The following is a 72,089-nucleotide window of genomic DNA, read 5'->3' on the forward strand; positions in this document are numbered from 1 at the left end:
ATCCTCTATCTTGAGGCAGGGTGGTTGTGACCCATCCTGGATTGTGTTCACAGTGCAGAAATCCCACTTCTGACACCATATGTGACAAAATGGCTGATGTTAGTATGGTGGGTCCTGGACTTTTCTTGGTGGGGGGCTAAGATGCCACCCCTTCCCCTGCTCTTGGGGCCCTGAGGGCCCTGCTAGTAGACCAGGAAGGTGGTAAAGGAGAGAAGCAGAGGAGGGGTCTGGTTTGCTCCTTACTCTGAGTCCCAGCCGCTCTCAACTCCAGTGGGTTCTTACCCTCTTCCCCCTTGGGTTGGGTACCCTCAGTCCTTAGATGCTGGGGAAGGGAGTCTCCCTTCCCTGCTGGGGCAGGGTCTTCCTTACTTCGGTTCTCTGATCTTTCAAGTCTCACAGCACACCTCCAAGCTCCAATCCTCTCTCCTTCCCCCGTCTGCCTGAAGTAGGGAGCTTTTATTAGGTTCCTGACAGGGCCTTAATTGACTGCAGGTGCTTCAATTAACCTGTAGCCACCCTCCCTAGTCTACAGGGAACTACGCCTTAATTAGTCTTGGGCTTATATATTTCCCCTCTAACATCTACCACTGCTCCCTGGCCCTCCTGTATCACAGTGCCTCCTATAAAACAGAAACAAATGCCATGCTGACACTGCACGTAGAAAGCAGTGGCACTGAATGGGTGAATAGTTTTATCTCTCTGAGTAGTCAGTTGAGTAGGAGGTTCTAAATATGAATAAGTCACATCAGATTGGTTTTGAGTCAATGGCATTTCAGCATCTTGAAAGGCCTCTGTTTGGACAGTGATGTGTGTGTGAGAAGTAAGACACAAGTGTTCAATGTGGTGGTGATGACATCCCTGTTATATGGAGCTGAAACATGGCCATTAAAAACAGCTGAAGTGAGGAAACTAAACATTTTTCAGTGTCAAAAGTTATGGTGTATTCTGAACATCCATTGGTTTGATTTTGTCACAAACAAAGAGATATTTAGATGATCTTGGAAAATTCCAGTCTTGCATCAGTTGAGAACAAGACGACTGCAACGTCTAACATGAAGAAGAAGGTACCTTTTACAGAAGCTTTGTAGAACTGAGGTGGAAGGTAGTAGCACACAAGGCTAACCATGAGTGAGATTGGAAGATGCAATTTTGAGAAACCTAAATCCTCCCGTACTGATTCTTTCTGAAGAAAGAACAGTTGCAAGGGTCTGTTCAAGATAGTAGTCCATTCTAAGTGCTACCACAGCTACATCATAGCCTTGTGAATCTAATGCTGCTGCTGCTGTTGCTGGTCTGTATGTGTGTGTCTCTGTGTACACCGATAGATATCCACATATGTATTCTCATGGATCTGCTCCTGCAATGCAATAATGAGCAACTACCATAAACCAGAGCAAACAAACAAACAAACAAGCAAACAAAACACAGTAGAGCCTTTCATGCAAAGCCCTTCTCCATATTAGCATCTTTCTTCCACAGTTCATTACTGTCTGATTGACAGATGTGGTTACGCTCTTTCTGAAATGAAAGTATCACATTTTTAATCAGGAATAAAGAAAAGGAGTACTTGTGGCACCTTAGAGACTAACAAATTTATTTGAGCATAAGCTTTCGTGAGCAATGCATCCGATGAAGTGAGCTGTAGCTCACGAAAGCTTATGCTCAAATAAATTTGTTAGTCTCTAGGTGCCACAAGTACTCCTTTTCTTTTTGCGAATACAGACTAACACGGTTGCTACTCTGAAACCTGTCATTAATCAGGAATGTTCTAACGATGAAGCTGTATTTGATTTGCAGAACCAGTGCCCATTGCACCAGGAAAATACATGACAGCAAACACTAGGTGGCACTCCAAGCACATTTCAAAGAGAAGGACGGCTACACCACAATTTACCTAGGTCTGTGATCCAAATGTTTTTCACATCAAGTCTACAGATCTTATTCCAATGTCTGAGATGTCTTATCCAGTGACAATTTGTTTGAATGTATGCAGTGTTGTTGTAACCATTTTGGTCCCAGGATATTAAAGAGACAAGGTGGGTGAGGTAATATCTTTTATTGGATCAAGTTCTGTTGGTGAGAGAGAGATTAGCTTTCCAGTTTATACAAAGCTCTTCTTCAGACTTGAGCACTGTGTAGACTTGAAAGCTTGTTTCTCTAACCAACAGAAGTTGGTTCAATAAAAGATATTACCTCACGCACGTTGTCTCTGTAATTTGTTTGAAACTCCTTTTGTATGAGTTTAAAACCAAGAAAGAAAGAACTCATAGTGTAGCAGAGTATAAATGAGAGAAAACAGCTAGATTCTCTTCTTTTATTCTGGCTAGGAATTTAAGGTAAGAGATGCAATACAGCTGTCTGCAGAGGGCACTCTAACACATCTTACATGTGTCAGTAGTACATATGAAGGAGACATCAATTATTGACTTCACAGTTGAAATAGTATTAATTTTTTAACATAAAGCAGGATTTAAAATCCCTCAATTTCACAGTTCAGGGACTGAATTTAATCTCTAAATTTACTACAATTTCTGGTCCAAAGACAATTTAATTTTCTATTATTTTTTCATAAAATAATGATTAAGTTTGCAGCAAAAAACAATGACTGATCAGTCAGATTTGAAATGTGTCCATGACAGAGAGTTTCACCTTCTTCCTTTTCTCTCTGTAACTAACCAACAGTAACACAACCTCAAGTCATCACCCACAAATGATCATCATGTCTCTAACACAGGCCACGATAGAGATGTTAAAACTGAACAGAAGAAAGTTACTCATTTTTTTTAATCACAACTACAGCTGGTTGGAGGAATTTCAATGGCACCTAATTACACAGGAATATGTGATTCTATTGAAATAAAAATGCTCTGCAAAATGGTCTCAGTTTTACTGGAATTTTGTTTAGTACAAAAACCATTGGAAAAAGTTTTGGTTGTGTTGAAATGTTCCAATTCTTTGTTTTGTAATTACAGTGTTTCCTATTTTTTTAAATTTTGTTTTTTATTTTATATCATAATACAACATTTTTAAAGGTCTAAAGTGAAACTAAATGTTTTGATTTTGTCAAAACAAAATGTTTCTTTCAATGCAAAATGAAAATACTTTGGAATTTTTCTTCATGGAGAATTCCAAATTTTCAGTTTTTGCTCTGATTTAGAATGAAGACAGATTTTAAAATCTCAAAATATTTTGTGAAACAGAACTTCCATCCTCTGTGTACCTTTAATCACAACCCTTTCCTTTTACACAGATATTGCCATATCCACTATTCTCCAGGAGCACTTCTCACGCAGTCTGACCCCCAACCTTAAACCTCCCATATCCCTCTCCCCACCTCCAGGAAACCTGGAGAGGTTCACCAGTGATACCCAATTCACTGATGAGTCAGAGTTGGACTCCCTTCCGATGAACTGTGGAAGGATCAGTGTCACAGGGTGACTGGCCCCTTCAGAGATAATAGGTCCAGCTCACCTGTGACTAATTAGCTGCTTCCCAATGGGCCCTGAAAAAGGCCATTGGCCTCTATAAAGAGCAGGTGGTAGATGGAGGAATAGGAAGCAGTACCAGGGCACTGGTGAGACTTCCCTGGGAGATCTACATGAACAGCACCAGAGAGCAGTAGCTGGGAGCTGCTGAGGAAAAGAACTGGCACAAAGACAACAGTGAAAAGTGTTGGTGGGACAGTACTGGCCAGAGCTGAGGAACCCTGGCAAGCAGAAGGTTTGTGCAGAGGCCGTTAGGTTCAGGGGAAGAAGTGGCTCAGCCACGGGCTAGCTGACCCTAAAATGAAGATGGTAATTCTGGAGGAGTTCAGAGGACTCATAGACAAAATGGTCTGGGGAGTGGAATCCTACAGGGAGCCCTCTTGCAATAGCCCTGAGGAGAGGGTTGTGGTTGGGACAGCAATAAGTAGAATGGCCAATGGTATGGACAGCCTGGAACAGGGGGACTGGAATTATAGAATGGGTTTGCTCATGCTCAGGTAGACGGTTTAGAGAATGGGCCCTGAAATAATGGCAGAGGAACTGGGGAACAAACCAGCTGTATACTCTTGGGTAGGTGACTGGGAGATGATGTCCCAGGAGTGAGGATGAAGAACTACTGCCTTTTTACTTGTTTTACTTTCGGTTGGGTGTTCGTTTTACTGGGAGGGATCTTCTAAAATTTGGAATTGTACTAATAAATTATGTACTAATAAATGATGGGCTTGACTAGGACTTGAAGGACATTCTCTTCCTGGGCAGGGGAAATGAGCAGTGGTCTTCTCTGTCATGGAGAAGATGGGCAACTTGGTCTTCTCTCAGGCAGCAAGGAGAAGCTGAGGCAGGACTCACCTCTTTGCTGCAGCTGGCTGCTCAATGGCACCCAGACGAGGGCGGGTGGGGGGAGTCCTGTAACCATCATCAGATGGTAAAGTATCTTCATAGCAGACTTTCACGGTTTGATTGTTGGGTAACTGTACCCTAGCTGCTCCCACCAATACCACACACCCAGCTACTACCCACAAACACTATGCCACCTTTCCATCACCCAGTACCTTCTCTCCACTCCCTTTTTACCCACCCAAAAATCTCCCAGCTAATGTATTTCCCTTCAGATTTTATGCTCCTCCCATCCAATATCCCATGTCCTTCTGCCCACCCACATTGTTGTCTGATTTCTCCATGCCCTCACCATCCCCTGCTCCCCTCCATCATCCACTCTCTTCCTGTTATCCTGACTGCCCTGTACCCACAACCAACCTTCCCCACCTTTACCATGTCCTCTTGGGAAACAGCTCCTACTGCCCCTACCTCTATATCTCCTCCCTAACAATATCCCCCTACTTTAAAGAAAACAAGGCAATTCCCTCACAAAAAATTTTCATTGAGTGATGGTCATTCTTATAGATTTACTATCAACAAAACTACTAGAAATCAAGGAAAGAACCACTTAAGACAATACTCACATTCTGCCTAACCCATAATTTCCCCTATGTCCCCAATTATTTATCTCTTTTTATTCCACATTTAGTGACCCCATGCCAAAAGTTTGCTTTAGGTACCACCCAGTATCACCTAGGATGGCAAGGGCAGGGAAAGAACAGAGTTCTCCTCTGTAGTATGCAGTGACTATAACCACAAGATCACCTCTGCTCCTCCCAGACTGAATGAGTTAGGATTTTTACCCACCGAACTCATTCACTACACAACCCTGATACAATCCTTAAGCACCCTCCATTCTTGCACTCAGTGACACAAGGGCCCAGTGGAAAAACTGGTATGATCATGCAATTAAAGGCTGTACATAAGGCATATGCACAAGGACACAGAATTAAGGTTGTACAGGCAACCTTAATTCTGGCATTTCCTAACTGTTGAGTGCTTGACTTTACAACTTTATTATTCCTTTAATGTCAGGCCATTTGTGTGTAACTTCCAGGCCTTGTTTTTCTTTTACCAAATTCTATTATATGAAACGGTAACTGCCTACACCCACATCCTCAGCAGGGTTTGAACCCTACACAGTCAGCACTGCAGACAGACCAGCTCTACCACTTGGGTTAAAGGACTACTTACAGTAGTTGGTAGCATTGGCAGGCTGCTAACCTCTGTGGACCAGCCACTAAAGGATGTTACATAACACCCTGAAACAATATTACATGCATGAGCACCTGCATGTTACAGACCACCTTCTCAAGCATATTGATTTGCCAGATCCTTTTTGAGAGGGAGCTGTGTCTAATAACAAAACCTTTAAAGGTCACTTTTAAAGGATTTTTAAACCACTGAGCGTATATCTTTTGGCATAATGAACAAATGAAAGGCTTTTTCTGCTTTATTCCATTATTAGTTATTAGTTCTTTGTTGCATGCACTTGACCTTTCTTAAAAAGAAAAGGAGTACTTGTGGCACCTTAGAGACTAACAAATTTATTAGAGCATAAGCTTTCGTGAGCTACAGCTCACTTCATCGGATGCATTTGGTGGAAAAAACAGAGGAGAGATTTATATACACACACAGAGAACATGAAACAATGGGTTTATCATACACACTGTAAGGAGAGTGATCACTTAAGATAAGCCATCACCAGCAGCAGGGGGGGGAAAGGAGGAAAACCTTTCATGGTGAGAAGCAAGGTAGGCTAATTCCAGCAGTTAACAAGAATATCAGAGGAACAGTGGGGGGTGGGGTGGGGGGGAGAAATACCGTGGGGAAATAATTTTACTTTGTGTAATGACTCATAACCTATCCTGAAGGACGACCCATCACTCTCACAGATCTTGGGAGACAGGCCAGTCCTTGCTTACAGACAGCCCCCCAATCTGAAGCAAATACTCACCAGCAACCACACACCACACAACAGAACCACTAACCCAGGAACCTATCCTTGCAACAAAGCCCGTTGCCAACTCTGTCCACATATCCATTCAGGGGATACCATCATAGGGCCTAATCACATCAGCCACACTATCAGAGGCTCCTTCACCTGCGCATCTACCAATGTGATATATGCCATCATGTGCCAGCAATGCCCCTCTGCCATGTACATTGGTCAAACTGGACAGTCTCTACGTAACAGAATGAATGGACACAAATCAGACGTCAAGAATTATAACATTCAAAAACCAGTTGGAGAACACTTCAATCTCTCTGGTCACTCGATTACAGACCTAAGAGTGGCTATCCTTCAACAAAAAAGCTTCAAAAACAGACTCCAACGAGAGACTGCTGAATTGGAATTAATTTGCAAACTGGATACAATTAACTTAGGCTTGAATAGAGACTGGGAATGGATGAGTCATTACACAAAGTAAAACTATTTCCCCATGTTTCAGAGTAGCAGCCGTGTTAGTCTGTATTCGCAAAACGAAAAGGAGTACTTGTGGCACCTTAGAGACTAACAAATTTATTAGAGCATAAGCTTTCGTGAGCTACAGCTCACTTCATCGCATGCATTTCCGATGAAGTGAGCTGTAGCTCACGAAAGCTTATGCTCTAATAAATTTGTTAGTCTCTAAGGTGCCACAAGTACTCCTTTTCTATTTCCCCATGGTATTTCTCCCCCCCACCCCACCCCCCACTGTTCCTCTGATATTCTTGTTAACTGCTGGAATTAGCCTACCTTGCTTGTCACCATGAAAGGTTTTCCTCCTTTCCCCCCCCTGCTGCTGGTGATGGCTTATCTTAAGTGATCACTCTCCTTACAGTGTGTATGATAAACCCATTGTTTCATGTTCTCTGTGTGTGTATATAAATCTCTCCTCTGTTTTTTCCACCAAATGCATCCGATGAAGTGAGCTGTAGCTCATGAAAGCTTATGCTCTAATAAATTTGTTAGTCTCTAAGGTGCCACAAGTACTCCTTTTCTTTTTGCGAATACAGACTAACACGGCTGCTACTCTGAAACTTGACCTTTCTTGTTTCACATGACTTTGGGCCCATTGCAGTCAAATGAAAGGCTCCCATTGGCTTCAATGAGCATTGGATCAGGCCAATATTCAGGCTTGGGTGCAAGGAAGCCTAAGAAAGGAATCAGAGTTGAGGAGCTGTTAAAATTAGGCATGGGGGAGGTTTGCAGGAATAGGTACCTGTGCTGCAAAGCTTCAAAGCTCTGCCATCACAGACTGCCTGCTCTGGTAGAGCTTAGAAACTCTGCAGAGCAAGCAAATGTCAGCCGTAGATCTCTTAAGATGCTGTACTGATGAAGGTGTAATTGTCTCCAAGGTGTGAAGATGTTACTGGAAGCCTCATTTTACTAATACGAATTAATTAAACAGAAGACTTTGGCCTGACTTTACCATAGCAAGCACATCACTAGGAAACCCATTTAAACATTTATATAAAGATTCCAAGGCCAGAAGGGAGCATTGTGATCATCTAGTCTGACCTCCTGTATGCCACAGGCCAGAGAACTTCCCTAAACTAATTCTTGCTTCAAGTCCAAGGGCTCCGGTTAAACTAGATTGATTCAAAATTTCAATAGCTAAATTGTTCCAAGGGTTAATTACCTTCATTGTTAAAAATGTAAAAAACCTTATTTCTAATCTGAATTCGAGTAGCTTCAATTTCCACTCATTGGATCACGTTACTCCTTTTTCTGACAACTTGACAAATCCTCCGTTGTTAAATTTTTGTTCCCCATGTTGCTGCTGATAGACTGTGATCAAGTTATCCCTTAATTGTCTCTTTGATAAGCTAAATAGATTGAGCTCCTTGAGTCTCTCACTATAAGGCAGGTTTTCCAATCCTTTAATTATTCTTGTGGCTCTTCTCTGAACCCTATCCAATTTTTCAACATCTTTCTTGAAGTATAGGTGCCAGAAGTTGACACAGTAACTCCAACAGTGGTTGCACCAGTGCCAAATACAGAGGCAATACACCCTCCCTCCCTATTCCTACTTGATCTTTGGTTTATATGTCTGAGGATTACATTAGCCTTTTGGCCACAGTATTACACTATGAGCTCATGTTCAGCTGATTATTCACTCTGACCCCCAAGTTTTAAGTCACTTCTTCCCACATCAGAGTACCCCATCTGGTAAGGTAGGCCTGTTTGCCTACATCCATTTTCCTAGACATAAGACTTTACATTTGGCTACACTGCAATGTATATAATTAGCTTGTACCCAGCTTTCCAAGTGATCCAAGTCACTCTGTATCAGTGACCTGTTCTCTTTCATTATTTATCACTCCCAATCTTTGTCATCTGCAAACTTTATCAGTGATGACTTTGTTTTCTTCAAGGCTATTGATAAAAATGCTAACAGCGCAGGGCCAAGAACCAATCCAGGTGTGATCTGACTAGAAACTCACCAATTCAATGATACCCCATTTACAATTACATTTTGAGTCCTTTCCATTAACCACTTTTAAATTCATTTTATGTGTGCCATGTTGATTTTTATATTATTCTAGTTTCTTAATCAAAATATTGTGTGGTCCCAAGTAAAATGCCTGATAGGAGCATAGGTATATCATAGCAACACTATTTATTACCAACCAAACTTGTAATATCACACAAAAAAATCTAATTATTTTGACAGGATTTATTTTCCGTAAGTCCATGTTGATTGGCATTAATTATATCGCTCTCTTTTAATTTTCTATTAAGCAAGTCGCATATCAGCTAATCTATTACTTTGCCTGGGATTGACGTCATGCTGACAGGAGTATAATTACCTGTGTCATCTCATTTACCGTTTTAAATATTGGCACAACATAGATTTTCTTCCAGTCCTCTGGAACTTTACCAGTGTTCCAAGACTTCTTAAAAAAATCAACATTAATGGTCCAGCAAGCTTTGTAGCCCACTTTTAAAAAACTTCTGGATCCAAGTTATCTGGACCTGCTGATTTAAAAATGTCTAACTTTAGTAGCTGCTGATTAACATCATACTTTAGTTACTGTTGGCATGGAAAATATTTAAGAATCATTTGGCTTTATTTCAAAATACAGAACCGATATAATTATTGAACACTTCTGCCTTTTCTGCATTATTGACAATTCTAACATTTCCATCTTGTAGTGGCCCAATACCATTGTTATGTTGTTTTTGTTCCTGATATACTTAAAAGAATGCCTTCTTGTCCTTAACTCTGCTGGCCATTTATTTCTCCTAGTGTCCTTCTGTTTCCCTTATCAATTTTCTGTAATTCCTAGCTTCCAATTTATATCCATTGTCATCCATTTTTCCTTTTCTCCATTTGTTACATTTTTTAAAAAAAATTATTACTGACTTCAATTTAAACACAGGAAAAGAAGAGCAAAACAAAACATTAAAATACTTGGAATTCAAAAGTTAAATGATCATTAATTCTGGGAAAGTTCCTCTTTGTTTCATGGAAATGGAAGATGATGAAGGTGACACATGGTAAAAGGGCTGACGGGAAACTTAAATACTACGTCCCACAATCTTCTTGGGATTCAGCCAACCTAATGGTGGTGGTGGTGATGGTGTAATCTGGTTGTCCCGCCTCATTTGGTCTAGTCAGAACATCTTGCAGGATCAGGCAAAAAAAAAGGCCCAGTGCTGTGATGGTAAAATATCTGGATCTCAGGAAGGTGGTGTAGAGAGCCAGGAAGGTGATGCTGGCTAATTGTTGGATGAGATGAGGACCTCCAGGACTCTAAGATCCTGAAAATGTTAAACTTTCCCTTATGCTTCCCTCTTTAAAATATCCGAAAGAGGCATGGTCAACCCTTACTGTCCCATTAGTTTGACCGAACAAAACAAATGTCTGGAAGTTCATATATGGCCATTTCTTTCCTTTTCAAGGAATTCCTAGGGCCATTTAACTTGTAACCTCACAAGAATGTTTAAAGGTCATACCATCATCATGAACCAATTTGGTTCAGAAAGAGTTAGCAAGACCCAGAATTATAGTGCAGAAGATAAGGACCAGCCTGTCTTACTCCTAGCCAATCTCTCCTGGCATCAATCTAGGGGAATGTCTGTGGTGGGTAAGAGATAGCTCCTCTCCTCTCCTGCAAAGTTCCTGAGCTATGATTCTGCAGTCAGGGTTCTGCAAAGCAAGTACCTCCCCGCCCCCCTAACTCCCATTCCATCTGCATTTTCTTCAGCATCTTTGGCCTCTGTCTGGTCCTCTACCTACCACACCCCTTGACTGGCACAAAAATGGATTTATGCAGCAGTTTTATAAACAGGAGCATTATATGATCACTTGTGCAGCTGCATAATTGCACAGCACCATGTGGTCTTGTCCATAAGTCATTTTTGTCTGTATTTAAATTTGGATTTCAAAAGAGCAGCACATCAGTAAGCTAAACCTAGTTATTTTCTATGACTCACCAGCGGCAATGAAATAATTTATCTTTATTAATGGAACCAGCCAATCGCATAGGCAACTGGAAGGTACTTGAGATAATTTCAGTCAAGGACACTTTTACTGCCAGGATTTTCATAAGATTCTCTGTCTGCAACAAAGATGAAAAGCAGAACATGAGATCAAATAAGATTCAGCACTTAGGTAACACAATTCTGTCCTCCTATTGTGTGGGTATATGCTCCAAAATTGCTGTTAAAATCAGTTCATGGGCATTCTTTACTAACAATAAAACTATACTAAGATTCACAACAGAGATTCAAACCAGATTTGAAAGTTTTGAAAATGGGCTGAGCCATTGAAAAAGGAGACAATAAAAGATATGAACTATATCATGTATTTAGTCATGCAGAATGTTTTCACGCACCTTAATTCAAAAGAAAACCCATTATGTGTTTCAACATACAAATCGGAGGATTAAGCAATTCAATTATGGCTGGGCCATTTTCAAAAGGACTAAAATTAAAATTTTCAGATGTCCCTAAGTTACATAGGTTCCTAAATCCTATTCACTCTCCTTGGGAATTAGGTACCTAAGGACCTTTGAGGATCTGAGCCTAAATCCGTTTTGAAAATGTTCCATGCAGGCAGACTCCTGTGCGCATATAACACAAGTTGCAGGATGCTTTGTGGATACGTAGACATCCTCACAGCCCAAAGCAAAGTTCCATGAATCCACAGCTCCTGTCTTAATCCATCCCTTGTGTCTGCATCTCTGGTGACTGAGGTACCAATGAGGCACTGGGCTCTTTATGTGCTACATTCATATGACATTAATAATAATCTAAATATACATTTTCCTCTTTTCAAGTAAGAGTTTGAAAAAAAATCCAGTCCTAAAATGTGTGCTAGAAATGCTGCAGAGTGAGAGTCTGGCAGCATGCCCAAGACAAAAGGGAATAGAAAATATGTGTCATTTTCCTGATTGCATCAAATTTTAAGCTGAATTGAAAGCATATTTCTTTGTCCCAGGATGTCTTATTTAGTCTCCTCTTACACAAGCTTTGCTATACTCTAAACAACATGTCAACAGCAGAATTTAAACAGGAAAAATGGAGAAAATTTTTTGTATAATGGATGTGTTTAGATAATGCAGCCATCACTATCTTATCAAGGTGTCTTACAACATGTAAAGATACTCAAATAATTAAAAAAAAATACCACCCACAAAGGATGGTCTGACCCCAACTAGTGAAATGATTCTGTTTTATTGGGGTTATTGTCCTGCTGAGAAGGCAAGGAAGGTAACCAGGTAGGTCATTGCCTTCAAGTCAGCTCCAGCTAGAATTCCCCTGCAATCTTTGGTTTAGACTCTCGAGACAAAAAGAAAAGGAGTACTTGTGGCACCTTAGAGACTAACAAATTTATTAGAGCATAAGCTTTCGTGAGCTACAGCGCTGTAGCTCACGAAAGCTTATGCTCTAATAAATTTGTTAGTCTCTAAGGTGCCACAAGTACTCCTTTTCTTTTTGCGAATACAGACTAACACGGCTGCTACTCTGAAACCTGATCTTGGACAGTGACTGTTCCAGTGACTCTAAATATATTCAGCAACCTGAATATTGAGCAACTAGCCAAATAGATCAAGTTCCCAACAAGGTAATTAACCAGGAACCCAAAGCAGTGGACCTCTTTGTCAACCCTCCTGACTATGTGAACCTGGCAGTCATATTGAGCTGCCCAATACGGCACCCCTGTCCCACTGTCTCAATACGTGAAATGTTGTTGCAAGAGCTGACATGTGAGTCTGTCTCCCCAGACTGAGGGGCTGATTCTCAGTTACTCTGGTCCTGCATGTGGGGCAGGAATGGATTGGGTGGGAATGCAAAAATGGTTTAAAGCAACCTTTGCACTCTATATATTGGGACTCTGCAGTGAAGACATATCCTAAGGGTGACAGGCCTGACCAACAACCGACAAGAGACTTACCAAATTAGGCATCCTAGCCCCAAGGACTATGCAGTATTTCAAGTGCCTGAAAAAAGAAAAGGAGTACTTGTGGCACCTTAGAGACTAACAAATTTATTAGAGCATAAGCTTTCGTGAGCTACAGCTCACTTCATCGGATGCATTTGGTGGAAAAAACAGAGGAGAGATTTATATACACACACAGAGAACATGAAACAATGGGTTTATCATACACACTGTAAGGAGAGTGCCTTGCATAATGACAGGTTTCAGAGTAGCAGCCGTGTTAGTCTGTATTCGCAAAAAGAAAAGGAGTACTTGTGGCACCTTAGAGACTAACAAATTTATTAGAGCATAAGCTTTCGTGAGCTACAGAAGTGAGCTGTAGCTCACGAAAGCTTATGCTCTAATAAATTTGTTAGTCTCTAAGGTGCCACAAGTACTCCTTTTCTTTTTGTAAGGAGAGTGATCACTTAAGATAAGCCATCACCGCAGCAGGGGGGGGAAAGGAGGAAAACCTTTCATGGTGACAAGCAAGGTAGGCTAATTCCAGCAGTTAACAAGAATATCAGAGGAACAGTGAGGGTGCGGTGGGGGGGAGAAATACCATGGGGAAATAGTTTTACTTTGTGTAATGACTCATCCATTCCCAGTCTCTATTCAAGCCTAAGTTAATTGTATCCAGTTTGCAAATTAATTCCAATTCAGCAGTCTCTCGTTGGAGTCTGTTTTTGAAGCTTTTTTGTTGAAGGATAGCCACTCTTAGGTCTGTAATCGAGTGACCAGAGAGATTGAAGTGTTCTCTGACTGGTTTTTGAATGTTATAATTCTTGACGTCTGATTTGTGTCCATTCATTCTTTTACATAGAGACTGTCCAGTTTGGCCAATGTACATGGCAGAGGGGCATTGCTGGCACATGATGGCATATATCACATTGGTAGATGCGCAGGTGAAGGAGCCTCTGATAGTGTGGCTGATGTGATTAGGCCCTATGATGGTATCCCCTGAATGGATATGTGGACAGAGTTGGCAACGGGCTTTGTTGCAAGGATAGGTTCCTGGGTTAGTGGTTCTGTTGTATGGTGTGTGGTTGCTGGTGAGTATTTGCTTCAGACTGGGGGGCTGTCTGTAAGCAAGGACTGGCCTGTCTCCCAAGATCCTGAGAGTGATGGGTCGTCCTTCAGGATAGGTTGTAGATCCTTGAGGATGCGTTGGAGAGGTTTTAGTTGGGGGCTGAAGGTGATGGCTAGTGGCGTTCTGTTCTTTTCTTTGTTGGGCCTGTCCTGTAGTAGGTGACTTCTGGGTACTCTTCTGGCTCTGTCAATCTGTTTCTTCACTTCAGCAGGTGGGTATTGTAGTTGTAGGAATGCATGATAGAGATCTTGTAGGTGTTTGTCTCTGTCTGAGGGGTTGGAGCAAATGCGGTTATATCGTAGAGCTTGGCTGTAGACAATGGATCGTGTGGTATGATCTGGATGAAAGCTAGAGGCATGTAGGTAGGAATAGCGGTCAGTAGGTTTCCGATATAGGGTGGTGTTTATGTGACCATCGCTTATTAGCACTGTGGTGTCCAGGAAGTGGATCTCTTGTGTGGACTGGTCCAGGCTGAGGTTGATGGTGGGATGGAAATTGTTGAAATCATGGTGGAATTCCTCAAGAGCTTCTTTTCCATGGGTCCAGATGATGAAGATGTCATCGATGTAGCGCAAGTAGAGTAGGGGCATTAAGGGACGAGAGCTGAGGAAGCGTTGTTCTAAGTCAGCCATAAAAATGTTGGCATACTGTGGGGCCATGCGGGTACCCATCGCAGTGCCGCTGATTTGAAGGTATACATTGTCACCAAATGTGAAATAGTTATGGGTGAGGACAAAGTCACAAAGTTCAGCCACGAGGTTAGCCGTGACAGTATCGGGGATACTGTTCCTGACGGCTTGTAGTCCATCTTTGTGTGGAATGAGAGTAGCAGCCGTGTTAGTCTGTATTCGCAAAAAGAAAATGCATCCGATGAAGTGAGCTGTAGCTCACGAAAGCTTATGCTCTAATAAATTTGTTAGTCTCTAAGGTGCCACAAGTACTCCTTTTCTTTTTGTGTGGAATGTTGGTGTAGAGGGCTTCTACATCCATAGTGGCTAGGATGGTGTTTTTAGGAAGATCACCAATGGACTGTAAATGAGTCATTACACAAAGTGAAACTATTTCCCCATGGTATTTCTCCCCCCCCCACCCCTCCCCCCACTGTTCCTCTGATATTCTTGTTAACTGCTGGAATTAGCCTACCTTGCTTGTCACCATGAAAGGTTTTCCTCCTTTCCCCCCCCCTGCTGTTGGTGATGGCTTATCTTAAGTGATCACTCTCCTTACAGTATGTATGGTAAACCCATTGTTTCATGTTCTCTGTGTGTGTATATAAATCTCTCCTCTGTTTTTTCCACCAAATGCATCCGATGAAGTGAGCTGTAGCTCACGAAAGCTTATGCTCTAATAAATTTGTTAGTCTCTAAGGTGCCACAAGTACTCCTTTTCTTTTTGCGAATACAGACTAACATGGCTGCTACTCTGAAAAGTGCCTGAAAGAAACACAAATGCCAATCATTGACAAAGAACCCATTTACAGAGAATTCAAACTTATCTCCCCATTTGTTCCCAATCTGTTTATACCTCAATAAAGGTACAAGCTCTTAACCCTGGACAGGCAGAGGGTCCCCAAGCTTTGCTTCCTTGAGTTACAGAATAGCTCGTTCTTTCAGTCCCTGAGTTTTCCTAATAAGTTTTAAGGTGTTAGCCCAGGGGGCTCTGGAATCCCTCCAAGTTTTAGGCCTGTCTGAATGGCTGACATCATTTTGGCCAACAGAACCAGGCTGCTTTGTGAGAAACGTGCAGGAGATTAGGTCACCATCAAGTATCTTGAACAAACAAAGTGCTAAACTGAAATAATTTTAAGATCAGTTTTTAAAAATAGTTTCCAAATGCTGTCAATTTAGCAGAGAAGATGTTTTCAGGCAGTGACAAGAAAGGGGAGTGATTGCTATGTAATTGTGATAGCATTGGCACAATTTCCATTTCATGTGGGGGATGCACTAACTAATGCCAAAGTGGGTGGTAAAAATGGACTTGAAAATTTAAGCTCTGATCTTAATACAAAAATTGTCAAACACAGATAAAGTGAAATGCAGTCAGAACCCGTTTTTTCGTCCTGCTGTGGGTATTCAGTCAAGCATCTTATTTTGATTTCAGTATCTGGTTTTCCTTTTCAGATGGTTTCCTCTCTTAACTGGGATGTCGGCTGGGGCGTCGCGGGTAAGCAGATCTGGCACACATAATGCTACCTGGTACATGAGTGTGGTCCCTCCCTTTTGAAGAGCCTCTTTGCTGAATCCCTGCCTGTTACACTTTCCTTTTATGCCTTGCTATTTGAATGTGTAAGAGAAAATACTGAGTTTTCTTTGCAAGAGGATAAGACTTCAGTTTCCTTAGTGTCTTTTTAAATTGCCACCAGCTTAGAGTGCAACGGAAGCTAAGCTGAAGCTCTTATTGTGCATCTTTTCTTTGAGGCTGAAATTGCTCTTGCCAAGTTTTCAAGCAGGACTTGAATGATGCTCTCTCTCTCTCTCTCTCTCTCTCTCTCTCTCTCCTTTACCCTGAAGCCCTCTCTCTAGGCAGGAGAGGGCTTCAGGATAAAGGGTGGGCGGCACAAGACTTGCTCTGCTGACCCAGTGGCCTGATCCAATCACAGAGCAGACTGAAACCCTTCAGCCCCTCCTCGCCTTAGCTTCAAAGACAGAGGGAAAGGGTGGCGGAGGGGCAGGGTTGGGTTGCAATTTAGGTCCTTTCTTCTTTGCCCGCCTCTTCTCCGAGTCCCAATAAGAAGGGGGCTGAGCTGCAGTTGAGGTGCAGGAGGATCTCTTAGGGGTAAAATCCCAACAGGACTGGACACAGCCTCCCACCTGCCAGCTTCATTCCAACTGTCTAACCCTTCCTGCGGCCACAATGGTTGAGGCATTCTGTGCTACCTGGAAGCTGACTGAGAGCCAGAACTTTGATGAATACATGAAGGTGCTGGGTAGGTAAAAGGAGCTACTGCTAATCACCCGTTGGGCTGCTGAAATTGTTCCTGAAGTTTTGATGATGTTTTCCAGCACAGATAGGTTGGAGAGTGATGGTGGGATTTGGGATTTTGCACTGGATTAAAGCATTTGAGTGATTTCTGAGCAGAACCAAAAGAAGAATCATTGTCTAGCTGAGCTGAATAACCTGTGTTGCTGCAGAGAATGTGAAAGTGCTGTGGCTTTGCCTCCTCTGTTATTCCCAGTGTTTCATTCTTTATCAAAGCTAACATGATCTAGATGTACTTTGCATGGTGGGTTTGTAAGTGTGGGGGAGGGGTGGGGGACCAGAGTAGTAATGCTGTGGTTTTTAAAACTTGATTTTAGGAAAAGACAATGAGATCAACTGCATCAACAAAAGTTGATTGCAGAAAAACAAACAGGTCCCTCTCATTACACTGGAATAATAAAGATTGCCATCTAAATAAGCAAAAAGTAACTGTCACTAATTCAGTGACAAGAAGCTGATGTACTACACTGTTGACCTAAGGGGTCATTGTTGCAATATACTGTGTTTCTTAAGTGGGTACCTGACGACTCAGAAGTATATACAGAGAGCTAGAGTGTCGGAAAGTTTGTAGATGAGGTATGGATGACTGGGTAGAGAAGTGTAAAGTGTAGGTGATAGTGAAAGGAGCAGAACAGGATGGGAGGTTTCACCTCATTGTTTGGCAAATACGGTGTAAAAGAAATTAGGGTCTGATGGATTTTTGTTTCCATTTGGTGGGTTAGGAGTGGGCTTTGCTACTCGGCAGGTGGGGAACGTCACTAAGCCCACGGTGATAATCAGCAATGAAGGGGACAAACTAATGATCAGGACCCAGAGCACTTTCAAGAACACTGAAATCAGCTTCAAACTTGGAGAAGAGTTTGAGGAAACTACTCCAGATGACAGAAACTGCAAAGTAAGTGAACACCCTCTCAGACTGCAGCATTTGAAAAGTCTTATCTTTTGGTGGGGGAGGGACTAGAAGAATGATTCAACTTCTTTGCTACAGTTAGTTTAGTTAGTTTTGTAGCACAGAAAGGGAGTGTAAGGAAAGACAAGACTGCATCTTACTCCTCTAGAGACACAAAGTCATGTCTGGATGTTATGACATATGTTTTGGCCTTCCAGTATGAAGGAATTCTGCTAGATGCCCCATCCATATTTTTGTACCAGTCGCTTTAATCCAAAAATCAATTTAGGAGACATCATTCTCAACTGAAATGAGGAAGTACATGCTGCCTGAACTTTGGGGGCTTTAAAAAGTTGCTACACCAGACCAATGTGAAATGATCATTTAAATGTCACTGGGACACACCAAGTTAGATTTATTTAATCCTTTTTTGGACAAACAAGAATCAAATGGTCTTTTCATTTTAAACAAGGAGGGGTCATGGGTTTGGATTTAAAATGACTAGAACTAGTTTATTATGCCAGGTTTGAGTAAATTTGTTGAAGAGAATCCAGTAAAGGCTATTGAATACATTCCCTAGAAATCTGAATAGTATCTGCTACTGTTTTAAATTGATCCTTCTCTTTGTATATTTTGATATCCCAGTCAGTTGTGACCCTGGATGGAGACAAACTAGTTCATGTACAGAAATGGGATGACAAAGAGACAAACTTTGTTAGAGAAATTAAGGATGGCAAAATGGTAATGGTAAGTAAAATGATCACTGAGATCACATGTATCAGATTAACTATTTGTTTAGATCTATTGAACATGCTATTTTTATAGAAAATCTAGAGCTAATTATGCTTAAAGCTGGTTGAGAATTTTTAAAAGTTCACCTATAGATATATTGCTGCTTTGAATCTGTTTATGGACAATGGAAAACTTTCAGCATTTTTCAACCAGCTCTAGTTAACGGTCTTCAGAGAGTGCCAATGACATTTTAGACTTTTGGGGGAGGGGAGTTAAATTCAGCATTGTACTAATCCCAAATGAAACAAAATACACTTCTGGAATTTCAAAAATATGAACTATTTGATTAAATGTGCATTAATCCATTTTACACAGCTGGTACTTTAGATCACTAAAATAAAATTGTCTTATACTTCCATGTGCAACTAGTTACTTAGAATAAGTATTTCTCTGGGGTAATATATCTTGAGGATTTTTGCATTTAATAATGAATGGAGTACTCCTGCTTAGATTATTTTCCAAAACGATGACTAGGAGAAGAAGTTCATGTAAAGAGAAATCTTTTATGCTTTTAACCCACCTACCTCCAGTGATGCTTTGGGAATAGGATTATAATGTTGTGGCAGTCAGGGCCGTCCTTTACCCATATGCAAACTATGCAGCTGCATAGGGCACCAGGAAATTTGGGGCACCAAATTGCCCCAAATTTCCTGGTGGTCTACGGAGCTGCATGCTGCTCCAGCGGTTAGCCCGATCCCCCAGCCAGCTGAGCCAGCCAGGAAAGCTGCCCCCGGTCCCACCCAATGCCCACTCCACCCCTTCCCCATAGCCCCAGCCCCGCCCCACCCCCACTCCATCCCTGCCCCTGAGCTACGTCCCGGGGGACTGCAGCAGGGGTCGGGCATGCCCTGCACTCACAAGTCACAAGGCTGGGAGCCAGGGGAGCAGAGCGGAGCAGGCTGGGGCCAGGTCGCTCCACTTCCCACCACCCTGTGAGTGCGGGGTTGGGCCCGCCCTGCAATCACTGGACGGCAGGAAGTGGAGCGGCTCAGCCCCAACCCTCTCCACTCCGGCAGTTCGTGCTGGAAGGCGGTTTTCCCCCGTCCCCCAAGCCTGCTCCTGCCCACCATAGACCTTGGGCGCAGTGCCCCCCCATTCCTCCCACAGAGAACTGGGCGTGTCCCCCCACATGGAGGCCTGGGGCCAACCCCACCCCACCAAGGTGGGGCTGCGTAGGGCACCAAAATGTCTGGGGATGGCCCTGGTAGTGATACTAAAGCTATGGCTGAAAAGTACACACGTTTTAAACCCATACAACACTGGGAGGAAGTGTGGGGGAGTTGGAAATGTAGCCTCTGGGCTGAAATTTCTCATGTTTGTTCTTGGCATGAAAAAGTATGTTCAGCTACTTTACTTTCTGTTACCTGGCCATTGGAGAATCAGTCTTTAACTATTGCTTTTGTTCAGATGCTCTCTCTCTCTCTCTCTCTTTCTGTTCGTGTATGGAGAATTCCAAATAGTTTAAACTTAAAAATGCAGACACAATATGTAGTTGAGAAATGTGTGTTCTTTTGTTTGTTATAAAGCAAGTAACAATGGTATTTGCCCGTGTGCAGCAAACTATTTTACAAGGAATTTGATCAGGAAAATTTCACTCTACCCTCTTGGCGCCTCTAAGAGGCAATATATTGGGAGTTCCATACATTAGAATTACCAGCCATATTCAGTGGTTACATATACATCAGTGGACATGTTACATTTATTTGAACACTTGATTCCCTTTACATATATCCCCTACATATAATAAGTATTGCATATGAACTTTTGAAATATACACATAGTGCACTGCACATTCTGAAATGGGATCAGTGGGGTTTTTGTCTGTTTGCTTTTGTTTTAAGGAAATTGTTTTAATATAGGTTCAATGTTATGGCTGAGAGTTTAAATGCACAAAAGTTAGGAAATCCTTTATTTTGGTCCCCTTTCTGATCTATTGTATCATGAGTTACCTTGTATTGAAAATAGCAATAAGAAAGGTATGATTGCTGTGGAACCACAACTCTGAATTTTTTCACTCAGTATTAAGGGTGCATGAGTATGTTTTGTTTACTTTTATATGATTGACATCCACTAGAACAACCTCTATAGATTGAGCAATATGTAGAAAATGTTATGAGACATGGTATGGCATTTTAACTTCTCTGTTTCTTCTCCAACTTGTAGACTCTCACCTTTGGTGATGTGGTTGCTGTTCGCCACTATGAGAAAGCATAGAAGCTACCTGTCCCCTGTCCAGGCGTTACTTCTGCTGGATGCATTTAACTGCCATCCACAACTGAACGTAGCTAAGTGACATGAACATTACTGGCATGAAAGGTTAATGAAGAGCTTGTGGGTTGCTGGTTTTTTGTTTTACTTTATACCATCAAATTGGCAAACTCTTGTTCTGTAAAGTAAGACAGGTAGAACTTTGCATTAAATCTCTGAAACACTTGTCTTTGTTTTTTTTTTTTACAATAAATGGAACATATTTGACATGTTATGGAATGCAATTCAAACTCAAAATTAAAATGTTTTTAAACCCATGCTAGTTTTGCATTTAATGGACTAGTGTTTCAGTGCTTTGGTTGGAGGTGATATGAAAAACATTTCCTAAATGGGGTTAATATTGCAAGGAGTGGTGGTGGCAAGATGCTACAGTAGGCTGGGCTATATGGGGTGACTTTGGTCACATAGGAAATCAGTGTGACTTCACTCCAATTTAGTGGCTTCTCTTTGCTTGAGAAACTCAGGAGCAGCATCTCTGTAATGCTGCAGTGGGGGCAGAGAGGTGAGAGGAAACATGGGTCCTCCCTGGCTCAAACTACTGACAGTCCCTTTCCTCTCTGATAATAATAATCTTCACTTACAGCCTGATCCAAAACTCACTGATGTCAATGAGAACACTTCCACTGACTTCAGTGGGCTTTGAATCAATCCTTTACTATTTTTTGTGTGTGTTTTAATGTAGCTAATGGAGGAAGTGGGTGCGAGTTCTATGACCTTCAGTGCAGATGGAAGTAAATACTCGTTTTCGTGGCTTGTGGAACTGGATTCTGGGTTGCTTCAGCCGCTGTTGTCCATGTGTGCAGCTTTAAAGAGTCTCTTCTCTGCACTACAGAGCTTGCATTGGTTGATTTAAACCTCAGTTTCAGTGTAATAATACAGACTATGTTTGTCATCCATCAGTATGGCTCACATCACAGCTGTCCCCTTATGTATGCAAATCACATGATCCCCTTTCTCACCCATCCCTTTCCCAGAGAATTGGAAGCAGATGCTTTTGCTTCATCTCCATGGAAAGAAGTCATGATTCTCTACTAGTGGCATTAATATCCATGACAACTGATTTATAGTGTCACAATGTAAAAGAATTAAGTCTTTATTACTTGTGCAGAAAGGAATGAGGTGATGGAGAGAAAAGGCTCTGGAGTACATATAAGACCTGAATGGTAAATATTTAACAAGGGAACTCTCCATCCCTTCTGTTGTTTACTCTCCTTATATGCATTACAAACACATTTAAACAAAGGCAACTCCCCCTTCACTTCATGCCCTGTATGCATACGTTTTACATGTAACAGCTACCCAATACAACTTTACTGATGGAGGCTTTTGCCATCTCAAAGGTAAATAAATACTATGAATGTCAAAGGAAATTAGGGTTAGGAGAAGTGGCATTTGTGAAATGCCTGAGGGGTTATTGTGAGTGAGGAAGGGAAAGGAGAAAAGTCAGATGTGAGGGACCTGCAACTGTGGATGGATGTAAATATTTAATAATATAGTTAGGCAAACCATAGTAAAGCAAACCACTGAAAAATACACAGAAGGAAAAATACAATCACCAGATGGAGAGTAACTGAACATTTAGAGAACAGAGACAGAGAGGGCCTAGAGGTGGAAAGCATAATTTTCCTGAACTTCTGCTATTACAATATCACTGGGTTAGCTAACCTTGGAATCTCATGTTCTCCCTTGTGGAAAACAATTCTCACTTCTCTGTCTATAAATGGCATCACAGCCCTCATGTAGTACGAACAGATAAGCATTTGTATTTGCAATATACTTCACTCTCTCCTTATCTTATATCATGAATACACATCTCAACTCTCACATCAGATTAGGTTTTAACTTAATTTTAGTATTTCTATAATTACTGGAGTTTTATTCATTCTGTAATGTAAGATGCTTCAGAATAGCCCTTCCAAGGCATACTAAGATTTAGAATTAAAACTGCTAAACTACATTACCAAAAGATTAGTCCTTTGGCCATAACTCTGCTTTGGAAAATGGAGCAATGCAAAACTGGACCTAATTCTGCAGACATTTAAGCCCTGATCCTGCAAGTTCATACATGCAAGTTCATACATCACAAGGTGTATTAACAGGAGTGTTGTAAGTAAGACACAGGAGGTAACTACCCTGTGCTACTCAGCACTGATGAGGCCTCAGATGGAGTACTGTGTCAGATTGCCACACTTTAGAAAGGATGTGGGTAAATTGGAGAGTCCAGAGGAGAGCAACAAAATTGAGAAAACCTGATCTTTGAGGAAGAGTGCAAAAAACTGGGCGTGTTTAGCCTTGAGCAAGCTGAGGGGGAACCTGATAAGTCTTCAAACATGTTGAGGGCTTTATAAAGAGGATTGTGATCATTTGTTCTCCATGTCCACTGAAGGTAGGAAAAGAAGTAAAGGGCTTAATCTACAGTAAGAGAGATTTAGGTTAGATATTAGGAAAAGCTTTCTAATGATCAGGGTAGTTAAACTCAAGAATAGACCTCCAAGGAAAGTTGTGAAATTGCCATCATTGGAGGTTATTTAAGAACAGGCTGGACAAATACCTGTCAGGGATGGGCTAGGTTTATTTGGTCCTGCCTCATCACAGGAGGCTGGACTTGATGATTACTCAAGCTCCCTTCCAGCCCTACATTTGTATGATTCTATGAGGTGCAGAGGTCCATCTGTGACCTGTGCAGGATTTGAGGCCCTCTATACACACATGCAACTTTGCTCATGGGAGCAGTCCCATGGAGCAAAAGGAGCAAAGTTATACATATGCCCAAGTGTTTGCAGAATTGGGCCCTTTGTTTGTAGCTGGAACCTAGGACCAAATTCTGTCTATTACACTGCTAATAATATTACTTCACTGTTGCATAGCACTTTTCATCCACAGATCTCAAGCCACTTTACAAAGGAAAGTATCATTAGCCCTATTTCACAGATGGAGAAACTGAGGCACTGAGTCAAAATGATTTGCCTAAGGCCACCGGGTGAGAGTCAGACTCAGGAACAAGAACACAACTCAACTCTCCTAACTATGCAGTACGACCATATTCCTCTTTCTAAGGCACTTGTAATCTTATACCTCAGATATATTTAGTCTGTTCTGCACTGTAACTCCAGCAGGCTTCCCTACATGTCAGGTTTCTGGATGCATGCAGTGCAGAATACGCCCTAATAATAGAAGGCTGTGACAATGAGCTCTGCTAATAACTGTCCTAGGCAAGTGCTGTAAGGCCCATCTCTTGTACACTAGCTAACGGAGAGCACTGCACTCCGGCAGTGACCTCCGGGCAGAGGGCTGGTTGATCTCATTGGGCTCTTCCATCCCTAAAGGTGTGATTGTCTCTCTCTGACACGTGGACTTTGGCTCTCCTGCCAATTGTCCTAGGGGAGATAAAACACCCTAGTTACAACAGGTTTCAGAGTAGCAGCCGTGTTAGTCTGTATTTGCAAAAAGAAAAGGAGTACTTGTGGCACCTTAGAGACTAACAAATTTATTTGAGCATAAGCTTTCGTGAGCTACAGCTCACTTCATCAGATGCATCCGATGAAGTGAGCTGTAGCTCACGAAAGCTTATGCTCAAATAAATTTGTTAGTCTCTAAGGTGCCACAAGTCCTCCTTTTCTTTTTCCTAGTTACAACAGGTGAGTTTTCTTATTGTCAGTCTTGGCTTTGAGTGAAAGGGGCCCCACTGCTCTTTGGACAACAGTTCCTACCTCTAAGAGTATGTCTACACGCCGCCCCAAGCCTGGGTCTGTGGGACCTGCACTTGTGGATTTGGGGTTTCCAAGTCCACGCTTGAGCATCCACGCTGCACTGTAAAGGTGGGTTTACAACGGCTGGACCTGGGTCTCACAGTCATGCTAATGCATCCATACTGCTCTGTGCAGAGCTTCCGACTCAGGACTGCGCCCACCCTGCAGAAGGGAAGGCCCTGGACCCAGTCACCCTTGGACTCAAGCTCTGACCAGCAGGGTCCTAGGACCCAGGTCCTGCGGGCTCGGACTCGTTTGTGTGCGGAGCGAAGAGGGGGCAGCGGGGGCTCAGACCCGCATCGGAGCCTGGGTGCAAGGTACAGTGCAGACACGCCCCCAGGGGCCAACCACCAGCGTGGAGCAGCCGGGCCCAGTGCGAGGCGGCAGGACAGGCAGGGGGCCACGTGACCTGCCCCCGCTCCCCTTCCTTCCCCCGCCCGCGGCCGCTCCCGTGGGAGGCGCCTGGCCCGGGGCGGCTTGGCGGGGCATGGAGCCGGCGGGCGGGCGCTGCGCGCTCACCCTGGCGCTGCTGCTGCTGCTGCCGCCGCCGCCGCCGCCGCGCTGCTCGCCGGCCCCGGGCGCCGCCGCCCCGGCAGGGCCCTCGGCCGTGGGTGAGTCTGGCTGGGCGCTGCGGGGCGGCCGCCGGGCTCGTCTCAGCCCAGAAGAAGTAGGGCGGGGGCCCCGGCTCGGTGGGGTTGTCGCCTGCAGCCAGACCCTCCCGACCGGCAGCGACCCCGACACAAAGGAGGGGCCAGTCCGTAGCTCCAGCCAGCCGGGCTTGTTCCTGCCCCCCCCTCCCCCTTCACCCCCCCGGCTGCTGATTAATTGCAAAGCCCACGCTGAGCATGAGAGGCAGACGGAGCTCTCCTCTGGGCCCCTGCTGCGGGGGGGGGGCTAGGGACCCCCCCCCTTAGGTGCCTCACTGGAGGCACCTCAGCCTGGGCAAGCTTTACATCCACCCCTCCCGTGTGGCTTGCCCCTGCCTCTGCGGCACTGCCACCGTCCCTCCCCTGCTTTCCTATGTCCTCAGCCTCCCTTTGCGCCTGGCTCTAAATCTCCAGAAACTTCCCTGCCCGCCCCCCCCCCGCCCCTTTCCTTGCTCTTCGCTCCCTCCCCCCCCCCCACTTTGCTTTATTCTTCACCAAACGTGCAGTGCCCTGCTGTTGACTTCCGTGCCCAAGGCGGAGGCATTTGTGTGACTCCCAGCACTCTCCCAGATCAATCGGCGCCTCACCTGAGCAGAGCATGCTACACGGAGGCTGGGCAGAGCTCTGCTTTGTTTTGTTTTTCTTTTAAATGCTATATAAGGGAGAAGATCAATGTTTATTTTTAAACATTTCCCCCCCCCATCCCCCAATTGTTATTGATCTAAATTGTCACAGTTTGGGGAAGTTATTCGGGGTGCGTGTCTGACAATGGGGGATCACACAATTATTTAATGATAGTAGACATTTAAGATTCAAAATCTTAAAGCTTTATAAGCATCCAAACACAAATTGTGACCGTCACATGTCAAAATATACAAAGTAAATATCCTTAAATCAATCTCTTAATATCTTCTCAAGTAGCATTTTTCTTACTTTTCTTATCTGTAAATTTGTGACTAATATTGATGAACATAAGAACAGCCATACTGGGTCAGACTAATGGTCCATCTAGCCCAATAATCTGTCTTCTGACAGCAGCCAATGAGAGGTGCTTCTGAGGGAACGAACAGAACGGTAATCATCAAGTGATCCATCCCCGTCATCCATTCCAGTTTCTTGGCCTTCACAATATCCTCTGGCAAAGAGTTCCACAGGTTGACTATGCATTGTGTGAAGAAATATTTCCTTTTATTTGTTTTAAACATGCTGCCTATTAGTTTAATTTGGTGACCTCTAGTTCTTGTGTTATGAGAAGGAGAAAGAGCACTTCCTTATTTACTTTCTCCCCACCAGTCATGATTTTACAGATCTCTATCATATCCCCCCTCAGTTGTCCTTTTTCCAAGCTGAAAAGTTCCAGTCTTATTAATCTCTCCTCATATGGAAGCTGTTCCATACCTCTAAACATTTTGTTGCCCTTTTCTATATCTTTTCCAATTCCAATATATCTTTTTTGAGATGGAACAACCAGATTGGGGATTTTTTTGGTTGTGTGTGTGTGTGTGTGTGTGTGTGTGTGTGTGTACAGTGAAATTGATGTTACTGACATTTACCAATAAAAAAATCTAATCTTTCCAAAGCTGAGTATAGGTTATGTTGTCTGCATGATGTGTGGTTCAGGCTAGGCTCTGCATTATTTAAACATGCAATATGTCTGAAATTTATGTATTTACGCTGGTATAATAAACATTAACTTGTGTTTTGCCTTTGGTCAGCAAAGCAAACTCCACATTTTCTATGTGTGATTTTATTTTTTCCAGTTATATACATGTTTTAAAAGAACTATTGCTCCATACTCATTTTCTGTGACTCATGCATTTCAAATGCAAACCTCTGCAAGTTTCCAGAAAACAAATCTTGCAACCATTAGCAGAAATTGCAATATTACAATTTTCAAATGTTCACATCTTCTTTTTAAGTTCCTGAAATAAGTTTCTGGTTAAAGCATGCTAGGATGAGTCTGATTGGGATTCTGTTCCCTGCTCTGCCATTGTCAGGCTGTGTGACCAATCACTTTGCCTCTATGCCTCAATTTCCCTTTTGTATAACTGAGATAATTTTCTCTTTTGTAAAGTGTGTTGAAATCTACAGCTTGAAAGGGCTATTTATTATCATATCCGAAATCTGAAGGTCAGTATTCCTATAATATGTAACTTTGTAATTCATCTTTTAGTTTAATATGCACCTAAAGTCCATTGGGTGCTTGTCTCTGCTTAGTGCTCAGGAACAGCAGTTGAAAACTTACCAGACACCTAGTAGCTAGAGACAGATAGAAAAGATAAGTCTGGTAGAGCCTCCATGCGCTGGTAAGAAGTCTAGGCTGCCTGTTATCACAGCTGCTGGGGAGAAGGTTGTTTCTGGACCCTAACAGGAGGCATCATCTTTCCTATCCACTTTTGAATAGTATATGTCTGAAAAAATTGAAACTCCATCCTCCTCTAGCTGTTGGAAGGGAGAGGTGCTTTCTTTCTTTCCCCACACCTAGTGGTAAATAAGGAGGGTCTCCATCACTCCACCCCATCTCATCCTCCAATTTGAGGTCATTTTCTGCTGCCCATGCTTACAGCTTTCCCAAGCAGAGGCAACAGAATGAAATGGATGCGATTCTTGGCAGTTTCAAACCACTCACACAGGCTCATGAACCAGCAGCAGTGGAACTGATCACAGGTTTGTTAAGTTTACTCTGCTCCTGCTTAGCAAAACTTTGAGGGGCAACAGACGCACCGGAGCAGTCTGCAGATTTAGGATTACAACACTGCATCTTGTACGTTCAGTTCACATTTACAAGTTGTCGTTGTAATCATGAAGACAAGAAACTTAGTTTTTAAAATGAAAGCTTAAATTTGGGAGAACTTGATGGCTTAGACCCCACATTCACCAAGGCTAGTTTCTCAGTCTCAGTTGATAAATAGATTTGTGAAGCATGGGCAAAAGAGGATGATGTTGACTCAACCTTAATGCAGACTGTAAGGAGAAACTCAGTACCTTGGCAAGAAATAGTCATTTTCATTACTGTTTGTTTTCTAAAAACAGGGCAGTTCTGGCATGTATCCGACTTGCATTTAGACCCTACTTACCACATCACTGGCGATCACACCAAAGTTTGTTCTTCTTCCAAAGGGGCTAATGCCTCCAACCCTGGGCCTTTTGGAGATTTTTTCTGTGATTCTCCATATCAACTTATTTTATCAGCCTTTAAGTACATGAAAGAGTCTGAACAACAAGCTTCCTTCATGATATGGACAGGGTAAGTAATCGAGTCAGTCAATAGCTACCCTGTTAGTGAAACACTTTGAAGAGTTGGAAGACCATAGTGCACTAGTTTTAATACTCAAACATTTGTTTCTGTATGCAGCAATACATTTGAGTCTGATGCCTTGTAAATGCTGCTTCTGTCTGCTCCATTTGCATTGTCTGAATTACTATCAAGTAGGGCTATAATCAAGTGATTAATGCAAAACAATTTAATTAAATTAAAAATATTCATGATTAATCACAATTTTAATCACACAGTTAAAAATAGAATACCAATTTAAATATTATTATATTTGTGGACTTTTTCTACATTTTCAAATATTGATTTCAATTACAGCATGGAATATAAAGTGTACAGTGCTCACTTTATTAAAAATATTTGCACTAAAAAGATAAACACAAGAAGTAGTATTTTTCTATTCACCTCCTACAAGTACTGTAGTTCCTCTTTATTGTGAAAATGCAACTTACAAATGTAGAACTTTTTTTTACATAGCTGCACTCAAACAAAACAATGTAAAACTTTAGAGCCTACAAGTCCACTCAGTCCTACTTCTTGTTCAGCCAGTCGCTAAAACAGACAAGTTGGTGTACATTTACAGGAGATAATGCTGCCTGCATCTTAATTACAATGTCACCTGAAAGTGAGAACATGCGTTCACATGGTACTGTTGTTGCAAGGTATTTATGTGCCAGATATGCTAAACATTCATATGCTCCTTTGTGCTTTGGCCACCATTCCAGAGGACATGCTTCCATGTTGAATTTAAATTGGTATCTTTTATTGTTTAACAGTGTGATTAAAACTGTGATTAATGGTGATTATTTTTTAATTGATTATTGCAATTATTTTTTTAATCATTTGACATCCCTACTAACAAGTTGCAAGACTGACTGAATGCTTAAGATTTGTAAGTGCAGTGGAATAATTTATTCATATTGTATGTTGACCTGGTTATTGGGATGTTTACTGTATAAATATATTTGTATAGTTCAATATTGGCTGTTGGCAAAAACAAGCAAGAGGGGAAGAAGAAATAAAGAACAAATTTTTAACAAGGGTGAATAGCCACTGGACCAAACTGCCAAGGAAAGTGGTGGATTCTCCATCTTTTGGAGACTGGATGCCTTTCTGTGCTTTAGCCAAACACAAGTTATTGGGCTTAATACACTTAATACAGGGATAAATGGGTGAAATTTAATGGCTTGTGTTATACAGGAGGTCAGGCTAGATGATTTAATAGTCCCATCTGACTTTAAACTCTAAGAATCTATGAAAAAGAATGACTCAAAAGAAGCCACTTCTCTGCAAACTCTTGAGGGTGTTAAGAGACAATAATGCCAGGATAGGAAGAGACCCAGGAGCATAGGTGATCAAAAGAACTTTGGAAGGTTTAAAAAGAAACACACTCGCAAGCATGAGTGGAGTAGTTTGTGCGAACCAGGCTGAGACAAAGGTACCCACTGGGGAGTCTGAAGAAGTTAGGCTTGCCAGGTTACCATCAGATGATGGTAAGCCTTTAGGTCAGACACACGCATATAGACTATTTTAAAATATTTTTTCTCTAAGTGCATTGTTCCCATTGACAAAATAAATAACACTTTTTGGTTTGAGAAGGCTGTCTGATCACTGGATACCTCTAGTCACAGACTCCTAAAGGGGAGACCTATAGGTACCTGAACCCAGTCAGACCTTCCTGTTTCCATGGTAACTTCCTATGTGATTTTCATCTGCTACATTTTCTCTATCTGCAGTACTTCTCTGTCCTTTATTGTGTGGTGTGGCTGGTTAAAAAAGATATCTGTTTTATAATGCTGCCCTCAGCGTCTCTTAACAACTGAAGGACCCGGCAGTCTTTGGTTTGAATCTGCATATTGGGTTTATACTTATGTGGTGAACAGGACTGGGTCAGGCCTAGCTACTACTCAGATGGGAGACTTTCAAGAAAAAATCAGGTTCTAAGGAAAATTCAGGAGGAACCCCTCTCCTCTTTGAGTCAGTACTGAATTGATAACTCAGCATTGTGCTGGTGGTGGTGCTCTCTTTTTGACGAGAATTAGAACAAACCTGCCCACTTATCATCAACAAAGGCTGCTCCTGTGGTTGAGACACTGGCCTGGGATACAGGAGAGCAGGGTTCAATTCCTATGTTGATCCCGGGCAAGACATTTACTCTGTCTGTGCCTCAGTTCCCCATCTGTAAAATGGGGGTAATGATACTTCCCATTATCCTGGGATGCTGTGATGATAAATGCTTATGAAGCATTTGAACACTGTGGTGATGGGGGCCATGTCAGTAGTTAAACAGGACTATCGTGGTATTTTCGGTAAGAACTCGAGGTGATTAGTTTGGTGTCCTAGCCAAAATACCACATTCTACCTACCTACAATTCCCTCTTCAGTGTAAATTAGTGGATGCTTTATTTTTAGTGATGGGTATTTATTTTAGTGATGGGTAGTGATGCCTATGATTACTGGTTTGTCTTTGTGTTTCAGGGTCTTTCGAGCTAAAACGCACTATATAAATACAGGGGTAGGGTGTTGACAAGTGTGTATATATAAACAGACTAGATTAACCCACTGCAGTTTATTTTCAACAGAATGGAAGGGAAATAAATAAATAACCCCTCCCCCATTAAATGTCTTATGGGAGGGAGGGGAGTGAAGCAATGAAATCCAGATTACGTATCAACTCTGAGTGGGTTGGTTTGATTATGAGAAGTCTTAATAGTGGTAAGTATTTATCATGGGATTCTCTGTTAAACATGGAACCTATTTATAAAGGGGGGAAGGAGGGACTTGGCAGGGACCCTCTCAGACAATGCACTAGCTTTTTATTTGAGTTCTGTAGCAGTATTCTAGGCCAGAATTTAGGTGCCCCTTGGCAGAGTTGTTCAGAACAACAAATGAGTAGTTTTTTACAGTGTTATAACTACTTTGACACTTATGAAGTTCTCTTCTTTTTAGGGATAGCCCACCTCATGTTCCAGTGGAGGAACTCTCTACAAAGATGGTCATTAATGTTATTGGCAATATGACTTCCACCATTCAAAGTTTCTTTCCAGATCTCCAGGTGTTTCCTGCTTTGGGTAATCACGACTACTGGCCACAGGTAAAATGAGTTTTTAGGAATATGAGCAGATGGGCTTCTTTACCAGAATGGCTGAGTCTAATTAAAAGAGCTGGAACACTGCAATAAAAATGAAATTTTGTGTGTGTGTGTGTATACTGGAGGCAGTATCCTATGATTGTCCCGTTTACACCTAGATCTTCAAGAGTGTAAATATTTCCAAACTACAGTGATGTGAAGTACAACGTTCTCTGTGTGTAAAGTTACCTGAACTAATGTTGATGTCGGATCAAATCTTTCTATTGACCTATGGTATTGCAAACTGACTTAGATAAATTGGATGCTTACAAATCATGAAACCACTACCTCATATACACAATTTATCTAAAATTCATTTTTTTTATGCTGGGTAAATCATGCATATGTATGTAATATTTGAGCTCAGTACTATAGATGGCATCTTTAATGGGATCTGTCAGTGTGCCAGTAATATTCAAGGCCTGCTTAAAAGCTCATTGGGAGTGTGTCCATTGACTTCACTGGACATTGGATCAGGACTGTGTACATTTTTTGTAATTAATTTCCTCTGCTTTCTAATGGTGACATAAAACAAAAACAACTGACAATATAAAATCCCTCTAATATCACTAATTCCTTCACTAATATCAAAAATTGCATTAGTAGTTTTTGGTCTTGTTTGGGACTGCTACAGATATTTCCACTGACAAGTTATTGGTCCCATAGTTCATTCCAGTCTGGCCCAATGCCTTTCTGACTTCCACATTGTGTTAGCAATGTTTGTTCTTGGCATAGATGAAAACATAGTGAACACTAGAAACTGAACGTATTCACTAAACATATTTCAAAGTTAATCCAGCAGTTCAAAGGAGTAAGGGCCAAATTCTCCCACCTGATCTCAGGGGCAGAGGTAGATCTTTTGTAAGCAGATCAGTTGCAGCAATTTGTTTTTAAATATTAGCTAGGACTCTGTAAGATCCTCCCACACTCTAAACAGTCCTTTTTCCCCACAAGCAGCATTCTGTATGTCCATTAGCCCTAACGCGGGGAGAGGGGTTAATATAATGTATAGTTACATCTGTTTCTCCCCTTTGCTTAAATGAAATTTAGTTCAGATTTGTGGTTTTGTTTTTTTGTTTTTTTTTTTTTTTAAAGGACTATCAGCATTTAGGGACAATAACTGACATGCAGCAACCTCCTGAGATCTAGAGGAAGATAGCTTCATACAGATATTCTCATTTACATCGACTGATGTAAATTCTCAGTGCAGACATTAGCATTTATCTAATGGGCACCCTGTATGGTGAATGTGAGTTGTATTTGTAAAGCATATGCAATATAACAAATTGAAATATAGTAAACTAGGACAGATAAATATCATGCTCCAAAAACTTGTTTGCTGTTTAAAGTGAAACTGCACCTATTTCCCTCAGCTTTGCATTCTAAAACGTGAGTATTTATTATATGGCATTTTGTTTTGAAATATCAGACTTCATTGATGTGCAGAATTGCCATGTTTTCTCCCCATAGTTTGAATCATGTGGGAGTATACAAGAGAGACACTGTCTGTACAAAATGTGAGGGTGTTGCAGGTTTGTATGGGCTATATTTGTATAAGCACTTACTTACTATTGGCACTATTGCCATAAACTGACATTGATGTGGCACAGCACATATAGCTGCTGTTGCAGTCCAAAAGCAGGAGGGAAATATGCCCCAATATGCTGAACACCAACTGATTGAGTAAAGCTACTTATTGATCTTTGGTCCTTTTCTTGTTGCAAAATATGTGGAAAATATCAATAGATTAATATATCGTTGAATAGTCTTTCAGTCTTTGTTGTCACATTGGCCCTCTTGCACAAGCCTACCTGGTAGCTCCAATTAGAACAGGCTTCCTAATTTAGTGTGTAATCCAAATGTACACAGAACACGACCCTCTGTTTGGGAGCCAGATCGAAGCCTCCTTGAACCCACAATTCAGCCTCAAATCTGGTGCTAGATTTAAGCATATCTGTTGGATGATCACAAACTATATATTTGACCTGTGCAGTTCTGGAAATTCCTTTCACAAAAACAGAAACATATGTGATACATGCAACAAAAAGATATAGATTGATTTTTGATAGCTGTACATACATGCAAAGACTGAAAGATGCTTTGTCCACAGACCTTGAAACAAGAGTGTCTACCTCAAGGGCCTACAAAGTTTAATTTTTACTTTTATTTGAACAAATCTGAAAACCACCATAATACTATTTCCTCCTGTCCATTAGAGTCAAAAACAAAATGTTTTGTGAATCAGAAAGGTGTCATTTTCATCCTGCCTCAAAAAGAAAAACAAATTTTGAAACTTTGAAATTTTTTGTGCAACTGAGTTGTTAAGCCCTAATCCTATTGCTTTAAATTTTTCTGGCACTCATTTACTAGTGGTGTTAAATGCCATAGAAAAGAGACTTCACATTCAGTTCTGACTGAAATTCAGGTGTTTGGTTCTGATTATTTGAACCTGGACCTCTGACAGCCCTGGAGAGTGCCCTAACCACTAGGCTATTCTGGGATGGGGGGAGGGGTTTTGACATTTTATGTGAAAACATTTTGGTTTTGACTTTTATGTGAAAAAGTTTTATCAACATCTTTAACTAGGACTCCTACACTTTCATCTGACCCAAGGAATGCTCAAGTGCCTCAGCAAAACCTGATTAGAGAACTCTCTCATCAAACTTAAACAGAAGATGGAAAGTTTTTTCCCCTAAAAAAAACCTGTTTACGTTTTTAGCTTGGGAGCAAAAGAGGGCTGGGGGAAATAGCATTATGGTGGTTTTCAGATTTGTTGAAATAAAATGTAAAAAATTAAACTGTGTCGGCACTTGGGGTAAAGTCTCTTGTCTCAAGGTCTGTGGACAAAGGATCTTTAGGCTTTGCATGTAAGTAGGGCCATTTGTTGCATGTACCACATATCTTTCTGTTACTGTGAAAGGAATTTCCAGAGCTGCACTGGTCATCAGTGATATCTTGTAGTCAGAAAAGTACCTTAAGCTCCCACTCCTTACTACTCTACAGAAGTAACTTGATGAGATTCTACGGCCTATGTTTTCCAGGAGATCAGACCAGATAGTCCCTTCTGGCTTTAAAAATCCATGAATTTGTGTGTCAGAGTGATGAAAGTTCTGTTTTTTGGCAGGATCAGCTGCCTGTATCTGCTAATGAAGTTTACAGTGCAGTAGCAAATTTTTGGAAACCTTGGCTAACTGATGAGGCAATCAGTACCTTCAAGAAAGGTAAAATATAGTAGCTACATTTTATAAAACTAATGCTGAGAGGACTGACAGTTCTATAGATTTTCCTTCTCTACTTCACTAAACTGCAAGGATGAATCAGTGCAATAGAGCATCTGGCCCAGTTTCTCCAGAGGTAAAAGAGTTACTGATATTTGCTATATAGCAATTCCTGTCTACAGTTAATCTTGTAGAGAGACTTTATTCTTGTTCTAGTATAATAATAATTCCCTGCTTTGGGTCGCACTTACAATGTTGTAAGCTTTGTTCAAACATAAGAGACTCACTCTCTTCATGGAAGAGTTCACAATCTAAAATAAGACCATAACTATCAAGGAAGAGTTTGGAACTTGAGAGCAAGAAGGGAAGAGAGAGACTCTCATGGAAAAATAACACACAGAGGGGCAGATCCTCAGCTGGTGTTAATTGAAGTCAGTGGAGGTATACTAGCCAAGGGATCCGCTCCACAACATCTGTAGTAGAACCTCAGAGTTAGGAGGAACACCTCGGGAACGGAGGTTGTTCATAACTCTGAAATGTTCACGACTCCGAACAAAATGTTATGGTTGTTCTTTCAAAAGTTTACAACTGAACATTGACTTACTACAGCTTTGAAACTTTACTATGCAGAAGAAGAATGCTGCTTTCCCTTTATTTTTTTAGTAGTTTACATTTAACACAGTAGTGTACTGTATTTGGTTTTGTTTTTTGTTTTTTTGGTCTCTGCTGCTGCCTGATTGCATACTTCTGGTTCCAAATGAGGTATGTAGTCGACTGGTCAGTTCATAACTCTGGTGTTCGTAACTCTGAGGTTCTACTGTATGCTATAGAGCAGAGGTGGGAAAATTATGGCCTGTGGGCCACATGCGGCCCATGGGACCGTCCTGCCCGGCCCTTGAGCTCCCGGTCGGGGAGGCTAGGCCCCCCCCCCCCCCGGCAGCATCAATTCGCTATGCCACCTGCACTCTAGCCCACCGCTCCTGCTGGGCAGCACAGCAGCGTGGCTGTGAGGTCCTGCTGTTCTGAGCAGCATGGTAAGGGTAAGGGGGCAGGGAGCAGGGGGGTTGGATAAGGGGTAGGAGGTTCCGGGGGGCAGTCAGGGGACAGGGAGCAGGGGGCGGTTGGATGGGGCGGGGTGGTCAGGGGATGGGGAAAAGGGGGGGTTGGATAGGCATGGGAGTCCCCGGGGGGCCTGTCAGGTTGCGGGGGTCTGAATAGGAGTTGGGGCCATAAGGGGACAGGGAGTGGGGGGGTTGGATAAGAGCTGGGATCCCAGGGTGCAGTTAGGGGCAGGGGTCCTGGGAGAGGGCGGTCAAGGGACAAGGAGCAGCGGGGATTGGATGGGTTGTGGGTTTTGAGGTGGGGCAGTCAGGGGGCAGGAAGTGGGAGGGGATGGGGCCAGGCTGTTTGGGGAGGCACAGCCTTCCCTACTGGGCCCTCCATACAGTTTCACACCCTGATGTGGCCCTTGGGCCAAAAAGTTTGCCCACCGCTGCTATAGAGGTTTGGCCAGAGTTGTGGGTTAATTTTTTCACACTACTGCATAACATAGGCTTCCTTTCATGAGCCAGAATGGATGGAAAAAACATTGTATTTTTCTTTAATTGGATCTCTGTTTTGGAAATCAGACATCCTGTAGCTACAGGAAAATCAGTGAACTCACACAATGCTAATTTTGAGAATACCCCCAAATGTCTAGGATATTATTGTTGCACTTAGCACCACTTATGCAATTATCCAATTCATACACACATGCAAATTGACAAATAAAGGGCAAAAAGTAGAAGTGGTCCTAAAAAGTGCCCTGTGTCATTTTCCTCACCTCTGAATGATATTGAATACAGCAAAATCAACTAGATTACTTGAGAAATAAGGTGTTGCTCGATATGAGTAAGCATTTCAGAATCTGGTTGATAGAAGTCTTACTATTCTAATTGTCAATGTAGTCCTTTCGTGATAAACTTGTGTTTTTGAAAGCATTCTTCCACTAAATCAAGTTGATCTTGTTTTCACAGGTGGCTTTTATACACAACTCTTTCAATCCAGTGTTAGCCCTCAACCACTCAGGATAATCAGTTTGAACACAAATCTATATTATAGTCCCAACCATGTGACTCTGAATATAACTGACCCGGCCAACCAGTTAGCGTGGTTGGAGAGCACACTAGAAATCTCTCTTCAAAAGAAGGAGAAGGTAGGCATTACACACAGAATACAATGAATCAACTCAATGTCAGTAGTAGTATCCATCATATCTATTTGTGTAAATTGAAAGAAAGCTAGCAAAAGGAAAAGAGAAAGAAGTGAATCAAGTTTCAGGGCTATTTTAGAATTTTCAATTGATTTGATAGGGCAGAGGCTTTAAGAAATGTATATTTGCTACTTGCTACATGCACTAGTGAGCAATAGGAAAGAAAAGAGAGACCTGATTCTAGTCTTACTTATACAGGTCTAATACCATTATAACTCTGACCTCACTCCTGTTCTGTGTTGGGGAAAGTGAGATCAGAATCATGTCTGCATTATAAGGACTATTACAGTACTTTCATAGCTCAGGAAATCCAAAATGGAATTAATTATCCAAAAAACTACAAGACTTAATGCAGAGGACATCTCTGCTATTTAAATGGGAACTTGGTTGAAAAGTTGCATCTGTAACATGGTACCAAAGAACATGGGTATGTTTGTACGTGTACTTGAAGTACAAATATTACATTCTTTCCCTTTAGCAGATAATACACATGAAAAGCATGTCTTATATTTCACAAACTCTATCCTTATTGCATACGCAAATTGTTGTTCAGGTTACTAAGTATGCGGAAGTAAAGGAATGAAAGTTAAAATTGTGTATACAGTTTTGTCTCCCATGTGGAAACATATTGCTACAATATTTAATCAAACAGTCGTATTCCATTTCTTAAACCTTACAATAAAATATCAAACAATTTTGGAACATAAAACAGTTCAAGAAAACAGCACAAAGTTTTGTTTTTGTTTTTTTTTTTTAATAATGGAACAAGTATATTTTTTTCACTCTCCTTGTCTCCTAAATGACTGAAATCTTTTTTGTACAGCCTTACCCAAAATATTCACACTAGTCCAAAGAACAATGCTAAAAAATGTCACCATGGCAAATATTTTTCAAAAAATTAATGAATGTTCAAAAAGAAAGGCTTAGAAAGGAAATGTATGCAGCTTTAGTTCTCAGAGTTGCCACTTCCCTAATATTGCCACTTCCCTAATATTATAATAAATGTATTTGCTTATGCTCATTTTCTGATGTAAGGTTACTACATATTGGTTCATAATTACTTTACACTCTGTTACTAACTACTCATGCTTGCTTATAACAAAACTAACTTGTAGTGTTCAGACTGACAAAGTCTTTTAAAGATCGCATTATTATGAGACTCAGTGTTAAACAGTTCTAGGCTAAAGCTGAAAATGTTTGCTTCATATGAGGATGCTAATTGTGTTGTATCTATCTGATTTTTAGGTATATGTGATAGGACATGTGCCAATAGGATATCTGCCTTTCACAAGGAACATTACTGCCATAAGAGGATATTACAATGAGAGATTAGTAAAGATTTTTCGCAAGTATAGTGATGTTATTGCTGGACAGTTTTTTGGACACACTCACAGAGATAGCATCATGATCCTTCTGGATGAGAAAGGTAATGATGTTTGTAGAATACAAGTGTCTTTGCTGCATCCTTTCCTGATTGACTCCAAGTAAAAGAATATTTTGGTGTATATTGGGGCCAAATTCTGGTGTGAATTATTTTTAAAAAGAAATGGGGATGAAAGTGCTGTTTATTTATTTTTTTATCAAGGTTGTTGAACACTTACGACAACACTGTATAAATGCTGTTCTCCCCAAATTCCTATAATGAGAACTGCGCAGAAGAACCTTGCATTGTATTGTAAGACAGACTGTCCACATTTTCCTTTTCTACTGATATTAGAAGAGGCTTTCTAAGCGTCACACTTCTCATGAACGCCAATAATTCCTAGACAAGCATCTCTAGTATTTCCTCTCCTCTCTTTCAGTGACATGGTCAAATTACACTGGCCAGTTCCTATTGTGTGTTATGTATGTCAAAGGGAATTCTCAGGCCAAGGAAACATGTCCTGCTTTTTGTGTTTCCTGCATCATTATTGAACCTCTTTCCTGGGTTCCCTGCTGCTTCAAAGTTAATTAAGATAAGGGGCGGGGGTTGGGAAAAGAAATCTCTGCTTGTGCCATCTCCTTGATCAGGTGATTTCTTTTTTCAAAGCACCTAGCTTTGAAGGTTTTGCATTGTGCTCTGAAATAACTTATTTTTTAAGAGTCAGAGTGTCTGCAAAGGATGTTGTTTCTAATAGAAATCGCTGCTTAAATATTTGTATCTATACCATAAAACGGTGACTTCAGTGCCTGAGTTCGTTACAGTATCTATAAACTTACCATAATTGACTCCACATATATAATAGGTTTTATATGAATTTCTAAAAACAATTGAATTCATTGAATCAGCTCTGCACTCTAAGTCACTGTCCTCTTAACATAGACCAATTTAACATTGACACCCCAATAAGAAGGAATTGCACCAAGTGAGAGAACCACCTTTATAGAGTTTGTTCTTACCATGTCTGTTAAGGCAGTATTTTGCCTAGATGATGTTCCCAGGGCTGGCTGCACATTTAATTAACTGACTATACATCCAAACTTCAGTATGGGGGACAGACCAACCTTGCTGCTTTGTCACTGCAGTTTGCATTGTGCAAGTCACTCTGCTTCAATATCTGTTTTATTGTCTTGTTCCTCTGACAAAAATAGGCACTTGCATATCTAATCTTGCTAACTTTGCTCTTTTAACGTTGCTCTTTTCAGAGTGTGTTCTCATTTCAGGCATTTGTTTATTGACAAAGCTTTGCTGAATTCAAGCTCAATTGGAATTTGCAGCCAAAATCCATGTATTGAGATACAGAGTCCATTTTATCTCCTTCAGAAGAGTCTGCTGGCTTTCCAGCACTGTTCTTCAGCTTTCAGAGCTCCTACTCGCTTGTGGCCTTCAGCACTGTTATGTTGGCTGCATAAAGGAATATCTAACTTTCTTCATAGAGATGCTCTAAATACATGTACCTGTGTATTCTAGCTACTGAAAGTCCTCAAATATCCTCCCTTTGACTTGCTGTAAAGAGCAGGGTAGACATAACAGGTGCCAGCAGGGATTTCTCTCAGAGTCTGGTTAGGTGAGCTTCAGGGCAAATTGTTGTAGGCTCCTGGCATTTCTGATAATGCAAAAAACATAAAGGAAGCTGCATGTAAGACGCAAGTTGAAGATATCTCTGATCTGTGTCCTTTAGTGAGGCTTGTCACAGATCAGGGCACCTGTACCTGCATTCCCCTTCCATGGTTCAGCAAGGGCACTCATGCTCAGGCTTCTGGCTCCCCAGCTATCAGCTCTCTTGGGTGGAGATGTGTCCTGAGTTCCCTCGAAGCTTTGCAGCCGTGCAGCAGCCTATTAAGCTCTGTGCAGGCGCTCAAGGCTGCAGTGGGGAGAGGCGCCTCTCCCCACCGGCCCCAAGCCAGCCCCTGCTTGGGTCTGCCAGGGTAGAAGCACCCCTTCCCCGGCTGCAGCTCAACCCACAAAGAAGCGCCTGTCCTGCGGCTCCAGTCTGGAGCTGCTGTGGCAGGGAGTGGTGCCTATTCTCCTTCCCCCCTCCATGCCCCCCAGCCCAGGTGCTGCTCAGGGAAAGAGAGCTAGGGGGAGTCCTTTCTCCACACTGTAGCCCCAAGGCAGCCTGCACCCCAAATCCCTCTGCCCCCGCCCTGAGCCCCTCATCCTCGGCCAGAGCCCGCATCCGCAGCTGGAGTCCTCACCCCACCGCATCCCAAGCCTCTGTCCCGGTCCTGTGCCTCCTCCCACACGCTGAACCCCTTGGCCCCACCCCCACCACATTAAATTTTGTTATGTGCACCAACAATATGGAGGTGATGTGTGATACATCATCTCCATATTGGTGCACATAACAAAATTAATTCTGCACATGCATGGGAAAAATTAGAAGGAACACTGGATGTGTCTCTCTCCTTCCTGACCAGGGTATTTCCAGGCTGCGCAGCTCCCTGCTTACATTGAGTTCCCCAGCAAATCAGACTGCTGGAGCAGGTCTGCTTTGCCTTCTCCTCAGAGGCTATAGCAAGCATAATTACCTACAGTTAAGTTACACCCAGCTCTTTCTAAGTAAGCACATTTATTCTGAAGATAAAAGCATTACAGAGAAAATATATTAAAAAAATAAAAGGAAGAATTGGACAGTTTAAACTCAAGCTGTTTATCCAAAAGTCCTTTCTCTGATGGTTGGTTCTCTAGAGAATCCAGTCTGAATCAGTATACATGAATCTCTCCTGGTGGTGGTAACTCCCTGGAGGTATTATAACCTGAGTAAATTTGCCTACTCACTCCCACATTATTCATAGTTCTTGGAGGACTGTTGTTCCCATCCCCCATGGAATTGCATACAATCCCTGGCCCACAATGATACATAAACTTAATTCAATAAAGACCTGAAGAAAAGTTCTATGAATCTCAAAAACTCTTCTCTTTCACCGACAGAAGTTGGTCCAATAAAAGAAAAATGATTTAACCCACTTTGTCTCTCTTCAGTGAGGTGGTGCAGGAAATTGCCATATCTGTCACTAGGCTAACAACAGAAATGCACTGGATACGTCGGACATGGCTACATTCTGGATTGTTGTGCCAATGTAGCTATTCTGGTGCAAGTCTCCAGTGTAGATGCCCTGCACTGAGGTAAAGCAGAGTTTATATGGGTGAGACTTATCTAGGTTTGCACCAGCACAGCAACTCTATGCTGGGCGGTTGCACTAATATAGCTACCACTGTGCAAAAATCCCTAAAGTACCTAAACCAAGCACCCTAGATCTTGTCGTCTTTACTCTCAAATGTAAATAATGAATTTCTGAAAGCATTTACCCTAAAGGGAATGATTATTTCCCAATTTTTTTTTTCAGAAAACCCAATAAATTCTTTGTTTGTAGCACCTGCTGTGACACCAGTGAAAAGTGTGGTGCAGAGAGAGTCCAACAATCCTGGAGTCAGACTGTATCAGTACGATCCTCTTCATTATAGCTTATTGGTATGTGAAGATTAAAAGAATTGTGTTAGTGTTAAGTATTAAAATAGCTACATCTCAAGCCTTTTTCATACTGGGTGTCCTGCTGCCAGATTGGTGCTGGGTTCTATCTCCTCAGTGATAGGCAGAGAAGGGTGGGAGGAGGAAGGGAAAAATCTTCAAATAGGAACTATGCAACCTTTACTGGGCCTGAAAGATCCACTTCCCATTTTCTTTCTGCTGTGTAAATCCTAGAACACAGAATAAGAGTCAGAAAAAAGTTTTTGTTCAGCCGTGGAAAAGGCAGGTAAAATCCTGGCACGTATGGATAGGTGTCTCTTTAGACACATGTGAGCTTTGGTGATAGAGACTATAACTTCGGTGCACTTAGTCTGGCACTGTATAAAACATTTTCAGAGAACTTCCAGAAGGTTCAGGGTGAAATCCTGGCCTCACTGGAGTCAATGGCAAAGCTTATGTGCTTATCTTCTGCCCATTTCTTACATGACCCTCATTCCTGCACGTCTTCATTTTCCTACATTCTTCCCAGGGCCTCCACTGGCCACCTATCCATATGCCACCAAATGGTGCCTGGGGAAAAGTGAGTTCAGCCCTTACTATGCTTTTCTCCCTATATGTAGCCTAGATCTGGTTTTAACATTCATTTGGCCAGCCACCAGAGATGTGCATAAGGGACTTTGGTTTACCCTCTTCTTTGAAGGAAAGCACCTCCAATAACGTAGCTACCTCATTTGTGTCTCTGTTCTCTTTCCTCCCCCTACCATTATTGCAATGCAAGTGCCAGCTTATGTGTGAGCCCAACTCTTGGGGTGGGGCATGACCTTTTACTCATTTGTGAATAATAAGCAGTGACAGCTTCCTAATCAATATATCATTCAAGAAACTTAATGAAGCAAGCAAGAAAGCAATACAACTGTGCCCCCCCTTTTTTTTTAAACCTGTAGGATCTTTGGCAGTTTTATTTGAACCTCACAGATGCCAACATGAAAAATGAATCAAACTGGAAACTAGAATACATCCTGACCAAAGCATATGGTATTGAAGACTTGAAGCCAGAAAATTTATATGAAATGGCAAAGCAATTCACTGTGCCACACAGCAAACTGTTTCAACAATATTACAATAATTTCATTGTGAGTTATGACAAAAGCATTGTCTGTGAAGGGGACTGCAAGACCAGCCAGATATGTGCAATGCAGTATTTGGATCGATCTTTCTATACAGATTGTATCCAACGGGAGTAGTGTGGAGAGGAAGTATAATGTGATCAGTACTGATGTTGTTATGTAGCCTGTATTTTAAGGAATCTGTTCCCCTATTCTGCTGAAGTGGGAGCCTGTGGCAATCCTCTGTGAATTACAGGGAGGCATTAGATCCCCTAAATCTTTTATTCTTGGTAAATACATTGGCAATAATTTTCCAATTGCTTTGTCTAAAGTTAAACACCTTAATAACAGTGGCTTGAGTTTTCAGTGATCCTTTTGATAGCCATTACAGTGAATGTGCACTGCAGTTGCTCAGAACCTATGAAAACAAGCCATTTTTATTCAGGTGTGTAAATATGGGTTTAGGTGTCTAACTTTAGGCGCTTTGGTTTGAATACTTGGGCGATATATACACTGTTTAGATTATAATCTGTAACACTGCAAAAAGCAGTGTTTGTATAAGTGTGTAAGTCAAGTTATCACACAATCAGTACACACACCTTTGTGATCTGTAAATATTTACTGAAAGTTGAAGGACACAGGACTATCCAGCACTAAGGGTATGTCTACGCTTGGAGCTGGGGGTGTGGTTCCCAGCTCACGGAGAGATACTCCTGCTATCTCCAATTGAGCTAGCATGCTAAAAATAGTGTAGTCACAGCAGCATGAATGGTGGGATGGGCTAGCTTCCGTGAGCGCATGCCTAGGATGGGTATATATTTGGGTCAGCTAGCTTGTCCTGTCGCCAGTGCTACCATGGCTACGTGTTATTTCTAGCGGCTTAGCTCAGTCAGCGCTAATGTGAGTATGTCTCCTCGAGTTGGGAATCATACCCCCAGCTCCAAGTGTAGATGGTACCCTAAGGCTCAGATCCTCAAAGGTGCTTAGGCAACTAACACCCCTGGGAGGCACCTCAATGCCTTTGAGGATCTTTCTCCCTATAAAGCTGTGTATATTAGTGGTAATGTCAGATTTATACATATTTATATTAACAGATGTTTTGACAATGAAGAGACACAAATCATGTTTAAATCAATGGAAGTTACTAATAAGCTATGAACACACATTCATCTGTGTAATATAGGAAATGTGCACCTATCACAAGACTTCTGAAACTTTTTCATAGAGTGGACTGTATCATAATACAGAGTTTCTCATAGACATCCTTTCCTCTGGTTTGTGATTGCACAGACCACCGGTTCCCTGAGTCAGCTGCAGCTATTGTTTGCATGAAAAAGTAATATTATCCAAGTATTTTAAATATCTTTTAATGCAATTCAACATATGGAAATGAGAAGTCATTTTCTGCTTCCAGGGAGCAGAGGCCACAGTTTGAGAACTGTGGTTAATACATATATTATTCACGGGTAGCCAAAGCTACGGCTGTGGTTGCAAAACTATTCCCATTATTAACCCCTTCTTTTTCATGAAATCTTAACTTACAGATAGATTTTGCTGTTGGAGAACATCTCATGTTTTGTCTCAACCCAAAAGTGAAATTTGTTCTGGAAAGTCTGAGGGGAAAAATCCCTTCAGCTCTTGGTTATGAAGAAGACATTTTTAAAAAAATAGTAATAAAAAATATTGTTAACTTTTTAGATCAAATATCTTGTCATGTAAGGATCCTCCAATGAGGAATGCTTGCTTTTGCTAAGTTTGCATTCTGAAACAAATCTTTCAATGTTATTAACATTTGAGCAGGTCATCGAATATGCACAATAGGAAATCTCATTAAATTTTAAATGGTGCCCGTACACACTCAACTCTAGCAATATGGACTTTGAAAAAAAGGTAAGAGAAATTAGTCTGGCTTTTTTTCAGTTATTCTCTGTAAACAAGGCTCCATACTTTGACAGTGTTCCTTTCCTTCCTTCTTTCCTTCCTATGAATGTTCAGAATGTGTTTGATCATTAGATCACACTTTCTATTCATCTTTCCCATATACTGGCCTTTGCATACCAGAATGCAGCATGACTGACTTCTTAAAAGCATTGCTGTGATTCCTGGTGTTTGTCCAAACTGTATGTCTTTGCATTAAGATATATATTTACACTTCAAAGTGAGGCAGTGGCATTAATACAAAAGAAAAGATGTGTTTTTAAAATAAAATAAGAAAATACAAGTATGAAGGCCCTCTTATGAAAGCAAACTCACCCACATTATACATTTGTAGTATTTTCCCATTGCTGTTAGGAACAATCTGTCCAAATTAACATTTCTCTGATAACTTGACCACTTGTATTTCATAATTTAAAAAAAGTTTGTGCACAAACATTAACATTTCATTCATATTTTGAGCATTTGTAAAATATAGAAATGCAGGTAGAAACACCATATAAACCTCATCTTTTATGCCAAATAATTTCTACTGTAATATTTCTCTTAAATTATATTTCCTGAAATTTTCCATGTTTTCTCAGTTTAGGCATGGTTTTCCCTCCCCACCCCCTTTAAAGTAGAATAAATCATTTAGAATGAATACCAGCAAATAGTCTGATTACATTCTAATGGAAGTAAAATAACCTTACACTCCTTACCATCCAACTGATCTACTACAGGTAATCTCAGATGTATCAGGATATAAATAAATAAAATAAAGAGAGCTACTTGTGCACTCTGTGAGTGTGTTTGAGTACCTTGGTATTTAGATGGTAAGAAACATGAATTGAGGTTGACGTGGATGTGAATGCTAGCTTAATTGGTAGCTTCCTGACTTTCTAGCAGTTTTGTTTTTTGGAAATGCACTTGAGCAACCTGAACTCTCCACTGATAAAATATGTTGTGCAAATATACGCAAAGAGGAAACATAGGCAAATGGTGCAATGACAATAGCAGCTGAGATGTTAACTATGTTTTTTCATAGCCAGTTCTGCTTAGTCCAGCCTCTTAGGGGAGTGCACCACTTGGTCTTTTCTCCTACTTTTTTTGTGGCTTCTGAGTCTAAATGTTAAGCAGGACCCACAGGACCACCCCCATAAACCATATACAATGAACTAGTAAATCAAAGGCACCACTGGTCATTCTTTTATGCCAGATCCTGAAGGGAACTAAAACAGATAGATACAAATTCACAGGCTCAAAGCTTTACAGGAAAATTGATATTTGAAATTGATAGAAATGTCCAGATTTTATCTGACTAGAAAAAAAGACCCCAGATTCAATAATTTATTCTAATCATTGATTACTGAAACATTTAAGTGTCAACACCGGTTATTTAATGGCCATTTTCTTTTTGCATGAGCGAATAAAGTCCTACAGAGTGAAGTCTGATCCTTCAGGCATTTTTAAAAAAGTATAAAAGCTGACTCCCCCTATAATTTAATTCAGGTTTAGGTTGGAGTTATGGGGCTCAAGGCAATTACTGAATTCCCTCTTTGGTTCTATGAATGTTCTGGAAATCAGATCCCTTTTCCTGACTGTAGCTATTTTAATTAATCATAACTTCAGTGAGGAGGGAGCACATACTACATTCTGGCCTTAATAAATATATACACCTCTGTAAGATTATTGTTTGTAAGACAAGATTCTTGCTTCATAATTTGTATAATTACTTATTCCTGCCTACATTTTAGAGATTAATTTTGAGGAATATTTGTAAAACTATATTTAACAGAAAAAGACAAATTACTCCACCTAGTGGATTTGAAAAGTCCTTTAAGTTTATCTAGAGCCAAAATTTAGAAGGTAAGCAAGGATAGTTTTTTTCCCCTTGAGTGATTGTTCACATACACATTCCATTAATGGTTCACAAATACCCCGTGTACTCAAGTTCAGAGTCTTTTGGACAGCAGTATCTGCCGTGTGTGTACACCACGCAGCTCCTCACGTGCCTCAGCAAGGATACAAAAGGGCGGAGTTCACAGACCGCTATCATTTCCTCTCAGTTGCCTTCTGTCAACCAGACGAAGGGTTTGCTGTGTAGTTATGGTTATAGTTTTAGTTGTTAGTAGTTATTATCCACTGGCAAATTTGAAGCAAACAAACAACTGATTTGGACTTTATGAAAATGATCTAGTCGAGGTCCCTGGGGTTTAAGTACTGCTTCTCTTGCAAAAAATACAGGGCTGCCAATGATGGGCACCTCAAGTACAATTACTGCTGTGGGAATTGCACATTTCTAGAAAACATGCAATATGTAAATAGTTTACGTTGTGAACTGAATTTTTTTGGTTTAACCCCTGAAACAAATAAACAAAATGAATAAACCCTATGTTTTGGGTCAAACACAATGTTTGTTTAACCTAAAACAGAAAAAATTGCCTTTCGTTTTGGGATATTCATTTTTTTTAATGACCTAAACATCCAAACAAAATACCATTTTAAAGTGCAAAGTCAAAATAAAATGCTTTGAAATGGTTGAAATGAGCTTTTTCAAAATGAAAAGTTGAAATGTTTTGTTTTGAAATGGCCAAAACGAGTGGCTTCAACTTTTTAGAATTGTTTTCCAATTTTTTTTGCCAAAACTATTTGATGAAATTGAGCTGAATTTTGTTTGAACTGAAAAATGAATTTTTCAGTGAATTTGCTGTTCACCAAAAATTTTTTGCCCAGCTTAGATGTGTTCTGGCCTTCAGGACAAGGCTGTATCTTCTCAATATTTGTGAAGATGGGTCTCTGACAATCATAGAATCCTAGAAATGTCAGGCTGGAAGAGACAATGAGAAGTCATCTAATCAAGGTGCCAGTGATGAGGCAAGACCAAGTAGACCATCCCTGACATGTTTGTCCAACCGGTACTTAAAAACCTCCAGTGATGGGGATTCCAAAACCTCCCTTGGAAGCCTATTCCAGATCTTAAATACCCTTATCGGTAGAAAGATTTTCCTAACATCTAACCTAAATCTCCCTTGCCGCAGATTAAGCCCATTACTTCTTGTACTACCATCAGACATGGAGAACAACTGATCACCATCTTTTTTATAACAGCCCTCAACAGAGTTCAAGACTGTTATCAGGTCCCCCTTCAGTCTTTTCTCAAGATTAAACATGCCCAGTTTTTTAAAACATTTCCTCATAAGTTAGGTCTTCTAAACCTTTTATCATTTTTGTTGCTCTCCAGTTTGCGTACATCTTTTCTAAAGTGTGGCACCCAGAATTGGACACAATACTCCAGCTGAGGCCTCACCAATGCCAAATAGAGCAGGGCAGTTACCTCCCATCTCTTACATATTACATATCTCTGTTAATACTCCCCAGAATGATATTAGTCTTTTTTGCAGCACCATCAATTTGTGATAGACTAGAACCCCCAGATCCTTTTAATCAGTACTATGATCTAGCCAGTTATTCCCAATTCTGTAGTTGTCCACTTGATTTTTTCCTTCCACCGTGAAATACTTTGCACTTGTCTTAACTGAATTTCATCTTGATGAATTAGACCAGTTCTCCAAGTTGTCAAGTTCATGAACTCTCATCCTGTTCCAAAGTGCTTGTAGTCCCTCCCAGCTTGGTGTCATCTGCAAATACTATAAGCATACTCCCCACTCCATTATCCAAGTCATTAATGAAAATATTGAATAGTACCAGACACAGGACTGACCCCTGCAGGATCCCACTAGATGCGCTCTCCCAGTTTGATAGTGAACCATTAATAACTATTCTTTGAGTATAGTACTTCAGCTAGTTGTGCACTCACATTATAGTAATTTGATCTAGCCCACATTTCCCTAGCTTGCTTATGCAATGTCATGTGGGACTGTGGCAAAAGCCTTACTAATGTAAGGGCTTGCTATGAGGCTGCAAATAAGGACCCGCCTACTATCCTTAAGACTCACTCTGCTAGTGTTCAGGCAGTTTCAGCAACCTCACTGACGAATAGCTCCATCTTGTATACACAAAGCAGTTACTTGTGGATCAGTTCATACATTCACTAAGCATTATGCAGTTACCAAAGTCTCCAGGTCCGATGCTGTATTTGGAAAGGCGTACTCCAGTCTCTCTTCTCCTAGACTCTGAGATCCTATCTCCAGTGTATGGGGTTGACTGCTTGAGAGTCACCATCAGTGGAATGTCCATATGGACAATCACTCAAAGGAGAATGGCAAGTTACTTACCTGTACAGTAACTGGAGTTCTTTGAGATGTGTTGTCCATATGTAGATATCGTGACCTGACCTCCATCTCTTCACTTTAGAGTTCCTTATATTTTGATTCTGTGGAAACTGATGGCAGTTGGTGCTGTCCACATAGGCGCCGACTCCATGGGTGCTCTGGGGCTGGAGAACCTACTGGGAAAAATTGGTAGGTAGCTCTGCACCCACCAGCAGCTCCCCGCTTCACCCCCCCTGGCCCAGCTCACCTTGCCCTCTGCCTCCTCCCCTGAGCATGCTGCATCCCTGTTTCTCCCCCATCTCTCAGCGCTTGCCTCCACAAAACAGCTGTTTCATGGCGACAAGTACTGGGAGGGATGGGGGAGGAGGGGAAAGCAGCGCGCTCAGGGAAGAGGAGGGGCTGGGGCTGGGATTTGGAGAAAGAGTCCAATGGGGCAGGGAGGGGGCGGAGTTGGGGCTGGGACTTTGGGGAAGGGGTTGGAATGGGGGCGGGGCATGGGTGCAGTTGGGGCGGGGGTGGGGTGGGGGGAGTCGAGCACCCACTGGTGTCAGGAAAAGTTGGCGCCTACGCTCTCCACCCTTTTATGCTCTTCTGATGAGCACAAAGACCCATGCACACCATACAGACGCTGCTGCCCAAAGGCTTTGAACTTGAGCACATGGGGTGCACGCATACCATTAATGGAATCTGCACATGGACAACAAATCTCTAAGAATTCCAGTTACTGTACAGAGTAAATAACTTCTCATTTTTTCAAACAGGCCAGAATAAACTTCATAGCATGGGTCACCACTTAGCTGAGGTCATCTTGTGTTCTACCTCCCCACCTTATTGATTACACAGTATCCCCTCAGTGACTACTTGATTTGCAGGATTGGGGGTTGCATAGCTGAATAACACCCAGATCCCTCTTTTCAAAGGCCTACTAGTATGGGTGAGAACTCAATGTGCACAGTTCTGGCCTAATTTCCAACTAGCCTTGTGCACACAAATATTTGAAAGAAGACCCAATTCTGTACATGAAAAAAGGCTCAAAGGGTGTCTGCCTGTTTCTTCTGAAACTTAAATCATTTTTACACTGATGCAATTCAGTAGAGTTACTCCTGACTTATATGTGTGTAAATATAAATAAAATATTTTGTGACTTTAAAATGACTGAAATACGTTTGAAAAATAGTTATTTAACTCTATGGTATCTTAATCTGCTGAAGTAAGATTGTATCAGCACTGCAGGAAGCTATTATGATAATGGAAGTGCATGTCTTATTCTGTATGGAAACAGCTCTGGAGGAACTGCATTGAGTTGCTGCAAAGACAATTCTGATATAAGCATTCAGCGGTATTAATGCCCAGCAATCCACAAAAGTGTCAACCATAAAATCTGATCCACTGAAACTAAGGAAGGAGATTTGTGAAACGACAAAAGAGAAACACTATCTCCAGTGTTTCCCCTTTCCTATTACAGAGGCTTGGGATTTATAACAGCAATGAGAATTAACCTTCCTTTCTTGATTGCATCACATCGCTTTATTTATGTACTACAAAAGAGACTTTCTGAAAGCTTAAAAAAAAAAAGATTTGACACGGTAAGGAAACTTTCTTTGCTTGTTTCATTTAAATTAAGATGGTTAAAAGCAGCAATTTTTTTTCTGCATAGTAAAGTTTCAAAGCTGTATTAAGTCAATGTTCAGTTGTAAACTTTTGAAAGAACAACCATAATGTTTTGTTCAAGAGTTACGAACATTTCAAAGTTACAAACAACCTCCATTCCTGAGGTGCTCAGAACTCTGAGATTCTACTGTAATTATTATTTTTCAGCACTAACCCTCTACTTGGTGCTGTATCAGAGGCAAATACTAAGATTAGCCCAGACAATATATATTTAGGCTTTCCTTGTTTTAAACCTTTTCACTCGGCTCATTACATTCCTATGAAGAAGTAAATACTTTGTTTTGAACATGTTGCTTTTGCTCACTGCATTTTCAAACTGGTCACAGCTACCAGAGAGAAGTCTAGCAGGAGCCAAAGCCAGTTGGACCCTATGATTTATTATGGTTGGTGAACAGAGAATGCTATAGTCTGGTGACAGGTTTCAGAGTAGCAGCCGTGTTAGTCTGTATTCGCAAAGAGAAAAGGAGTACTTGTGGCACCTTAGAGATTAACAAATTTATTTCCAGTCTGGTGAGCCAATCTGAAGTGGGGTCAAATGCTGGATTCCACTCTGAAAGAAGTGCATGCTTAGACCTGTCACTTGAAAAAGGAGTCCACAGAGAAACTGAGAAAGGACAAAGATACAGTTTATCCCAGAATTGTAACAGTTGGTGGCAGTGGTAATTTTGTAATAAGTCGCAACAGGAGTAAGAACAAGTATTGCAAAAGAAGAAGCAAGAGAAAAAAGTGGTTTATGCTCTTTTCAGGAAAGAGAGTGAGATGAGACCATCAGAAAATGAATTATGAACAGTTCAGGAAAGATGAGCTGAAAATGTTCCAAGAGAGGAAGTTGAAGAGCTTAACAAGTCCGAGCTGGTGATGTCTTCATGACACCGGCCAGTGACACAGTGCGGTGCCAGCTCCAGTCTAGTCCCCAGTGTAGGGATGACTGTGTGAAAGGCATAGAAGCTTCCAGCCAAATGGATGGGACTGATTCTCTGAGCAACAGATGATTTCAGAAAGTCTTACTCCTTAAATCTGAGCGGACTCCTCAGGCTTACAGGAAAAGGTTTTGAAGAGGCTCAAAAACACAAGTGTGTAACTTATTTGAAGCTGACAACCCAGCTAGGAAATTACCTTTGAAAATCTGGCAAATGTTGGGGAGCCACAACCCTGTATGAGTTGCAAGAAATGTTTTGGTAAGAATCATTTTATGATTTGCGTCCCCATGATTTCAGAATGGGATTGAGGGATCAGAAGCCCAAATACCTGTGTACTGTAGGCAGGTTAGCTGATGAGTTTGTGGATAGTAAAGATGGTTCTGTGAAATAGCCCAAGGCTGACTGGCCAAAGAGCGAACATGTAGGGGCAACCCCAAACTAGGGACCCAGAGGACTAGGGGCAGGAATTCTCTTGCAATGTCTGAGAGATCTCAAGGATCTGAAACATTATCACTACCTGGGGATGGGACATACAGGGGCTGACTGTCCAGGGCTCAAGCACCCAGGGACTGGCAATGAACCACAGCTGAGGAACCTACTAGTTGCCTGGCCAGAATGGGGCTGGGATGCCATCACACCAATGCAACACGCTAATCAGAGCAGTACAGCCCCAGAGGGGATGTACAGTGTATATGCCACTGAGTTCACACAGCCATTTGGCCATATTTCATGCTGCATTTTTGTGCATATAGAACCACCTGATACCCAGTAGGAGTGGAAGGTGGAAGTTAATGGGGAGTTGTTCAAGGAATGGAAGGACACAGATTCTGCTCATATACTGGTCAAACTTCATGTGGTGAGGCTGCATGAAATGCAGAGAGACTGTAAAAGGGTAACACTTCCAAATGTAAAACCAGTAGCACGGCCTATGGCACAGATTCTTGTGCTGACCCAAGAAGGTTTGGCAATGCTGATGGTGGGAGCTTAAGAAGATATCCCTGTTGATGTCATGCTTGGAAACGCTATTATAACCGGTTTCAGAGTAGCAGCCGTGTTAGCCTGTATTCGCAAAAAGAAAAGGAGGACTTGTGGCACCGTACAGACTAACAAATTTATTTGAGCATAAGCTTTCAAGGGCTACAGCTCATTTCGTCGGATGCATTCAGTGGAAAGTACAGTGGGGAGATTTATATACATAGAGAACATGACACAATGGGTGTTACCATACACACTGTAACCAGAGTGATCAGGTAAGGTGAGCTATTACCAGCAGGAGAGCGGGGGGGAGGGGGAGGAAGGAACCTTTTGTAGTGATAATCAAGGTGGGCCATTTCCAGCAGTTGACAAGAACATCTGAGGAATAGTGGCCGGGGGGGCGGGGGGAGGAGATAAACATGGGGAAGTAGTTTTACTTTGTGTAATGACCCATCCACTGCCAGTTTCTATTCAAGCCTAAGTTAATTGTATCCAGTTTGCAAATTAATTCCAATTCAACAGTCTCTTATTGGAGTCTGTTTTTGAAGTTTTTTTGTTGAAGGATAGCCACTTTTAGGTCTGTAATTGAGTGACCAGAGAGATTGACGTGTTCTCCGACTGGTTTTTGAATGTTATAATTCTTGATGTCTGATTTGTGTCCATTTATTCTTTTACGTAGAGACTGTCCAGTTTGACCAATGTACATGGCAGAGGGGCATTGCTGGCACATGATGGCATATATCACATTGGTGGATGCGCAGGTGAACGAGCCTCTGATAGTGTGGCTGATGTGATTAGGCCCTATGATGGTGTCCCCTGAATAGATATGTGGACACAGTTGGCAACAGGCTTTGTTGAAAGGATAGGTTCCTGGGTTAGTGATTCTGTTGATTCAGTACCCAAAGAAGCCAGTTCAATGCCTGTTCTTATCAAGAAAATTCAGGCAGAGCTGAGCATTACTGTGGCTGAAACTGAGGCACAGTGGAGGCGTGCTGTGTCTCACCTTCTATCCAAAAGTGGGAAAACTGAGGCAGTTAATGAGTAGTGCCAAATGTCTGACACATGTCTGAGGGTGGGAAATGCCCCAGATAGGAGTCAGAGTAGCAGCCGTGTTAGTCTGTATTCGCAAAAAGAAAAGGAGTACTTGTGGCACCTTAGAGACTAACAAATTTATTAGAGCATAAGCTTTCGTGAGCTACAGCTCACTTGCATCCGATGAAGTGAGCTGTAGCTCACGAAAGCTTATGCTCTAATAAATTTGTTAGTCTCTAAGGTGCCACAAGTACTCCTTTTCTTTTTCCAGATAGGAGTGAAGCAGTTGTTAGGGAGAATGCTGAGAATGCCTGTAGGCCTGTCACTTGAAAGATGTTGCATATGGAGAGACTGGGGGAGAGAGAGGGCAATGGGACAGCTCACCCCAGAGCCATAACAACGTTGATTTTAAAATGTTAAAGATGCATATCGTCAGTGAGGAGCCATGTTGACAGCCTGACTCTGAGATTTCAAATTCTGAGTCAGATATGTGGCTTCTCACAGATTTTCTATGTTGGTGGAACATACAGAATGTAAGTTCCATGCCATTTCACAACTCCTGGGTCTGCAAAACACTCCCGTGTAAAATAAATGTTATGCTAATTATATACCGGAATAAATCACCAACAAATTAAGTACCTTAAGTATCAGAAGAATAACAATCAAATTCCTAGTCATCATCTTGGTAATTTATGGGTACACAGTAGGGACCCTATCCTCTGATACCTGGCAGAAGGCTCCAAACAGCAGAAAATCTAGCCAGGGAGAGGGTGGGGTTGGTTGTAAGCACTCTGTTGCAGGGGATGGAAGGGCTGGAGCAGGGGAGTGGTGCCTCAGCGGTTGGCAGTGTTCACCAGAGAAGGAGCATGACCAGCCTGACTAGGAAATGTTCTGATTCACTGAATCTTTGTGCAGGCTCCACCAGTGGGCTTTAACTTCCTATGGATTCTCAGTTGCAATTTAAAGCAGCTCTCCTGAAATAATCCCTCAAAGGGTATGGTGATGGCAATGCAAATGCTACCTGCCTCCTGCCATTGGAGTGAATCCTCCCTTGATCCTTTGGTAGTGGATTTTGTATATAATGATATGCACATGGCAGATCTGACTACTGCACATCAAAAAATTGCTGTCTGAGGCCCAAAATCGCTTTCCGATTAGAAATCAATGGAAAAAGTTAAATTCTCTGATTTTTAAAAAATGCTTAATTTCTGTTACCAAAACTTGAAACTTTGATTTCCATTCCTTTTTTTTTTTTTTTATAGGCAAGCTGGTTCTTTAAGTCCTACCCTGCATCATCACATGAAGCTGATGCCATGTTATCAATCAGATGGTAGTCTCCACTGACTGAGAGTGAGAGAGCAAGCAGTTTTGTTCACAGAATGTAGCTGCATAAACACTTACAGGAGTTTTTAGAATTTGCCTTGTAAATTCTTTTTAATAGCTATATTTCTGTCTAGTTGCAATATTAATGTAGCTGTCTACAGTATTATAACTAATCACCAGTGTTTTTTCCTCTATCACATTTTCAATCTTGGGTGGTACAATACTGGACAACAAAATTGACACTGGATCATAACTCCTGTAAATTATTTCATTAGATAGTAGAACAATCTCTCTCTCCACAGAGGCAAAACTACCTGGAGAGAATCCAAATACTGTATAATTTGGCATCCGGCATGACCTACATAAATATATGCTAATTTATTAATTGTTATCACTGAGCAGTTTAATGTCCTATATAATCAGCCAGTGTGGTGACAGTTCTTGTGGGCCACATCCTCAGCTGGTGTAAATTGGCATAGCTGTTTTGAAGTTAATGATGCTATACCAAATTATCCTGGAAGTCAGGGTTTGTTTTTTTTTTTTGTTTTGTTTTGTTTTAAAGCATCCAAGTGACTTAGAAGCAGGAATCCATGGGGAAGTTGATGGGACTTGTGCTCCTAAGTCACTCAGGGTGAGGTTCTGTGCTGGCACCTTGTAGAAGCACAGCACAGAACTTGCCGCCAAGAGTGGTGGAGCCACCTTTGTGCCCTCCTGATACTTGGCTGCTCCAAAGTTAAGTCCAAAGCGGACTGGGAAGAGTTACAAAGAGATCTAAACCTGGGTGTCTGGGCAACAAAATGGCACATGAAATTCAGTGTTGATAAATGCAAACTAATGAATATTGGAAAACATAATCCCAACTATATATACAAAATAGGGTGTTACCTGTCAGCTCTGTGTTGTTGGGGAACCAGGCACAGTATCCAACCTGTCTGATTCACAAAGGGCCCCCCACCTCTGCTTAAACCAAAGCCAATCAGAAGAAAGACTTACAAAAGGCAATGAAAAGGCAGTGGGAGATGCACCTAAACCCCTCCGCACAAGGGGGACAGGATTAAGGAAACTCTCCTAGCCTCATTTGCATTGAAGATGGGAAAGGGAGGCACAGAATGGAGAACAGAGATTCCAAGGCAAGAATCACAATGAACTCTGGGATCAGAAAAACAGGGAAGCACTGCATCATGGGGAACTCTATTCCAGATGTTAATGAACCCACACCTGCACACACCCAGCTCAATAGTTATCAGACCAATTCTAGTAATAAATCCTTTATTGGTATCCAAAATAGTGAAGCTGCCTAATTGCATTGTGAGCTCCCTAGAAGGACCACTGCCGATAGCAGGAATGATCAGCTTCTATTGTCTAGCCGGAACAAAACAACTTTGTATACTCCCTTGAGCCATCAGTTTACCCATAAACAAATCTAGTGTTCTTCCTTGAACCATTGTTCTTCCCCTACAAAAATCCCTATCTAGGCTCAAGTAAGTGCTCTGATGCCTGGATCCAAAATCCATATCAGTTCCATTGGTACTTCATCTTCTCCTGTCTGCTTGTGCTGGGGGCTTTGCCTGTTTCCAGCACTCCAGACTCTCAGCTACCACCACCACCTGGGAATCCTGATCAATTCAAGCTTCACAAAGTGGTGAGAACCCATATGTCTCTCAGTATAGCCTTCTAACCCTGACTTGTGTGATCAGTTATGGTTTTCTAAACCTGACTTTTATAATATTAAATTTAACTTAAATTTTATCACAGTTTTGTTTGTTTGGCTCCCCTTGTATGGTTATTACCTGGCAATAAATAACTTTCATGATTAAGCTGGTTGCTTCTTTCTCTATCCTCCTCCTGTTTTTTTTGTTGTTTTTTTGTGTGGCTTCCCTGTTCGCTGTGTTGCAAACCTCCTTGTACCTAAGCTAAAGATCCCTGCAGCACTCAAAAATCCTGTGGGGTTTTCTCATCAAGTGGGTTACTACCAGAACAATTGTAATATGCAAGTGGGGATTGGGTCATGCTGAATCTGCGACATATGAGGGGGGCAGCTTGGAAGTGCTGCTTGACCCAATCTGCTTAGTCCAGGGGCATATAAGGATGGCAGATTGAAAGTGCTGCTCAACCCAGTCTGCTCAGGTGTGCTCTGTTCCCATGCGGTGCCCATGGCATATGAGCATGACAACTTGGAGGTGCTGTTCAACCTAGCCTGCTGAATCCAAGGGCCTATGAGGGTGACAGTTTGGAAATGCTTCTTGACCTAGCCTACTGAGTCCAGGGACATAGAAGGGGTCAGCTTGGGAGTGCTGATTAACCTGGTCCTCTCAGACGCGCTCTGTTAATGTGTGTGTGTGTGTTCGGCTGATTCTGGGACTGGAAGAACCCCGCCCTGGGGAACCTAGGTCCTGCAGGATAGCTCCATTGGGAGGGAACTTGCACCAGGGAGAAGTAGAAGCTCTGTATGAGAGCAAAAGTGAAACAAGCAGTACATTGATAGAATTACAGAACACCCCCCCCCCCCCCGCCACAGAAGAGTAACCCTAATAAATGAGCATACCACAAAGTAACGGGCAAATCTGGTAACAAGTGGGGTCTAAATTTGCTGTAATCACTCAAGAAAGAGCTCTTGGAGTTATTGTGAACAGTTCTCTGACAACATCTGCTCAGTGAAAAGTTGTCGGAAAAGCTAACAGAATGTTAGGAACCATTAGGAAAGGGATAGATAATAAGACTGCAAAGATCATAATGGCACTATATAAATCCATGGTACGCCCATGCCCTAAATATTGTGTGCAGTTCTGGTAGTCCCCATCTCAAAAAAGATATATTGGAATCAGAAAAAGGTACAGAGAAGGGCAACAAAAATGGTTAAAGGTATGGACCAGCTTCCAGATGAGGAGAGATTGAAGAGACTGGGACTGTTTGGCATGGAAAAGAGAAAACTAAGGAGGGATATGATAGAGGTCTATCAAATCATGAATAGAGTGGCGAAAGTGAATTAGAAGTGTTATTTACTTCTTCATGTAATACAAGAAGCAGGGGTCTCCCAATGACATTAGTAGGCAGCAGACAAACAAACAAAAGGAAGCACTTCTTCACAAAATGCACAATCAACCTGGGGAATTCATTGCTGGGGCTGTTGTGAAGGCCAAAATTAAAACTGGGTTAAAAAAAGAATTAGATAAGTTAAAGGAGGATAGGTCCATCAATAGCTGGTAGCCAAGATGGTCAGGGGTGCAACCCCATGCTCTGGGTGTCCCTAAGCCTCTGACTGCTAGATGCTGGGACTGGATGACAGGGGCTGGATCATTTGATAATTGTCCTGTTCTGTTCATTCCCTCTGTAGCATTTGGCACTGGCCAGTCAGAAGACTGCACACTGGGCTAAATGAACCACTGGTCTGACCCAATATGGCCATTCTTATGTTATGTTCTTAACTCAGTTAAATAGCACTGAGTGCCTATGAAAATTACAGCAGCCTTGCCAGGCTGCTCAATGGGTGGCAGTGCTGTCCAGAATCTCTGCAGCACTATGTGCTAAGCCCCCACACCAATATATTCTTTCACTACGTAGCATGGCCTCTACGCAATGGCTAGTGGCGGGATCCTTGGAGGACAGTGTGTAGATAGCCACATCAGTTCCTATCCTGAGAAAATTCTCTAGTACCTGGATCTGGGACTTCTAGAGCCCCTTTATGTCACACTGGCCCCTTTACACAATGTAAAAAGGCCAGAGTGAGGATGCAAATCTCACTTTTAGGTGCTTTTAAAAACACCACCTCTGGCTCATTCTTATCTATTTTTATTAAACAAGTCTGAATTAACTTCTCCCTTATATATTTCATACCCATGAAAACTTCCATCTGTTAACGGAGAGTCCATTTTACCCTAGCATCATTTGGAAAATTCAGAAATTGCAAAGAGTGTTTATTCTCACAAAGAGAGGTTGTTTTTTTAGAAGAAGAAAACATTAATCCAGTTGAAACTCTCCAGTATGCTTTACCTATTACTAACAAGATATATTTCAAGGTGTTTGTAATAAAGACCTCTCTTTGTTTTAAGAAATTAATTGAAAGTATATATTCAAGGCTTGATTTCAGGACAGGCATAGAATGTGCATGGAACAATTGTTAGTGTTTCATGGAGCATTTTTCTATAGCATTCTTTTGTATCTTTTTTCTTGCTAAGCTAGCAAATTGCTGCCAGGAGGCATCAAGAAACCATAGCAACTATCTAGTGACAGGCCTAAGTAGTTTTTGTTCAGCAGAGAATCCATTAATCACTTATATTTCCTCCCTGTGATTCTGGGAACGTTCAGCTTTCAGCTGAAAATTGTTGCTAAATATTTGTGTGTCAAATACTCTCCCCGTACAGTCACTATGGAAAGTTTGCAGTGTTACTCAGAGAATACATTTTGATATAAAACTTTTGGAATATGTGGTTTCTACTGTTAGAACACAGGAGTTTTTCTCTTAAATCCTGGCACCAGAAGCTACAGACTAAGGGTTACCCTGACTAGGAGGCCATGTTTAGTGTGCTCTTTAGGGCACACATCTGGACAGAGTTCCACCAGGCTGTGTGCATAGATGCTGGAGACTATTTGATTGTAAACAGGGTTCTCTGCTCATTCCAGCACCACCATACACCTTTGATTTAGGCAGCAATTTCGTGGTACCACTTGTTTTCATTTAAATTCAGCTGAGCCTAGTACACTTGAGTTTTCACTCTTGGGTCTAATATTTCATATTAACTTCAAATAAGACTTTCCCTTTTTACCCAATGCTGCAACATTTAAGATATTACATTTTGCCTTTTGCACTGGAGCAATTCTAATAAAAAATATTCAGTGGAATACAGTGAGCAAGCTACATTAAAGATTTAGGCTCTGATCCAGCAAAGCATTTGAGTAGTCCCATTGACTTTAGGCAACACTTATTCCCGTGTGTAGTCCCATTGACTATAATAGGACTTCATCCACTCAGGATCTATCTTATTGAGGGTACCCAGCCACCTGGAAAGCACAGACACGAAGTTTAAATTCACCTTTAAGAAATGATGTTCTTTGGAGTTTGGAACTCTAAGTGCTCTGACTTTCCGTATGTACTGGAGATGTATAAGCAATACATACCAGACATGAACCAGATGTTTAGGCCAGATCCTACAATGGAATACTAAACAGTTATACTGTTCAGCCACTAGGTGGCACTATGTGTAAAATATCTCATTTAGGCTAATCTTAGCCATACCTGACAGAGCATTAAATACTCCTGGGGAATTCTGCACCACTGCACATGTGTGCAGAATTAATGTCCCCTGCAGATTTTGTTGCTTCCCCGCAGAAATATGACTTCTGATGGGGAAGCAAAGGGAAGCCACAAGAGCAATCACATACCCTTCTCCAGCAGAGTGGGCTTGTGGTTTTTCCCAGAGCAGCTGGCAGAGAGATAAATCGCTGTGGGATTGGGGGTGGGGGAGGGGGCCACCCCAGCCAGTGGGTCCTACCCTGCGCCAGGATCAGCTGCTATTCCTGGCTGGGCTGGGGGCAGGGAAGGATGGACCTTCCTCTTCCCCTACAAGAAGCAGCCCCCAGAAACCTCCCCCAGCTGCAGGAAGCTCTGCATCCTTCCTCTCTGCTTCCTGCCCCATCACTCCTCCACTGTGGAGGGAGGGGTAACTGTACAGGGAGTTGTTCCCCCATCTGCCCAACCTCCATGCATCCAGAGCCCGCCATACCCAGACTCCTCCACCAAGCCTCACCCCTGCACCCAGACCCCTCCCACTGAGCCCGCTGCATCCAAACCACCCTGCTGAGCCTCACCCCCTGCATCCAGAGCCACACCCCTGCACCCAGACCACCCATTGCTGAGTCCCCTGCACTTGAATCCCCACCCCGACAATCCTCACCCATCTTGCTCCTGGCCCACCCAAGCAAGCCTTCCACACCTCTGCACCCCCACCCCACTGAGCCTCAACCAGCTGTACCCAGATCTCCCCCCAAGCCCCATCCCCCCCACACAGTTCCCTCCCCCCTGTTGAGCCCCAACCACCTTCTCCTGAACCACCCTGCAGAGAATCATTCCTCCTGCACCCAGATGCCCCACCGAGCTGCCCTCACCCAGGTTGCCCCACATAGAACCTTCTCACCCCACACCTGGTTCCCCCCACACTAAGCATCTCCATACTTTGTTCCTGCCAGTCTGAGCCTTCCTGCCCCACACCTGGATTGGGGACCAGGGCTGGATGTGTGTGCAAGACTCTGTCCCTCTTGCTTGCTATCTTGGTGCACCTGGTGTGGAGGAGCAGGGTCCCAGGGGTGTTTCTGGGGCAGGCTTGGCCATTGCACTATGTCACCACTGAGTCTGTGTCCTGGAAGTCTGCAGGGTGACCTCCTATCTCTGTGCAGCCAGTGGCCTGTACTCCCCACTGCTATGCTGGAGTCTCCACATTTACTTATTGAGAAATACAATATGAAGAATTTGTAATTTTTTGGAGCAGAATTTCCTCAAAAGTAGTAAAGGATCTTGTGGTATGGTATACATACATCTGGTATGTCTCTCTCTCAGAAGTAAGCTCTGTAGTCAGTCTCCATCTGATACAGAAGTCTGACCTGCTAGTAACAGCCCTGCAAACTACCGTGTACAAGAAGTACATGACAGAGTTCACGAAGGCGGACCTCTCTACCTGCACCAAGCCACACTGAGGTCCCTGGGGCTCTCTGCAGGCATGTGTTCACTCATGCAGAGCCAATTGCAAGGTCTGCACCTTAGATGGCAATGTTTGTGTACAATAGTCATAGTTGTCATGTTCATATTATTATATTCAAAATCCGCTACAGTGGGATCAAATGGAAATGTGCTAATGTAAAGTAAGCCTTGCTTCTACATGGAGGACAGTTTGCTCTCAACTCTGTCATCATTGTGGAGTACCAAGTTTGGACTGCAAAGTCATATGAAAACATGTCACTGGTTTTGAATGCTTCAAGAGAGAGGTTTTCCCACAGAAAACTGCATCTCTGCCTTAATTCTGTCTTCATGCCATTACATGAGGTCATGCATTGCAGCTACTTTTCCTTGTGAGTCCAAAATAAAATAAATATTTTGAGCTGCACAATGCTTAATTCCCCTTCTGAGACCCCTCATGCATTCGAAGTCTCTTAATTATTTGTTTCTTTCCCTCCTGAAGTTAGCCTGGGTATGGGAAGATCTTGTCCTTTTGCTCCAAGCTCAGAGTGCGTTGTACCAGTATCTTGGGACTTCCACAACTTTCATTTCTGTTTCAGGCAGAAGACTGTTCCTGTGTTGCTACAAATGAAGCATCCTGTTGTGAATGTGCCTGTGAAATCCCTGCTGTTTTGTATGTTCAGCTGACAAACTACTTTCAAACAGCTTTGGGGAAAAAACCAGCACTCCACATAATAAGGCACAGTGCAGACTTTGGCTCTGTACATTCTTATCTGTGTTCCACTTGGAGAATGATCCCCAGCTATGCCGAGTCAAGTGCATAAAGCACACTTCTATTTATGTAAGAACGTGTACTTTATGCTTAGGAGCTTCTTAGTAACTCAGCTGCTTGTGTAATTATATTTTGTTCAGACATAAACAATATAAAAATTATTTGCATCGGATGAAGTGAGCTGTAGCTCCTGAAAGCTTATGCTCAAATAAATGTGTTAGTCTCTAAGGTGCCACAAGTCCTCCTGTTCTTTTTGCGAATACAGACTAACACGGCTGCTACTCTGAAACCTGTCAATATAAAAATGACACCTGTTTACAATGTATTCTTAAAGCACACATTTCCACAAACAATTGACATCGTCAGCAAGAAACAATTAAATAATAATTTACCCATGAAAACTGACTGCAGGTCAGATCATCAGCTGGTGTAAACTGGCGTAGCTCCAGTGAAGACAAGCTGAGAATATGATGCATGTATCTTAAGCTATTTCTAAAGATGAAATATTGCAGAGGCTGCATATTACATGGGGTGGGAGGGGCTCAGACTTTTTTATGAACATGTGTGCAGGAGGGAGGGGGAAGACTAAGCAGAATCCCATGTGTGCCATATAAAATTACTATAAGTAGCTTTTATTTTCATCCTTTTCATTGTAGTACTTATCCAAGCCTTTGGTTGTGCAGTTAATTTTGATCCTATTCCATTCTGTTCTGATTCTGATACTTGTTTTGTGCCCATCACTGTGGTATCTGACCTTCAGAAAAAACCTCCTAAAATATGCTTTTATAATTTGTATTTCAAATCATTTTTTCACATATATCCTTAGTGAGGCTTCATTGCCCATTACTTTGAAGAATTATCGACTAAATTAGCCAACTGAAGTAAATGGGATGAGAATATCATGAACTTGAAACAAACTGTTTATGAACTCCATAGCTGGTCCAGAGTTATATGGGGCACCGTGTAAAACGTCATGAGAACCACACTCACTTTATAACCCTGGAAAATGCAGGGCCCCCAGGTGCTGAGGACCAGGCCTGTCAAATTCCACTTTACTGTAAATCTGATACTAATTCATTTATCTAATTTTTTAGTTTTACTCTCTTAATTCTCAACTCTTTTAAAATTATGAGTTATTAGCTTTATGAAGAAGGCAGTCTATTCCTTTTAAACATAGTGGAATATCATTTAAGGTTTTTTTACACCCCTGGCAAAAATCAGTCCCTTGAACAATACAGCCTTTTGTTTGCTAGAAGCATAGTAACAAATGGATTATGTGTAACAGCTATCCATAGTGCTTTTGTTTAATCTCCATTCATTCTCTACACATTTAGCATTGCTTCTAATGAGGCTGCCTGAACTATGGTAACCTCATGGCACTTTGTAAGCAAGAGAAATTAGATGGATCAGTCCCTTCTAGGGATATGTTATGAGGTAATCGGCTTTCATTACAGGATTTATTTTCTAGGTGGTGGTTCTCAGTGAGAAGACGCCACAGACACAGGGAGCACTTATCTACTCCATAAGGCCAAGTTCAGGGTCTCTGTGAATGTGACGCTGCTTTCCCACAGCCCAGTTCCAGTTGGTTGCAAGTCTTGAAATACAACCTTTCTTGCGCATGACCTCCCCTTTGCTCCCCTTCCAAATCAGTCTCGTACTGGAATGATTGACTATCCTTTATAAAATACTCAAGAAAGAACTGTTTCACTCACAAATCACCCCAGCATGCAAGCCTGGATCCACACAGAGAAAATGAATGAAAAACCAAATATTTCACATCAGAATTAAAAGCCCATTCTTCATTTCCCCCTTTCTAAAGTATGGAGATTTCCTCTCAGGAGCAAAACATTTCCATTCCTATGGGTATAAAAACACTGTTGGCAAAAACAAGTAAACATAAAAACCCTTCTATGTGTTCACTGAAGGCATATGTGCGTTATATGTATTTATATACCTATATATAAAATTGTTGAACACTTATCAGTAGAAAACAGGCTTCAGGTGCAAATGTATTTAATGTTCAGATCTTTCTTATTTCAGAGTAGCAGCCGTGTTAGTATATAATTGCAAAAAGAAAAGGAGTACTTGTGGCACCTTAGAGACTAACACATTTATTTGAGCATAAGCTTTCGTGAGCTACAGCTCACTTCATTGGATGCATTCAGTGGAAAATACAGTGGGGAGATTTATATACACACACAGACAACATGAAAAAATGGGTGTTACCATACACACTATAAGGAGAGTGATCACTTAAGATGCGCTATTACCAGCAGGTGGGGGTGGGGAACCTTATGTGGTGATAATCAAGGTGGGCCATTTCCAGCAGTTGACAAGAACATCTGAGGAACACTGGCGGGGGGGGGGGGGGAGAAATAACATGGGGAAATAGTTTTACTTTGTGTAATGATCCATCCACTCCCAGTCTCTATTCAAGCCTAAGTTAATTGTATCCAGTTTGCAAATTAATTCCAATTCAGCAGTCTCTCATTGGAGTCTGTTTCTGAAGTTTTTTTGTTGAAGGATAGCCACTCTCAGGTCTGTAATCATGTGACCAGAGAGATTGAAGTGTTCTCTGACTGGTTTTTGAATGTTATAATTCTTGACGTCTGATTTGTGTCCATTTATTCTTTTACGTAGAGACTGTCCAGTTTGGCCAATGTACATGGCAGAGGGCCATTGCTGGCACATGATGGCATATATCACATTGGTAGATGCGCAGGTGAACGAGCCTCTGATAGTGTGGCTGATGTGATTAGGCCCTATGATGGTGTCCCCTTAATAGATATGTGGACACAGTTGGCAACGGGCTTTGTTGCAAGGATAGGTTCCTGGGTTAGTGGTTCTGTTGTGTGCTTGCTGGTGAGTATTTGCTTCAGGTTGGGGGGCTGTCTGTAAGCAAGGGCTGGCCTGTCTCCCAAGATCTGTGAGAGTGATGGGTCGTCCTTCAGGATAGGTTGTAGATCCTTGATGATGCGTTGGAGAGGTTTTAGTTGGGGGCTGAAGGTGATGGCTAGTGGTGTTCTGTTATTTTCTTTGTTGGGCCTGTCCTGTAGTACGTGACTTCTGGGTACTCTTCTGGCTCTGTCAATCTGTTTCTTCACTTCAGCAGGTGGGTATTGTAGTTGTAGGAATGCATGATAGAGATCTTGTAGGTGTTTGTCTCTGTCTGAGGGGTTGGAGCAAATGCGGTTATATCGTAGCGCTTGGCTGTAGACAATGGATCGTGTGGTGTGATCTGGGTGAACGCTGGAGGCATGTAGGTATGAATAGCGGTCAGTAGGTTTCTGATATAGGGTGGTGTTTATGTGACCATCACTTATTAGCACCGTAGTGTCCATGAAGTGGATCTCTTGTGTGGACTGGTCCAGGCTGAGGTTGATGGTGGGATGGAAATTGTTGAAATCGTGGTGGAATTCCTCAAGGGCTTCTTTTCCATGGGTCCAGATGATGAAGATGTCATCAATGTAGCACAAGTAGAGTAGGGGCATTAGGGGACGAGAGCTGAGGAAGCGTTGTTCTAAGTCAGCCATAAAAATGTTGGCATACTGTGGGGCCATGCAGGTACCCATCGCAGTGCCACTGATTTGAAGGTATACATTGTCCCCAAATGTGAAATAGTTATGGGTGAGGACAAAGTCACAAAGTTCAGCCACCAGATTAGCCGTGACATTATTGGAGATACTGTTCCTGACGGCTTGTAGTCCATCTTTGTGTGGAAAGTTGGTGTAGAGGGCTTCTACATCCATAGTGGCTAGGATGGTGTTTTCAGGAAGATCACCGATGGATTGTAGTTTCCTCAGGAAGTCAGTGGTGTCTCGAAGATAGCTGTGAGTGCTGTTAGCATAGGGCCTGAGGAGGGAATCTACATAGCCAGACAATCCTGCTGTCAGGGTGCCAATGCCTGAGATGATGGGGCATCCAGGATTTCCAGGTTTACGGATCTTGGGTAGCAGATGAATACCCCAGGTCGGGGTTCCAGGGGTGTGTCTGTGCGGATTTGTTCTTGTGCTTTTTCAGGGAGTTTCTTGACCAAATGCTGTAATTTCTTTTGGTAACCCTCAGTGGGATCAGAAGGTAATGGCTTGTAGAAAGTGGTGTTGGAGAGCTGCCTAGTAGATCTTTCTTATGTTAATAAAGCCTCAAGATTTTTATCATCTCTTGTTGCTTCCTTCCTGCTCCTGGTCAGTCATTAACAGTAACAACAAATGTGTTATTTCTCCATGAGAAATTTTATTATACCTGATTTATATCAACAGCAGGTATTTATTAAAAAGCCACCTGGCAGGCCTAAAGGTCCCACTGCATTTCTTTCAATAGACATTTACTACTTGTTACATGCACTTCATTTTCTACAATCTTTTTAGTCTGCTTGGTGCTTAAATGTCATCATGAGGGTTTACCTTTACCTACAGGCTCATTAAAACCAGTTGTTAAACTTGTGGTCTGAGCAGCTAGAGGAAAGCAGGAAAAGGAAGTCAATGTGATAGTCTGCACAAAGCAAATGCTGGTGGTAGAAGGAATATGCTTGCAATGCAGGGGTCTCAAAGCAAGAGCAAAGCATCAAACTTTGAGTAGGGATATAAGGGGACTGGTGAGTGAGTTTTCAGTTCCCACAACTGGAGGGGAGGATTCAGTAGTGAATTGCCTTCTCTTCTGTCCTGCTGTCAGCAGGAGAAAATGAGGTCAGGCTGAGCATTGCCATGTCTGAACAAAAAGAAAAAGGAGTACTTGTAGCACCTTAGAGACTAACAAATTTATTTGAGCATAAGCTTTTGTGAGCTACAGCTCCTTCATCGGATGCATTCAGTGGCAAATACAGTGGGGAGATTTATATACATAGAGAACATGAAACAATGGGTGTTACCATACACACTGTAACCAGAGTGATCACTTAAGGTGAGCTATTACTAGCAGGAGAGCGGGGGCGGGGTGGAGGGAGGGAAAACCTTTTGTAGTGATAATCAAGGTGGGTCATTTCCAGCAGTTGACAAGAATGCCTGAGGAACAGTGCGGGGGGAGGGGGGGGGAGGGGAGGGAGAAGCGGGGGGAGGGGAAAAACATGGGGAATTGTTTTTGTCTGAGTCACAGAGATGGTTTGCTCGGTTGTATTTTATTGGCTACTTATATTCGGACTGTGTTTTAATTAGCATGAAGGCATCCAGACTAAATGGATGGCTATTTATTATTTCTATTTTAATTAGAAATAAATGAATTAATTTCCACCTGTTAATGTTATTGAGTTTAAGCTTCAGTCTAGAGATGTTCTGGGACTCTGAGAGATACCCTGCACTGATTAAACTGCACTTTGCCAGAGATCTATTATTCAAGAGAAGACAACACAATATATTAAGTTGTATTTAGAAGATTCTGATGCTTTAGAATCCAGCAAAAGGGGGCAAGCAAAAGGGGGCAGGATTCGAGGGACATGCAGTGCATTTGTTCAGCCCCCTTTGGATTAAAGTCTGACAACCTTTTCTAAAAATGGAGATTTGGTTTTATAGTGTCAATGTCTTGCCTCTCCAGAAATGAGTTGCAGAGATTCATTTGATTTTCCATTTACAACAGAACTGTCAAGGGACTGCAACTCTAGCTATTGTGAGCAGTGAATGCCTAGATTCAAATGGGCCACCAATGGAGTCAGCTTTTGAGATGTTAGAGGGGGAGAGGGAATGGGATGAAAAGGTGAAGTTATTTAACACACATAACAAATCTCAGCAGAATGGTCAACACATTGTATTGACTATCTTCTGGTGTGAGACAGCCTCTTATATTTAATAAGGAATGGAATGTCTAGCAAGGTCATACAAGGAGAGTGTGAAAACTGTAGAATTTTTTTCCATAGTAACCCATTTATGACCTATGGTAATGAGAATGTAAATAATTCTCAAAGCTACAACTGGAAAGCCATTTCTGAGAAATCACCAGGTCATTAGAGAAATGGCATCCGAAGAAAGGATTTTTGCACTTTAACATCATATATATCATTGTATACGTGTGTGATGGGGTATTCAAACCACACACTGGAGAAGATGGGGTTAAGAAGCTGCTCTGGGCTCAGGTGGCCCTGCCCCACCACACCTGCAAAGCCTACATAAGCTGGAGGGAGAGCTTTAAAAGGGAAGCAGAGCAGCTCAGTGGCATGCGGGCGGGCGGGCGGGCGGGCGAGCGAGCGAGCGAGCGAGCGAGCGAGCGAGCGAGCGAGCGAGCGAGGTAGGTAGGTAGGTAGGTAGGTAGGTAGGTAGGTAGGTGAGGTGAGGTGAGGTGAGGTGAGGTGACTTGACTTGACTTGACTTGACTTGACTTGCACGTTGAACTCCTGGGAAGGAGCACAACAGGAGCTATTACTCCCTGAAGCTTGGAGATACCTGACCAAACCTGCAAAGGAGGGGTTGGTGACTTTCAAAGAGTAGAAACTTTATTTTGTGTTCAGTTCTTTACCCTGTGGGAAGAGGGAGCACAGGTAGGAGGCGATTTGGGGAGGCAGCTGCATAGCACCCCAAGGTGCAGGTCTTAGCTGCCTACTTTTGGGCCCTGGATCAGAGCCTGGTGGAGAAGGGGATCCCAGGCTCCCTTACCAGCCCCTAAAGATGGCATAATGACAGCAGTCTATCTGTTTGTGGAGTACCTACTTGGTGAAGACCCTGAAGGTGCAAGAGTCCAAGAAGAAGCCCTGAAATCTTTGCTTACTTCTGAAGATGTCCACAGTATTGGGCTTCTTATGTGTATCCCAAAAGGGGTGAACTTGAATGTGTGACCTGACTGGACAGCTGAGTTGCTAAAAGGACAGACCGCCCGCATCTGGCAGAGCTCTAGCGAGAAAGGGGAATGTTCAGACAGAGGACAAGGTGTCACACCCTGGCCTGACCATTAGGCAGCACTGCTGGTGAGTGTCCCCCTTCACAACACATTTAGAAAATATTAAATGTTTTAAAAAAGTGTCATGAAGAAAGAGTAATAAACCACTTTTAAACCCACATCCTGTATGGACACTATAAGGAGATCTGGCTAGGTGTCTTTTCATTTCTGTGTTTAGTATTGTATCTCTAATGGGAAAACTTCTTTCAGAGTCTTAGAAAGAAAAAAATGAGACTTGAAAAATCTGGAAATAATATGTATGCAAATATTTAAATTACTAGGTGTATAGAATTGTCAATCTACATATTGTTCAACATTTTGAAAACTCAACAGTCTTCAGCAGCCAGACAGTCTGGGCCAGAGCCTCATCTGATGTAAATCTGCATACTGCTACTGAAGTCAATGGAACCACACTGTTTTACACCAGCAGAGATCTAGTCTTGTGTGCTTTAATATATCACAATTTTTTTCTTACCCTTTAGTTGTTTAGTGGTTAAGCTTCCGCACTCTCACCACTATGGCCTGGGGTTTGATTCCCAGTCAGGGAAAGCCGCTTTTCAACGAAAGTCTCCATTCTGTTCCTCAATTGGAAGAACTGCTGGATTTTGATAAGTTCAGGGAGGATAGGTACATCAATGACTATTAGCCAGGATGGTGTCCCTAGCCTCTGTTTGCCAGAAGGTGGGACTGGATGACAGGGGATGGATCACTTGATGATTACCTGTTTGGTTCATTCCGTCTGGGGTTCGGTCATTGGCCACTGTCGGAAGACAGGATACTGGGCTAGATGGACCTTTTGGTCTGACCCAGTATGACAGTTCTTATATTCTTATGTGCTTTCTTCCCTGATCTCCCCCATTTTTAAAAAAATGCTACTCCTTCAAATATTAAACTGAAGAATCCTAGACTACTTTTACCACACAATCTGTGCGATCTCCAAATTAGTATAAAAGCTGGAAACAATCTCTTTGCTGAGCACAAGATTCCCTTTGGTTTCATGCTTCACTGATGCTTTGTTAGCCTGTGAATGCTTTCCCTTTAGCTGTCTTTGTGAGGACAGCTTGGGCTCAGATGTGATTTAGTTGTAAGCTGATTGCTGTTCCATGTGTGGACAGAACATGGCCAGTTTGGCTGCAGCCAGTCACTGTGGGTTTTGCACCTTACATCACTATCAGACGGCGGCTAAGCCAGACAGCACCAAACAGTCTCCTTGTTGTTTTTCTTTTTTTAATGGAAAAGAAGAAAGCCTGGGAAAAGTGCATAGATCCCCAGACCTTCCTTGAGAACAGATGAATATTGTCTGCATGGTAATGAAGAGAACAAAAAGAATGTGTAGTTCAGACCTCACAAAAGCGAGTGTAGACAAAAGAGGAAGAAACAAAAATGAGTAGGGAATATTGGTGAGGAAATAACCTATTCACAGTTCCCAAATACTATTTATCAGCAGAACCTGTTGAGATTGTCTATGATGTCAAGCAGCCAAAACTTTGCTTTGATTGCTTGTTTTTCATAGCAGCAACATTAGCAATTCATTTGTGAAAAGTCTTATATGTACTGAGTACATAAGTGTACAGCAATTATAAAAACAGGATTATATTTTTAAACTAGTGCACTAGCTCTTCAGTAATATACTAATAACACTTTCCCGCTCAGAATGAGCTGAATAAGTGTCTGCTTCACTTTTATCATTGCAGGCTTCTGATGTTGCTTTGAAAGAAAGCTACACCCAGTTTCTCCTGCATAGACTTGAAATTCACAATAACAGTAACTCTCTTGTTGTGACTATAGCACTTTTGTTGTTTCTTTCAACTGTGGAAAATGTATTGAAGGGATGCTAAATCAAAGGGGAGAGTTTTGCATTTTGTTCTGAAAGTGGTGAGCTCTGTAGCCATTCTTATCTCTTGTGGGAGTAAGTTCCATAGCCTAGATCCAGCTCCTTTGAAAATTCTGTCTCCCGAACTCATGTCGAGCCTCTCCCTACTGGCTGACGGTTTCATTGTTATAGTGCAATATAGTTGTCATGGGAAGCCACAGTCATGAAAAAAGAAGCAATTTCTCATTTAGCTATGACCAGTCCTACGAAAACCTTTGAATTTCAGGACAAAGACCTCAAACTGGAATATGTATGTACTACAATATGAAGCCAGTGCAGCGAGCAGAGCATTGAGGTGAGGAGCTCCAAGTGACTTGTGTTGCTCAACAGCAGGGCAGCTGTGTTTTGTACCAGTTAAAACTTTCTCAGATTTCATAGTAGCAGCCATGTTAGTCTGTATTCGCAAAAAGAAAAGGAGTACTTGTGGCACCTTAGAGACTAACTTTCTCAGAGTGTGTGATTCCTTTCCTAGAAGCCCCTCTCTTCCATACCCTCTCTCTTTTCCCAGTTTACCTACTCTGGTGTCATGCTATGCTCCTTCTTAATCTGCCTGACACCTGTCCACTAGGATTATTTCTCTAAAATATCCCACGCGTTCAGTTCCACTCTGTTAGTAGCCGTGGTAGGGGTGCTAGAGTACACAACACATTGGTAGTCATTGGAATTTTAAGCACCATGTTATGCAGACTTCCCCTCAGAAACGCTAGAGAACATGCTGTTTAAAATGTGGGTGGCTGCCTGGAGCCTCATCTGCACTAGTGTTCCCATTGTCAGTGGAATTTCATC

At 42.0% G+C, this 72,089-nt stretch overlaps 2 protein-coding genes across 3 annotated transcripts; both read left to right on the forward strand.

Moving 5' to 3' along the window:
- Positions 1-16,515: 16,515 nt before the first annotated feature.
- Positions 16,516-20,976, forward strand: FABP7 (fatty acid binding protein 7). The gene is made up of 4 exons (XM_038395789.2): positions 16,516-16,794; positions 17,570-17,742; positions 18,382-18,483; positions 20,692-20,976. Exons 1-4 carry the CDS (start codon positions 16,722-16,724, stop codon positions 20,740-20,742), a joined length of 399 nt encoding a protein of 132 aa, XP_038251717.1. The 5' UTR covers positions 16,516-16,721; the 3' UTR covers positions 20,743-20,976.
- A 4,029-nt stretch (positions 20,977-25,005) lies between these two features.
- Positions 25,006-56,865, forward strand: SMPDL3A (sphingomyelin phosphodiesterase acid like 3A). 2 transcript variants are annotated; one of them, XM_043510896.1, is made up of 8 exons: positions 25,006-25,156; positions 28,226-28,439; positions 31,416-31,560; positions 34,721-34,817; positions 36,830-37,008; positions 38,311-38,491; positions 41,836-41,960; positions 55,073-56,865. In XM_043510896.1, the coding sequence occupies exons 1-8, from the start codon at positions 25,033-25,035 to the stop codon at positions 55,142-55,144; spliced, it is 1,137 nt and encodes a 378-aa protein (XP_043366831.1). In that variant the 5' UTR covers positions 25,006-25,032; the 3' UTR covers positions 55,145-56,865. The 2 variants fall into 2 exon arrangements, with proteins under 2 accessions (XP_043366831.1, XP_038253570.2); XM_038397642.2 differs by lacking the exons at positions 25,006-25,156; positions 55,073-56,865 and adding exons at positions 27,451-27,859; positions 42,902-45,779.
- The last annotated feature ends 15,224 nt before the right edge of the window (positions 56,866-72,089 follow it).

The sequence above is a fragment of the Dermochelys coriacea genome, chromosome 3 (genome assembly GCF_009764565.3).
Source record: "Dermochelys coriacea isolate rDerCor1 chromosome 3, rDerCor1.pri.v4, whole genome shotgun sequence".
Lineage (NCBI taxonomy): Eukaryota > Metazoa > Chordata > Testudines > Dermochelyidae > Dermochelys > Dermochelys coriacea.

What these genes read in the sequence shown, in the direction of transcription:
- FABP7 (XM_038395789.2), top strand. Translation starts at nt 16,722, where the DNA reads ATGGTTGAGGCATTCTGTGCTACCTGGAAGCTGACTGAGAGCCAGAAC. An exon ending in TGAATACATGAAGGTGCTGG is followed by an intron (nt 16,795 to 17,569) that starts GTAGGTAAAAGG and finishes TTGGTGGGTTAG; the next exon opens with GAGTGGGCTTTGCTACTCGG. An exon ending in AGGATGGCAAAATGGTAATG is followed by an intron (nt 18,484 to 20,691) that starts GTAAGTAAAATG and finishes TCCAACTTGTAG; the next exon opens with ACTCTCACCTTTGGTGATGT.
- SMPDL3A (XM_038397642.2), top strand. Translation starts at nt 27,787, where the DNA reads ATGGATGCGATTCTTGGCAGTTTCAAACCACTCACACAGGCTCATGAA. An exon ending in AATCAGTACCTTCAAGAAAG is followed by an intron (nt 34,818 to 36,829) that starts GTAAAATATAGT and finishes TTGTTTTCACAG; the next exon opens with GTGGCTTTTATACACAACTC. An exon ending in CTCTTCAAAAGAAGGAGAAG is followed by an intron (nt 37,009 to 38,310) that starts GTAGGCATTACA and finishes TCTGATTTTTAG; the next exon opens with GTATATGTGATAGGACATGT.